Source organism: Polypterus senegalus, chromosome 2 (assembly GCF_016835505.1).
Source record: "Polypterus senegalus isolate Bchr_013 chromosome 2, ASM1683550v1, whole genome shotgun sequence".
In the NCBI taxonomy this organism is placed as follows: Eukaryota; Metazoa; Chordata; class Cladistia; order Polypteriformes; family Polypteridae; genus Polypterus; species Polypterus senegalus.
This window is the reverse complement of record NC_053155.1, coordinates 129,963,409-130,035,497: the sequence shown is the minus strand read 5'-3', so window position 1 is coordinate 130,035,497 and position 72,089 is coordinate 129,963,409. Positions and strand designations below refer to the sequence as shown.

The 72,089-nt window shown below is 35.8% G+C and overlaps 1 protein-coding gene and 1 non-coding gene across 2 annotated transcripts; one reads left to right on the top strand and one right to left on the bottom strand.

Moving 5' to 3' along the window:
• Positions 1-28,959: 28,959 nt before the first annotated feature.
• trnap-agg lies at positions 28,960-29,031 on the bottom strand. The gene has a single exon. It is a non-coding gene; the product is annotated as a tRNA-Pro (tRNA).
• A 22,365-nt stretch (positions 29,032-51,396) lies between these two features.
• On the top strand, positions 51,397-67,083 carry wnt11 (wingless-type MMTV integration site family, member 11). The gene is made up of 6 exons (XM_039744587.1): positions 51,397-51,637; positions 53,863-54,053; positions 55,661-55,896; positions 58,455-58,732; positions 59,894-60,186; positions 65,521-67,083. The coding sequence occupies exons 2-6, from the start codon at positions 53,971-53,973 to the stop codon at positions 65,693-65,695; spliced, it is 1,065 nt and encodes a 354-aa protein (XP_039600521.1). The 5' UTR covers positions 51,397-51,637; positions 53,863-53,970; the 3' UTR covers positions 65,696-67,083.
• The last annotated feature ends 5,006 nt before the right edge of the window (positions 67,084-72,089 follow it).

Sequence of the window (72,089 nt, the reverse complement as noted above, 5' to 3'; positions counted from 1 at the left end):
AGAAATCATGTAGCATGGTGGCTAAACTGAACACCTGGCCTTAAATAGACTACTTTGGGCTCAAGAGGACACAGATACTGGGAGACAGTAGTGAGAGGACCTGTCTGATTGACTGAGAACCAAAAAGGCAACTTACTGTATTATTGATTTACAAAAGCAAGAATTTGTCTAACATTTCTTAAAGAGTTGGTGTAAAACCTAAAATTGATATAATTTATGGGTTTGTTCTCAATATTCCTCCATCCATCTTACTAACCTGCTTATTCAAAGCAGGATCATGGGACAGCTGAAGCCTATCCCAGCAAGCATCAGGAACAAATAACAGCTATACAGGGTACCTGTCCATCACTGGGTGAACACACACACATACACCATAGCCAATTTAACAACGCCATTTCCCCTAGCCTGCATGTTGTTACTGTGTGAGGAAACCAACATGGACACAATGCCAGCATGCAGACTTCCATGCAGGTAGCATCCAGGATGTGAATTCTGGTCTCTTTATTGAGAAGCAGCTGCACTACCATTGTGCCATCCCTCAGTTTTCATTACCAGAATGTTTTATATTACTTCGGTGCTTTCTGGTTGCATCGTGTTATAATCAGAAAACAACACTGGATAGGATGTCAGTCCATCTTAGGGCCCATTCTCACCACAACTACATTCACATGGAGCTAGTTTAACACTGTCAGTTGACCTAACACATTTGTTTTTTTTTTTTATTATGAGAAGAAAATGTATTAGCAATCAGTGCTGATACAGTGCTGTATGTGTAAATATTTAAACATATAACCATTCTTGACAGGTTAATAGTTATTAGCCCTGTTAGTATTATCTGTGAAGGGAAACCTTGCAAAATAACTTTTCCTGACACCATCAGTAAAATGAAGTCATTTTTGTTTTATAACAACAAGGACATACTTTAACTTCTGCTGAAACTGATAAAGCTTATGATTTAGAGTAGTTACACATCCCTGGTGTACACAATTTCTCAGTGACACATCAATCTTGAGATAAATCTGAATTGCTTTTGATTTCAGCTTGGATGTGTTAGTGGAATCTTAAGGGTAGAGGGGCCATAGTAGTTGCACAAGTATGGATTCCCTCCAATTAGCAAGAGCTGTGTGCTTAATCAAGAAAATGGTTTGTCACCCAGATGTTGAGGTCTTTGACAGTCACTTGCTTTCATTTTTGTGTGTATTGTGGGACAGATAAGTAGGCCACCTGTAGTCTGAGCAGAACATTTCTTGATTTATATTCAGCACTTTTTTTATTGTATATGCCTTCCAGATAAAACTGTGTTCTGAGATTTTTCAGGCAAGGACGACAGAAGTTCCAAGGTAAGGCTGTTATACTTACTAAAAGTTTTGGAAATTGACGCATTGCAGGTTGATTAGCACATGCAAGTGTACTGCCAGAGAACTGAACCGTGAGTACATTTTACAATAGACCAGGAGATGAAACACAAATAGAAGCCAGAAAATAGTCATAACCAGAAAAATGCCTTTAAATCTGTCATCAAAACTATGCAGGTTATTATAGTCAAAAAGGATAATTAGAACTAGAATACTGAAAAACACACACAGAAATGATATTCTGCATTTATTACAATCTTGAACTCTTCCTACTGCATTGGTATATAAATTGTTGTGTCAGTGACACCACACTATGCGTTTTCAGGGAATGTGGTAACTTAGAGCCTCAAACTGACAAAAGGACTCTAAAAGTGATGGAACCCATAACCAAAACAAGATGGTATAGCAGTACATAAAGATATAATAATTTAAAAATACACCCCTTCTCAGAAGTGAAAATTTCCATAAAGCACCCATCCAGAAATGATCCTTGATATTCAAAACCCCTAGCACAACCCAAAAGATAATTAATTTTAACCGTGCAAATTTATAACGGGGCGGCACGGTGGTGCAGTGGGTAGCGCTGCTGCCTTGCAGTTAGGAGACTGGGGTTCGCTTCCCGGGTCCTCCCTACATAGAGTTTGCATGTTCTTCCCGTGTCTGTGTGGGTTTCCTTCAGGTACTCCGGTCTCCTCCCACAGTCCAAAGACATGCAGGTTAGGTGCATTGGCGATCTTAAATTGTCCCTAGTGTGTGCTTGGTGTGTGTCCTGTGGTGGGCTGATGCCCTGCCTGCAGTTTTCTTCCTGCCTTGTGCACTGTGTTGGCTGGGATTGGCTCCAGCAGACCCCCGTGACCCTGTAGTTAGGATATAGCGGGTTGGATAATGGATGGATGAAATTTATAACAGCAAGCAAGTATTTCACTGTACTCTCTACAAATGACAATAATGACACTATAAACCAGTAATTGTCTTGAAAGGATGGGAGAAAACATGTGGTAGACTTTCCTTCAGCAGATTAGAAATCGGTAAGTTAGAATTTAGTAGACATATTAGGCACTAGAAGAATTTATAAAATAATTTTAATAATCAAGCATTTAGCCATTAATATCTAAGTAATGTTACACTGTCTTGTTTTAAGGTAAACAATTTGACCTGAATTGTCTATATTTCTTTCTTAAATGCTGTGTCTTGTTGGTCCTTCAGCAAGCCACATGGACAATAAGTGGTATGTGGTCTTCATCCTCTGTTCAAATGCCAGAAGTAGTGTATGTCAACATCTGTTCGATCCTGTCCAAATCATAATTATCCTCTGGTGTCTACCAGTAGAACAGCACAATCATTATGCCCATAACCAAATCAGAAACCCAGGTACTGCCCTAGTCAATCCTTGGTAGTATTTAAGGCTGGTGCAAAGGAACAGCCTGCTGGGACGTCACAATTTGAGATAAAGATGGAGTTTGGGTTAAGGAGATCTTGAATTATAGCTTTCCACAAAAATGAATAAGCATATAATAGTTTATAACGGAATTGAAGATAATTTTTCAACCAACGACTTATTTTTTTTTTTTTGCGTACAAATGAAACAAACTTGTTTGTAATATATAGAAAGCAGCCATCACTAATACTGTGCTACAACACAATACATTGCATAACAGTCACCTTTTTCTTTTTTATTTTAATTTTATTGATTTTATTGTAATCACACAAAATTCCTTACAAGTAGATCAATATTTACAAAAATAGGAAAACAAATCAACCCCCACCCCTAACAGTCACCATTTTCAATCATTCAACACATGTGTCTTGCAATTTCCAGATATTTGTGATGTGAAGTCTACCACTATGTGTTTTATGATTTAAAGTCAAATAATATTGCTTTACTGCTAGGTTGGTTCTAGAAAAAAGTGAGCAGGGAGCATTTGATTTTTATGTGTGTGGGACAGAATTCATGATTATAATATAAATAAAACCCACAGTATTTTGATTCACAATAAATATGACTGAGAATGCATAAGAAACAAACTAAAACAAGTGGATTAGTACTTTTCCTCAACAAGAAGTGTTAAGCAGATGTTCTATCAACCAACCATGCATAAGGTCGCAAACATCAGTGCATTGGCTCACACATACAGAAAACCAAACACATTGTATTTAATATACCATTAAATAAAAGAAAATTTTATAAAATAATAAATAAATGTAGGTATAAAAATGTAAGCTAGAGTGCAATGTGGATGGAACAATTGCAAGAAGATTTCAAGAGTATTATGTAATCGAAGAATTAAGATGAAGGTTAAAGGTAAGGTTTTTAAGACACGGAGCTGAGATAGGAGAAAGTGGCTATGTCAGAAATGAGAATGTTTAGATGGATGTGTGGAGTTACAAAAATAAGAAATAATACAATTGAAGGAACAACAGAAGTGCGGAATATATGTAAGAAATTACAGGACAGTAGGCTGAAGAGGCATAGACATGTGAGGAGGAGAGACAATGAATATTAGAACATTAGAATATTAGAACAATCTCGATGAGAACAGGCCATTCAGCCTAACAAAGCTCGCCAGTCCAATCCACTTAGTTCATCTAAAAAACATCAAGTCAAGTTTTGAAAGTCCTTAAAGTCATACTGTCTCCCACACAACATGGTAGCTTATTCCAAGTGTCTATCGTTCTTTGTATAAAGAAAACCTTCCTAATGTTTGTGCAAAATTTACCCTTAACAAGTTTCCATCTGTGTCCCCGTGTTCTTGATAAACTCATTTTAAAATAACAGTCTTGATCCACTGGACTAATTCTCTCCATAATTTTAAACACTTCACTCATTTCTTCATTTAATCCTCTTTTACTTAAAATGAAAAGGCTCACCTGTTTTAATCTTTCTTCATGATTCATCCTCTGTAGCCCTGGGATCAGTTTGGTCGCTCTTCTCTGGACTTTTTCTAGCACTGCTATGTGATTTTTGTGACCTGGAGACCAAAACTGCACAATGTACACTAGATGAAGCATCACCAGTGTGTTATAAAGCTTGAGCATAACCTCTTTGGAGTTGTTATTTGCACATCTTGTGTGAACGCTGGCCCGGACACAGACAGACGGACAACATAGTTTCACCCAACACACCGTTTATTTACAATATTTACAAAGTCTACCGTGCTCACAAACCCCAGTGCCTCTTGCACCGATCCCCCAGTGTCCAGGCCACACAGTCCTGTGCCTCTTTTTCTCCTGGCGCCTCCAGTCCTCACTCCAGCTCCAGCGCCTCGCCAATGACTGGAGGGAGGCGGCCCCTTATATACAGCTCCCGGATGAGCACCAGGTGTTCCCGGCATTCCTCCCTTGGCCACGCCCCAGCATGGCGGAAGTGCCGGCTGTCCTCCCGGCAGCTCTCCGGGTGTCTCCCAAAGTCTTCCCCCCAGCACTTCCTGGTGTGGCGGAAGTGCTGGGCTCTCGGGATATTTAGGCAGCGGGGCCCGCCTGGCGGTGGCCACGGGCCCCTACAGGGCTGGGCTTCCATGCCCCTTACCCGAGGCCACCAACATAACCAGGGCGGACACCCCCTCGTGGTCTGGCGGAGGTACAGGCCCTCCTCCGGTCCTCCTGGGCGTCCTGGCCGGGCTCCTGCCTCGGCCGGGTGCCACACTTGCTATATACTGTAACCTAACACTCTGTTAGCCTTAATGGCTTCTGAACACTGCCTGAAAGTTGATAGCATAGAGTCCACTATGACTCCTAAATTGTTCTCATAAAGTGAACTTTCGATAGTCAGAACCCCCCATTGACATTTAATTTCATTTGCCACAAATCTGCCCAAGCATGAATGCTGTCCAGGTCCTTCAGTACTGATTCAACTAATTATAAATTATCTGATAATCTACCTATTTTGGTGTTGCTGGTGCACAAAGCACCCTGTAAAGGCAGTTTGAACAGCGGACAAGCAGATGAGTTATCCACCCTGATAGTCAGGGACAATGACCTGCATAGACAAGCCATTTGGGTGAGCTAAGTTTTGTTTTCTTTTTTTTTTTGCCAGTGAATCAAAAGAGGGTAGGTGAATAAATGTAATTTTTAATTACAAATAGAAGCTAAAGTGAAGAGAAACCTGGGGGTAGTCAGAAGGAGCTTTCACATGGCATAAATGACAGCAAACATTTAAAAGCCACTTCATGCCAGTAGACTATAGAGCTTGATGTCAGGATGCACAACAGCTGGGCAGCCAGTGTGGCAACAATAAATGCGATTTTTTTGCAGAAAGCAGAAGGTGTGTTTTAGCGCTGATTTTGGACAGTGAGCAAATGGGTGAGCCTTCTCAGGAGACAAGTTAGGAGGCTGCGATTGTATGTTTTCTGTCCTGTCTTATTTAACATCTTTTATTCTCCCTTTAATCTTCCCTCTTTTGTGTGTTTATAATTGTGTTTTTATGGCACTTCCTGTTCTGGATCAGGGTGGCACAGAGATGTAGTGTTTCTAATAGCAGTGTATAATCTGCTTTATTATGTGTGTCTGTGTGCATCACATCTGACTGTGTTACCATCCCTTATGGGTATTTTATTATTTCAAACAGAAAGTGTCGTTGAAAGCAAAAATGAAAGGATTGCAATCAAGATGTTAAAAGGAAAGCTTCAAAGCAGATGCCTAAAGAATACATAATTGTACATGAGGACTAGTGAAAGCAGGATATTAAAAGACTAAGTTTGCTATTCCTTCTCTACTTTTCACAGAAGCAATTTTGTACGCTTTTTTGTAAAATGGCTTTAATGTGCAGTAAGGATTACATGTTACTTGAGAATGGCTTACCAGTAACGGGACAAAGCAAGGCTAACAATAGTTCATAAGTTCATAAGAATTGTACACAAAACAACAGACAGTTCCATCTGGTTATCTGTCTGCACATTACCCTTAATATAAATATACCGTAACATTTTGGATGTTGAACCAATCAAATAGGTGCAGATGCTGGTCTGAGCCCATCAACTTGTATGTTTAAAATTCATATAATGAGGGAAATGCACAAGCTAAGCACTACAAAAAGAAAAAAAAGAATTGTTTTCAAAATGCTGAAAGAAACAGAGAGCGTTACAAACAGACACCCAAAGAATTTATTGCTTTGTGTCATGGGCACAACTAGACATTCATCAAAGGTACCTTTGTCAATTACAAACCCAAGAAATGAATATTTTAATTTAGGTTGTTTTTGCCTACCATTTTGGTGGAATAATGTGCTAATTCAGTATATAAAACTACAAAAGATAAAATAGTAACAACTGCTAACTTTGAGGTCAAGCAGAGCAAACTCTGTGTCTCATCCATCAGTTTAAATTAAATTAAATGAAACATACTCCAAAATACATTCAAAATTCTAAACAGAAAAAAAAAGTTTGGATTGATTTTTACTGGAGGTTCAGCCTTTATGCTGATTTTAAAGTTTATTTCTGAAAGGGAAGTCCCTAAAGTATTAAACTGTAATAAATCTTGTAAAAGAGTTCTATTTCTTACTCATTTCTGGAAAGGAAAATGTTTCATCCTCTTCCAGGATAACTATCTCTGGAAACCACACTGACAGTTCAGAACCAATTTTTTAAAGGTTATTATTACCAAGAACATAGAAAATAGTTTGTTTTTTCCCCCCTTTCTTTCCCTTAGCTCTAATGCAGCTTTTATAAAATCACTTTTTTGTTTTTTTCGTCTTTTCGTCCTTGGCGCCGCATTTATTTCAGATAATCTTTACAAAGGGATCACCTGTCTATGGAGACTGGTTTTTGAATGATCCCTTAAAAATCATTATCAGCAGGTCTGGACCCATGTTGTCAAAGAAAAGAGTGCCTGCCATTCAGAAAAGAGTAACTGTTGCGACACTAAATTAAAGAACACTGATGCAGGCATTTGTTTATCTTGATCAGGGGCTCTTTTTATCTTTACTGTTAATTATAGCTTTTTTTCTTCTTGCGTCACAAGTGCTTACAATTACCCACCATCTGAAAGAAAGGTTTTGGTATGTTGCACTGACCACCTATGATATTAAGAGCTGGACTTTCATTAACCTTTAAGATGAGTTTCAGTTTGCAGTATATAATTAGCACCAAAGTGCACAATACTTAGCCACTCTGCTGGCTATCATCACTATTAGATTGACCATGTAGAAAAAAAATGTTTATTTGGATTTTGCATTTTGTGAGTTGAACATGTAAATACAATCTTTATATGCATGATATTTTTATGTTGATAATGTCTCCTATGATTTTGTAATCCACTTTTTGCATTACTTAAGACAAAGCATTTCTGGAATAGACTGTATGGGGGAATGTTTTCAAATAGCCTTTGACCTTATGTAGATGTATAAGCATATGCAATATATAATCGAGCAACTAATGTGAATCTTCAAACCTGATGAAATTTCTTTTGGTGTAGGTCCAGATCATTCTGATACATGAGAAACACTTCAGATCAATCTCAGACTAAGAATACAAGTGATATGATTTAGGTCAGAGGTTCTCAGACTGGGGAATTGTAGACACCCAGGTATCCACAACATATTCAACAAACCAGCCAAAATTTTAGAACAATAAACGTTTTGTAAAAAAAATCAGGAGAATAGATATATAAACTTAGCTGCGTAAATGTGTTACTGTCTGCGCTGACTAGTTGGAAGTGCAGTGTAGCTGTGAAAGTTCAAAAGGAAAACTCAAACATTAAATCTGCTCATTGCATGCTCTTCAAAGCCATTGCGTCAGATTTAAATTTTGTGCCATTAATTATGTGAATTGCCATCATATCTTTTTGCCAAGTTATGCTTAGAGATAAGGGCTGAAAATGACAGTTTGTTGTTTCACATAGGCATATATATGATGGCTATTAACAAAATGAGGTATTTGACCAAGGTATGGAGCTTCAGAATGAGCTGTATACATTTCTACAAGAAAAGAGGTCAGAGCTGGTGACACATTTTTCAGACCAAGAGTTCCTCGCCAGTCCTGCTTCCTTGAGAGGTATCTTTAGTATGTTGAATGGCCTGAATCTGTTCAGAGTGAAGGTCCTGCAGTTGGTGAAGTGGGGGACAAGAACAACACACGTATGATGAAAACCACATTGTGAAGATCACGGCAGGAGTCTGGGATTACATAACAACGTAAGTAAGACCATTCAATCCATCAAGAACGTTTGTTTAGTTAATAGCTAAGCTGTTCCAACATCTCATCCAGATATTTCTTAAAGGTTGTGAAGGTTTCTACTTCAACTACATGTCTTGGTAGTTTGTTCAGATTCTCACAACTCTTTGCGCAAAAAAGTGCTTCCTGGTTTCAGACGTAAATACACTTCCCCTTAATTTCCAAAATCACAGATAAGTTCCCCATATCAACACAGTTTTGGACACAGAATTGCAGCTGAATTTGGAAGCCAATAAATGTGCTGCTCAACTTAGAGCATTGCATAATTATTTCAACATGTTACTTTGATAACATCAACACGGAAGAAGTCCATGACCATACTGTAATGAGCACTTACTTGCAAGTTTACCAATAAACTGGACACTGAAAATCTAATTTATTGAGCAAGAGTTACAGGATTTCTGGCCAGTTATTACAACATGGTCTTCAGAACTCTCCAAAATGCCATATCTTTGTGAGGCAGCATTCTCTTCCAAGACAAAACAAGAAAAAATCTTATGCAAGAATAAAAACTGAAAATGGCAGGAGAATTTTCCATCCATTTATCACACCCAGAATCAGATATCTTTCAGTGCCAACTGGGCTTATTCTTCCCAGTAAAACGTATGTTCCAAATTTGCAGAATTCATTGCTATGTGTTTTATAGTTGTGGTGATACTAAGGTAATTCAGCATGTTTCATTTAAAAGGGATCTGTAGAAAAAATATTTCAAAAGGGAGTCTGTGACTCCAGGATGTTTGAAAAGCCCTTATTTAAGGGGTTTGAATGTGTTTTGCTTTCGTAACTTTCATTTTTAGATTGTAATTAATTTGTCTCAGTATTTTTATAGTGTTATCACACCACAATTTTGTAGCACAGAGTCTGCTCTTTTATGTATTTTTAGACAACTATGGCTATATCGTCTTTAATAATAAAGCACCGGTGCTAGTGCTCAACTACAGGCCATGATATTGTCAAACAACTACTGTTTAGTATGGTGGCGTACTATTTTCAGTGTTCAGTTTTTAAGATGTGTTATAAAACACCCAATGTTATTATTTATTAATTCAAATTTTAGGGAGTTAGAACTTTCTTTTGGCTTATATTGTTGATTAGCATTTGTTGTCTATTTACTTGTGCCCTTTTTCCTAACACCCCTCATCTCTTGGGGGGCTCATTTATAAAGCTTGCATATGCACAAAAAGAGGCTCAAAATGTGTGTACACATCTTCCTACACAAACATCAGGATTTATAAAAGGAAATTTAACGGAGGCGGTGCTTATATTTATGGTAACTGTGCCCCATGTGTAGGTAACATTTCAGAGAAGCTGGGAAATGATGACACCCTTGATCAAGTAAGGGAATGTAGCCAAAGCAGCTAAATGATAACTTCTATGCAGCATTATAATATTATAACATAATCTTATATATAAACGTCTACACGTGGAAGTGTTTGTCTCTGTCTGTCCAGCTCGGAAATGCGAGGTGGCCCGGAAATGCAAGGCTACAGCATGAAGCTCAAAGAGCTGGTAAGGTGGCTCTAATTTAACGGGTCGGAAGAAAAAATACATACAAGGCTACGGTATGAAGCTGAAAGAAAACGACTCCATTGCCAAAGTGAAGCCACTGAGGAAAGACAAACAAGAAAGAAACTTGCTTAGCTGCTGATAGACAAGGGGGCCGAGCAAAACAAAACCGCCGACTCTGCATTTTTCTGTGACAATTTCAATAGTTTCTAGGAGCTTGGGCTATTTACAGCCTGAGCTCCTAGAAATCATGGATTCTGGCACTTCGATCAATCAGTGACATCGGTTATTAGCAGCTAAGCAAGTTTCTCTCTCTTCTGAGGTTTCATTTTGCTGATGTATTCACCTCAGTTTTCTATCAGTTGGCTAAGCGAGTTTCTCTGTTTTCTCGGTGGTTTCACTTTGGCAGCAGAGTCACTTTCTTTGAACTTCATGCTGTAACCTTGCACTTCCAGGCCCGACAGACAGAGACACACACTTCCGCGCATAGACGTTTATGTATAAGATAACAAATTGATGATATTAATATTTGTATAACAATTCATATTACCAAGCCATTATTATAATGTATGTTAACATGACAAATATATGAAACACCAAAACTTATGAATACGATGTACAGACTGTTTTTCAGTTACCTTTTCAGAGGGCCAATGCTGCACATTTGCACTGAAAAACTTTTTTGTTTTTTGGTCAGTTTATATTAGGTACTTGTCACTTCTCAGGAAACTGGCTTACAGGTCAGGACTATCTCAGCCAAGCTTCACTCCATCCTATCCGCTGTGCTGGAAGCCATTAACTGACCGGCGAGGCTGTACATTCAATTTTCGTATGACTTGGGTGCACATACCTAGAACATAAAATATTTCTGCAAACATAAAGAGGCAATTTGCAGCAAGGGCATCTAGTGAGAATGAAGCTGCTTTTTTTTATAAACCGCAAACTGTTGTTTTCCATTAACGCACAAGACATATGTGATACCAAGATGAGACTAACAAACATTATGTATCTGTGGCCTCGGTCAGCCTGGGATTCATTTATTTTGAGGCAAACTAGCTTTGGCAGACCTAAGGGTACTGTACATTGTGGCTGACTTCTTAATTAGGTAACTGACTGAACCCTCAGTGTTTCAAATATCTTGTACTAGTCATTGTATCAGTAATCGTGTCATTACATGTGCCGGTATTAGCGGCTACCCACTCAGAAGCTGGCATTTAATGCCTTTCCCAAACCCCCTGAAAACAGAAAAGAGGTGCTTTAATGCTAAGCATTAAGGCGGGTTAGCATTGAGGCGTCTTCACAAATATACATTCACAAGGTGATTGTGATGTATAAAGTGTAACTTGCATAGAAATGTGCACACATCAGGTTTTATAAATCAGATTTTTTGTGGCGTACACATTTTCCTATTTTTTTGGCATGTGAATATTTTTACACTTAACTACATGCGGCTCCTTGCCCTGTTGTAGTTCTGCATTTGGCTTGCAACTCTGTTCTTGTACCTCTGTAACAAAGTAATGAGAAGGGGGTAACCTTGGTACAAAGCAACAATTAACTAAATTCAGTTAACTTTAGCTAACTACATTCCAACTTTTTACATTGTAAAGATGATTTGTCCTCATGTTATTTTATTAGACATCAGGTACAGTATAATATCTCTGTAAAGCACTGCATTATTGTCAGTAATCTCATCTAGACCCACCATTTTCCTTTTATGCTGCTTTCATGTTGTGGAATGATTATACAAGATTAACATGAATGACTCTTTAACAAAGAATTATAAGACAGAAAGTCAGTTAACTTTATATTTTTTTCAGAGTTGTGATGTTTCACCATTGGCCTCTCACATTCCTTTTGTCATTAGCAGGTATCCCAATGCTTCAAAAGAAAATATACTTCTGCTCACCTTAATATATTCTTTGCCATTCTTACATATCTGCCAGCACTTTTTATAAGCTTTTTGTTGGATTCCATGGTTATTTCTAATCCTATCCACCATGAGGTATTGTTTACCATTGTTAAGACTATTTTAAAATGCGATAATAAAATGTGAGACTCTTAGGTTTGAGAGATGAGCTTAGGTGTTATCGTGGTGAATCCCTTAAGAGTTGTACGGTTTGTGGAAGGTGACACTTACAATACACTGACACCAGAGACCTACACACGAGACCCACTTACCATAAACACATGGCACCAGTCATATTTCTTTCAAAGTCATTCCACCGTTGTTTGAGTGTTTGGCAATATTTTAAGATGTGGACACTTGTCATGGAATACAGTGCACAGAAGATGAAAGTAAAATTGAGCAGGTATTACAGTGTTTGGTCATTTTCAGTTGGTTAATTGTATTACCTTGGTGCATCTTTGACAAAAATTATTCCTGCATTTTAAAAATATACCAATTTTATGAATGGGTTTATGATAAACCTTAATGATCTCAGTTTACGTCAGTGTGGCTATATGTGTAAATGTAATTTGTAAGGGTCTGCCATCCTGCCTGGGGTTGTCTTCTACTGTGTACTTGATGCTACTGGGAGAGACTCAAGACCACAACCCCTCTACCTCCCACCCCAAACATGATCTAAAACTTGATTTGAAAATAATATTGAATATGAATTTATAAAGGTACACAATGTATATCTCCAAAGTTTTCTGCCTTACTTTATGACAGAACTCTATAAATCAGCAGTATATTTGATCACTGTTTTTAAATGATCAACACAGTGATGCAGTGATAATCACTGCCACCTCACAGATTTTGGTTGAGTTGGCATGTACTTCCTGCGTCTCCATGGGGATTTCTCCCACAATTCCAAAGACAATTTCTGCCAAAAACCGGCCCATTCTGAGTATATTAGTGTATGCAGAAGTGAGCCCAGTGATAGACAAGTACCACTGTCACCATAGTTCCTGGCTTCTAATGACCATTAGTTAAACGCAGTGGATTTGGGAATATTGCGTTATTTTTAGACAGCAGTTGTGAACTGTGTAATGTTATCACTGAGTTAGTATGGAATTTTTATGCTTCTTGCTTCACATGAAGTTTCTGCTCAGATTTTCTGGTTTACTTCACAATTCATGTAGTTCTATTAAATAAAATTAATCAGTTTAAGATTATTAATTTCAACATATATTTGCTTATAGGTGCAGTGCTTGAAACAGTTTAATTTCACATTTACTAATTGCATCTTTCACATTTTTATGAACAATGCACTGCTATTCTTCAGTGAACACCTACGCACCAAATATTACATAGAAGTCCCTTACATAAACTGAAAGGTTAACTGATACTTTTTCCCATTACATCAAATAATTGTTACAAACCGAAGCACAAAACCAGGTTCAAAGGCTTGGCCTCTTGCCCACCAACAGATGACAAACCTTCAATTCTTTTTCCTCACCTCCTCCACAGTCATTAATTTGTTTCTCAAGTAACGCCTTATTTTGACACATGTGCTCTTTGACCGCCATTCCACAAGCTGTGTTAGAAAGTACATTTACAAATTTGAGCCCAGAAGCATTAGCAGTTTGTCATAGTAAATTGCTGTCTTGTTGGCAAGGTTTTCACAAGGATGAAAGCGGTTCTTGAGTAGAACATGATGAGGCAAAGACGAACAGGTCCTAGAAAGGTGGGTAGGAAGGAGTAGAGTGAAAAAAACACACTGGTAAAATAGGTAGTTAAGCAGGGGCGACCATGAGCTGGTATACTACTTCTCTGTAGATAGAGTTCTAGAATGCATCTCCAGGGTCATCAGAATGAGAGGTATGTCAAGGCAGCTACTGGGATACCTTTTGAGAAACACCAGACCACCAGGGCCAGCAAAGGATCCTTAGCCCTAACATGAAGTACATTGTTGGCTACAGTTGAAAGCTAGACTACCAACAAATGCCATGAGCGATAGGATTTTCAAGTAAGAGTGAGCCCAAGGAGGACTTTAATGGGCTCCTTAAAACTGGTCTGAGCCACTAGGTGGCAATAAAGCTATTCTTTGTAGAACAAGTGGAATTCTGCCTTCAAAATCAGAAAGCAAAGAGCTTGGAAGCTCTCTTTACGGGCCACCAGGGCTCAAGGATAAAATTTCCACAAGGATTATTGGATGCAACTTTAAGATTATAGAACTAATGCTTTGTAGGAGACCAATGTATCAGAAAGACAGCCTGTGATGTGAGTTAAAGGTTGCTACATGTCAATTAATCATTGAGTATAGAGTTGACAGATGAGTTTGGCAAAGTGTCCTTGCTAGGGAGGAATAAATGAGAGATGTATGATCAGAATGGGATTCTTGTAAAACACAGTGAATGTTGAAAGATCTGGATACCAACAATTATGGCTCTTCTACTACAGTGTAATTACGAACAACATAGAGTTATCAATATCAACATAATGGTTGTTTAATGGTGTAGATTAATCCACATGCACTACAACATCACTAAGGTAAAGGACATAATCATAGACTTCAGGAGGGTCAAGCCCACTCTGCCCCAGGTTGTCATTGATGGTGAAGATGTGTAGGTGATGAGGACATACAAAACCTCAGGGTGCATCTATCTATCTATCTATCTATCTATCTATCTATCTATCTATCTATCTATCTATCTATCTATCTATCTATCTATCTATCTATCTATCTATCTATCTATCTATCTATCTAAACAGGTCACAATTTCCACTGTTAGTTCCATTTATTTTATCTAATTTCAATGACCGGCCATGGAGGCCTGTAGTTTAATCTGGCAGCTTTGGACACAAGGCAGAAACCAACTCCTGTTCAGAGCACACTCTCAGACATTCACTCGTACTGAACCATTTTAGAAATTCTAATGAATGTACATGTATTTGGGATTGGAGAGGAAAACTGCAATATCCGTAGATATGCCAAATGAACAAGAGGAAAACAAAAAGTGACCAAACCTGGATTTAAGCCTAGCCTACAGAAGCCAAGAAGAAGCAGCAGCAACCATTGCACCACCTTCATTTTAGCGACTTTATATGAATGTTTTTCCACAAATATGGAAAAAGTATTGAATATTAAGCAATTTTTAAAATTTTTAATCTCGTACAAAAACACATGACCAGGCCAAAACCATATTAAGCACATACTGCAGTCTTTGTATGAATTATAGGCAGTGCTCAATATGGATGCTGACTTTTGAATCCATTTCAAATGCATGCACAAAATGCATTTTAAAATTAAGTTTATAAGTTAGTCACTTGCTGAAGACAAGTTGTTTTCTTTAAAAATAATAATAATAAAAAAACAACAATGAATGCTGATCACCCATTTTACTTCCATCCCTCATGTCACTGTCTGCTTCTATTTTGTTTTGGTCCTTGTTATCCTAGGATTCCTTGTAAGTAGTCCACATACCAGCATAGGAGGCAGTGAACTAAGAGATTATTATTCTCCCAGTCAAGTGAGGAGTGATGTGCCATTATGAGTGTAGTTCCATTATGTACCTGATTTAATCATGTCACTACAAAAAGACCAAAAAATGTTCATTAGAGGAGAGTCCCATAGTAAATGGCACCATTCATTCTAAGATTAAGAAGTAATCTGTAAGAATCTTCAACTAAAAATATTTTTCTTTTGTGATAACATTTTAAAAATGACATTGTACACTGTAAAAGCTCAATAGATAGAATGCATCTGAGATGTGGAGAACGTTTTCAAAATCATCTGTTATTTAAGGGAAGGGAACAGAAAAACCAAGAGAAACAAACCAGCTCCACCATTACGTCCTTCCTTATTATGTATTTTTTTTTGTGTTTTTCAGGGGGTTGATGTTTCGATAGTAATTACTTGTTTTAGTTCCTTCTGACCACTAGTAGTCCTTCTTCTGCTCCTCTACTAGTCTTTTAGAATTCATACTCCATACCGGATCAATTATTTTGGGGAAATCAAAAGATCTGTCCCTGTGTTTTCTTGATTTGTTCCATCAGCAGCACTGGATTTGTTCATCTTTTTTGCAAAAAAATTGCAGTCTAAGAAATACCAGCAATCCTCAACCCCAGGTGCCTCTTAAAGGGCCAGTCAACCTCCCCACATATGCCTGTCCATGTGTTAGTTAACAGGTCTCCCACTTGCCACCTAATGGCTTGGAAAACTCCTGACCTAGGCTCTGTCCTTCATATTTATGTTTCAGGAGTGGATCTGTTAGATTGGGATGGTGGTCCTGTGTCACTTTCTAACTCTAAATCCTTTTCCCTCAATAATTGTCCTGTCCTGCAATATGGGAAATGTTTAATCACGGCAGTACCTACTGATCCATCTGTCCCAATGTGTGGTGAAGCTTTAATTCGAGGACACCAGGGAAATCTTCAGACAAAGATCATAAAATCTTGAGCAAACTGTAAAAAGATTTTAAAATATATTGATAAAATACTAGAGCAATTAAACCTGTAGTTAACCTAACTAGCTTCATGGATTGAATCTTTTTGTCTTGTTTGGCAAAGGTCTTATGTTCTTGATATCCTCCGTCACACAAATTCTACATTCAAACATGTTAAAGTATATGTCACTTGATGGTGTCTTTGGGTAAATATCAGTCACACAGCATTTTTAGCATCTGCAACTGAACATTGTAATGGGCAGAACTTTGTGACCTTAGTGTCTTAGAATGTGGCATTGTAGCTGAGGCTAGGTGTGTTGGGTCCAGCACCTCCCAAATGGCCCTTGTCATGGGCCATGCATGCATAACATTTTACAAGCATTTATCAAGAATGGTGCAAAAAAGTAAAATAACAGTAACGATAGGCAAGTCTGTGGATAACAACAGCTTGTTAAAGGAGTCAAAGGAGAATGGGTACGGATCATACAAGCAAACAGATGGGCTACATCCAGGAAAAGCACAACCAAATTCAACATTGGTGTTCACTGGTGTGAAAATGTCACGTTAGAATGCATTGTGCATTAGGCTTTGTGTCAGATGAGATACCACAGCTGAAAAACCAGGTCATGTTCTTAGCGGTTAAAAAGCATAGCTTAGAAACACTAAAACTAGACTGTTAAGAAATGGAAAAAAATTTGCTTGGTTGGATGAATCCTGCTTCCCATTGTATCATGCTTATAGAAGTCATGATGTTTGGTGTCATCAGTTCAGATTAGCATGTGATAATGTGAAGAAATGATTTTTTTTTTTTTTAGCATACTTCAAGTCCCCTCAGCATACTTCAGGGTCCCTAATACTAATTGAAGAACATATGAAAGGCACGGCATATCTGTATCTCATTGCTGACCAAGTTCATCCTATCATGAGTACCGTTTATTCACACTTGGGTAGACATTATCAAAACAATAATGTGCAAAGTCAAAATGCACAAATCGTCAACAACTGGATTAGGGACCCTGTGGGCAAGTTTTCATTACTTCAGTGGCCTGTATCTTAAACCTATTAACCATTTTTGGAACCAGATGGAAAAGGCTCTTCATAGCAAGAATGTGCAGCCACTGTGCAACCTAATCCTTTACACATGGCACAGGATTCCTGAGCATCACATCCAGCATTTCATAGTATCCGTACACAAACAAAGTAATGTAATTTGTTTTTGAGATTCTTAATTAATAGAGTTAGAACATTAGAACACTCTAGACGAGAACAGGCCATTCAGCCCAACAAAGCTCGCAAGTCCTATCCACTTATTTCTTCCATTAAAACATCAAGTCGAGTTTTGAAAGTCCCTAACGTCTTACTGTCTACCACACTACTTGGTAGCTTATTCCAAGTGTCTATCGTTCTTTGTGTAAAGAAAAACTTCCTAATGTTTGTGCGAAATTTACTCTTTAGTTTCCAACTGTGTCCCTGTGTTCTTGATGAACTAATTTTAAAATAACAGTCTCGATCCACTGTACTAATTCCCTTCATAATTTTAAACACTTCAATCATGTCACCTCTTAATCTTCTCCTGCTTAAACTGTATAGGCTCAGCTCTTTTAATCTTTCCTCATAATTCAACCCCCGTAGCCCTGGAATCAACCTAGTCGCTCTTCTCTGGACCTTTTCTAGTGTTGCTATGTCCTTTTTGTAGCCTGGAGACCAAAACTGCACACAGTACTCAAGATTATGTCTCACCAGTGCATTATAAAGGTTGAGCATAACCTCCTTGGACTTGTACTCCACACATCGTGCTATATATCCTAACGTTCTGTTTGCCTTCTTAATGGCTTCTGAACACTGTCGGGAAGTTGATAGCTTGGAGTCCACTATGACTCCTAAATCCTTCTCATAAGGTGTACTCTCAATTTTCCGACCGCCCATTGTTTATTCAAATCTAACATTTTTACTTCCTATGTGTAATACTTTACATTTACTGTGCTCCTCCACCTGCGAGATTATCCCAGTTAATTTTTGGATAATTAAAGTCCCCCATGACTTTAATATCTCCCTGTAAACTTGCCTTTTTGATATTACTAAAAAGATGTGTGTTGAAATTACTGTATGAATTGGATGGTCTATAACACACTCCTAAATAAGAACTGTTTCCCTAATATTTTCCAGGTGAAGCCACATGTCCTCACTAAGATGGGGCTCATCATTCAACTGAAGAGGTCTTACATTTAAACCCTGTTTGGCATAAACAGCAACCCCACCTCCTTTTCTGTTCTGTCTATCTTTCCTAAAAAAGTTAAAAAAAAGTGCGGAAACATTTTGAAACTCCCTCATATGTACTTCTTAAAAAATAAAGGGAACACTTAATTATCACAGACTAACACCTAAGCATCAGAGATATCAACTTCACTTGCTTTGGTGCAAATGAAAGTGACAACGGGTCCACTGGAGTGGCAACAGCAACCCCCAAAAAGGGAATTGGTTTGCAGGTGGTGGCCACAGACAATTGCTCTCTCCTTATCTTTCCTGACTGATTCTTTTCTAGTATTGCATTTTGCTTTTCACTACTGGTACCTGCAACCGATTCAGGTTACACAGGTAGTCCATCTCATCCAGGATGGCATATTCTTATGTGCCATTGCAAGAATGTTTGCTGTGTCTCCCAGAACAGTCCCAAGAGCATAGAGTAAATACCAAGAGGTGGGACTTTACACAAGGAAAGCTGGACATGACCATTGAAGGGCAGGCACCAACTCAGCAGCTTGACCGGTATCTGCTCCTTTGTTCCAGAAGGAACAGGAAGAGTTCTGCCAGAACCCTACAAAAAATGACATCCAGCTTGCTACTAGTGGGCCTGTATCTGACCAAACTGTCAGAAACCGACTCCATGAGGGTGGCATGAGGGCCCGACGTCTTCTAGTGGGAGCACTTTTCACAGCCCATCACCATGCAGCTTGATTGGCATTCGCCAGAGATAATGGGCAGCTCTGCCCTTGGCACCCTGTTCTCTTCACAGATGACAGCAGGTTCACACTGAGCACATGTGACAGATGTGATACAGCCTGGAGACTCTGTGGTGAATGTTATGCAGCCTGCAACATCATCTAGCATGGCAGGTATGACGATGGGACAGCAATGGCCTGGGGAGGCATATCCTTGGACGGCTGCACAGATCTCCAAATGCTAGGCAGTAGTACCCTGAATACTGTTAGAGAGAGAGAGAGAAAGTGAGTAAGAAATAAAGACAAGGTACGATTTTTAAAGTGTTGGGGCACTTTGTGGCCCCAATATATGACTTTCCAGACATGAGGCCCAGTTTAGACTGTCACAAGATGGCAGTGCATCCCATTAAGAGACAGTCAAGATGGAAGTGGTGGGTTCTGAGGACTGAATCCTGGAAGTGATGTTAATTGTTATCCTGTTTCATAAAATTATGCCTTGTAGGGATACTTCAAACAAGATTCTAATAAACTGAGCATTTATTTAAAAAAAATAGAAAAATTAGACAAAAAGGGTAAAAAACAGATTTAGGTAGAAGGCAATTCAAAGGTAAACAAGTATCTAATATACATTCCAATAAGCAGAGACCATGAATCCAATAACAATAACAACAATAACAATAATTTATTTCTGGTATAGTCCAAAATCACAAAAGGAATGCCTCAATGGGCATAAATAGGTCCTACTTTCTGACAGCCAGCGAAGCCTTGACTCCATGTGAAGGCAAGAAAAACCTCCCAAAAAAACCTTATAGGAAAAAAATTGAATGAATCTTGGGTAAAGTAATTCAGAGAGATACCTCTTTCCTGGCAGGCTGGGTGTACAGTAGGTGTCAATGCAATACAAAAAACAGAACACAAGTAATCCTCTTCACAGTGCTAGATGAACAATCTATCATTGCAACCTCACCATAGAATAAAATAGTAGAGACTACTTTGTTCTTGCGCAGCGCTCCTCACTAAATGCAGACGCAGAGCGCCATGACAACTTTCAATTCAAAATGCAAGAATACATCATACCACTCACTAAATACAGAACTATCACATATTATGATCCATATTTGTTCAAATACATCAAAAACAAAGTAGAAATTAATTAACATAAATGAAAAACAGCATATCTACTAAACAGAAGGGATGAGAAGCATTAGACAACAGCGCCAACCCTTGATTTGGAGTGGTATTACCATTCGATGAGCCCTGAAGTTGTCTACCAAGCACAAGAGTGTGAGAAAATATGTATACTGTATATATATATATATATATATATATATATATATATATATATATATATATAGTGGAAAGTCAGCCCCTAGATACAGACAGACAGACACCAGAATGTCCAAAACACACACGTTTATTCTCCTTTTCCTCTTTACACAAGGTATAGAAGCACCAACACCGTTTCTCTTCTCTCTCTCGCCTCTACTCCCCTCCTCACAAGCTTTGTCTCCTTCCTCCCAACTCCGGCTCGTCTTCTGGAGGGAGGCCGCTCCTTTTATAATAACCCAGAAGAGCTCCAGGTGCTCTGTCAAACGACATTTCCTGGTGTAGCGGAAGTGTCAGATGAGCACCCGGAAGCACTCCGGGTGCCCCTGGGATTTCTTCCGGCAGCACTTCCTGGTGTGGTGGAAGTGCTGCTATCCAGAGTTCCATAAACATCAAAGCACCCCCTGGTGGTGGCCACAACCCCCCACAGGATTGAGCTTCCCAGCTCCGTGGCCCCCCTGCAGCCCAGGGAGTCTGCCCTTTGGTGTTCCGGGGAAAGTACTGCCCCTCTTCCTGTCCACTGGTTCTTCCAGCGTCCTCGTGGGGCAACGTCAACTGTCAAAATATAAATATATATATATATATTATATACTCTATATATATATATAAAATCCTAAGCCTAAAAGTGCAATGATTTTGTGCAACAATTTTATGTCACTTTTGTGTCACACTTTAAATCGGGCTTATTTAAAATTCTACATATATATGTTTGGTATCATTCTTTTCAGAAGTGATCGAACTTTAATATGATGTTATTAGATTTTCAGATTCTTATTCCATTTTTAAATTATAAAGTAAAAAATATCAAGAACTCACGTCCCGCGAAACAAGACTTTGTGCCAAGAGATTTAACTATGCCCAGGGCCAGAAATAAAAGACAAAAAGTAGGACAGCTGCTGTACAGGCTTTTAAATGTTAGAAGTGCCGGGCGAGATGCAGAACACGCGGCACAGCAGCAGCAAGCCAGCATCTGATCAAGCAAAGAGGAGGTAAAAAAAAAACCTGTATTTGTTTCCCATTGTATCACCGTCTCCTTGGGGTGCAGTCAGCCCCCTCTTCCCAACGCGAGCAGCAGAGACGTGAAACGGCTGGTGCGTAGTGCTGACCGGGAGAGATGGTAAGTGATGCGAGCTGGGGACAAAATCCCTAGGATCTTTTGATATTTGAATTCTTATTTAAAGAATAACTTCAATAACAATCAATCAAGGTGTGTATGGTAATTCTATGAAAAAGCAAGAATACCCCATAAAATGTTTTTTCTTTATTAATGTAAGTGGACATATCAAGATTTTCATATTCATTTAAACTAAATGATGAAACTTCTGTCTAAGGAAAAAATACATTTTGCCTGTAATAGCTGGTATTATCCACACAAGTTTTTCCTAACACTCTCGACAAATATGTGACATTGATAGGGAGAAAGATTCTCCTACTCCTCCAGTTCTTCCAGCAGTGTGGCATTTTAGGAGTGGCTTGTGTGCACAGACCGTTTCAAATTGCTACTCAGCATCTTGAAGGGATCCAGATCCAGGCTTTGCATTAATTATCCATTCCAGAACTCTCTGCTTCTATCTTTTCAGCCATACCTTGGTGGATTTACTGTATTTAGGGTCATTGTCAAGTTACAAGGTCTACTTTGGTTTGTGTTTCAATCTCCTGACAGATGGTTTCACATTATCCTCAAGCACCCCCTTGGTACAATGGTGGATTCTATGATGGTGAGCTGCCCAGGCTTCAAGACTTGTGCATGTTGTATGAACTTTCCGTTGTAGGTGCTCAGTATTCCTTGCTATTTAAATCCCAACACAGACATGACAGTACTTGATTTTTCAAACGAGGCACTAATAGAATGGGAAGTCATTGTCTCTGGGATGTTCTTTGCTATAGTTTTTCTTGTCTGTTGCTTGTTTAGTTTTTTGTTTTTCTTTCCTCCTTAACTTTTCCCAAAATTGTAGCAAGTTCTGCTTGTCTGCTCCTTGAAGCAAGTTATCTCTAAGGCTTCCCTTGCTTCACTGAGCAAAACTGTAAGGGTGAATAAGGACCCTTGTAGTTCACTTTCAAGGGCAACCATTGAATTTTCCCTGCTAAGGTTAGAATCAGGGCTTGTTAGGGTTACTAGCTTCCCATTGTTTCAGCTTATATGGATGACCTTCATTGGCGAGCAAAGCTAGCAGGGGGTGAACAACCCTAGTATATATATATATGATATATATATATGATAAATCTATCATATAGTGCCTTGTACATCTATCAATCTATCTATCCATCCATTACTACTGCATTTAAATTTTTATAGTATATTTGTAGCTTGGAAGTTTTTAATATATCTAGTTATAAGTTACATGTAATGTTTAACAACTGATTATATAAGTATACACTCTGTGTATGTTGCCACTTCATTAAATCTGTCTTTTTAAACTTTCAGTTTTACACAAAATAAAAACAAAATAAATAAATATGCAGTATAAATAAATAAAATAAAAAAACAATTTGAATACTAGTTACTAGTTTCTAGTTTCAGAATATAACTGTCATAGAAAATGAGAGTTTATTTCTGAAAGGCTGAGCAGAGTTGAAAACCTATAAATGCCAAAAGAAAAATATTATATAGGAAACTAAGCAACAGGCAGCAGCCTTTGGTTAAGAGCAAAGCATTCCATCCAAAGTAGTAAATATTGTACCGAGGAGCATTTTTATAACGCTCCCATTGGTGTCTAGCCATCCTTCCGTTTGCAGACGACTGAGATCTTCATCTGATTTTGAATTGCCTTTGAAGAGTCTCTGGTTTATCCCTAGAAGCGATAAACTTCAGTGACTCTTAGAGTATCAGATTTTGGTGTATTTTGAACAGTCACATGTAGTTAAAAGGTCATATAGGTCTAAAATAAGTTTAAAATGAACCATGTATACCCTTGTTGCACCTGTGCAACCCTCCCGTTTATAGGAACACCAGATGTGCCTAGCGCTTATGCAACATAGACTCTTGCATATTTCATTAAAATTATATGTTTGTAACAAAAACAACAACAATGCAATGCACAGTTTTTTTTTTTTGTTTTTTTTTGATACTTCTGAAATAAGAGTAAAAGGTTCAAGAGTTCATCTTGCAGAGCTCACGGCTTTTTGACAGAAAAGTATGAAGTGAAAAATCTGTAGTACTTGTATACTGAAAACAGAGAAACACCAGTGCTTAATATTAATTGAAACATTTCAGAGCAGAAAATAAATACAGAAGCTTAAACACTCCAGCCTGGACTGCCCAGAATATAATTAAGACGTGCTGAGACCTGGGGACTAAACAGCCCCTTATGAGACACTTGTGTTTTGAGATGCATATCTCTACCTATGACCCTATCACTTTGTGGATTTCAGTCATTGTATAAATATATTTACTGTGATAGAGATGAAGAAGATATTCCTGAGGCATATAACAAAAATTTAAATGATTGCCCAAAAATGCAGCAGTAGGTCCAAAGCTGAAACACAACACTGATTTTGACCAGGTGCTTGATTGGAGCTCTCCCCAGTTTGCAAGGAATTTTACAGATATAAGCATGGTAGAAGAATTTAGTCGGCGTATCTGCTGTGAAGTTTTTCACAAAATAAAATTTGATTTGCTTGATTTTGGTCATTCTATCTTATGTAAGGTGACACGCACACTGCTTAACTAAAAAAAAAAAGTATGCAAAAGTCTCCTAGCTTTCGGTTGGCCTGTTTAAATAACACTGAATTAACGCCATGGCATGAAAGACTTGCCTCACTATGTATAGCCCTTGTTTTCACTTAAGTATTATCTGTATGAATTTATTATTCTCCTTGTGTCAGTATGAATATCTTTCCACAGTCCAATGACTTCTAAATATGTTGATTGGCAATTGTATATGAGATATGAATTTTTTTTTTTAGTTGATGACCTATTGCTACCTGTCTAAAATTGCAAGACAGTGGGTTAAATAAATTACAGTCTTACATTTGCTAGTTCTAACTTTTGGTCTATTATTCAATCCAAATATGGGGCTTAAATAATGGGAATTATTTGGCTTTTAAATTTCTAGTCAGTTCTTATTCTTGTCTCTAAACACTTGAGTCTATGGATCAGATCTGTTTAAGAGCACACAAGTAGGATGAGCTCATGTAACTTCAAATAGATTTTTAGTGTAAATGACCATATTATGTAGTTTCTCAGAGAGAATGAAGAGGACAGTTTAACAATCTATTTTACGGCATATTTTTAGCAGGAATTCATTACTCATGGAATTAGAAAATGAAGAAACCTATAAATCATAATCTACATCTTTTACTGGGCACTGCTGAACCACTGAAAGGAATCATCATAAGACAATGAAAGTCTAGGGTAGAGTTTCAAAATTCTAAAATGCATGAATAATTACTTGTTTTTGTGTGCTGTTGTTTTAAAATTGTGTCCTAGATCTGTTGGCAGCAAGGTTGTTCAAAGTTTGATCTAGAGTTTAAGTGGTTCTAATTTACCCGTATGAAATTCTTATTTGCTTGAATGTGTTGTAAATCATTATATTAACCACTAATGGGGAAAGATTGTATTTCTTCTATTTCCTGCCCCACGAGTCTGCGGGCTTCACATTTTTAAATGAATTTTCTCTGCAAACAATGATTCTTGTAAATCATAAGTTTACACTGTTGATAGTGTTACATATACAGAGTATGGTAAAATTCTTACTTGTATATAATAATCAATGATCACTAATAATTACTACCTTACACTGAATCTTTCTTACACCAGAACTTCTCTTTTCCTTATCTGAAATGACACATTACCTTAACTTAGTAGCTGGCAGAATTCTTCTCACTTCTGGCCATTAGTAAAGGCAAACAAAAAGAAAACAGTATTTTTTCAGATTCATGCTGTGAATATATTTTTATCAGAACTTATAATGTTGCAATGTTGCCATCTTCTGCATGCTAATTCCCAGGAAGTGTGCTGTCTTTTCAAGCCCAATTTTTATTTATGGTCACAGTCTTGGGACACTAATATGAGTGTATTAAAGATGAAGGCTTGTTTGCAGAATAGAAGATACACACAAAAGGAGGTCATAGGAGTGAGCCTTAAGGATTGTCATATGTCTGATACAGAGTGTCATCTCAATTAACAAATCAGGCCAAGTCAATGTCACTCACATCTGCATAAAATGTATTAATACTCCTTTTGCCGTATCTACCATTCTAGATTTAGCACTCGTACATTTTGTAAAATAGAATATGTTATAACATTTGGAAGTCACTTTATATTTTAAGTAAGAGACAGAGATGTAGAATATCTCACAGGAAAAGCATTGGGACGCAGGAAAAATATGCAAATTCCACTAAGCCAGTGACCAAGCTTGGAATTAAATACAGGTCTATTAAACTACATGCATTCCTTTATTCATAAAGTTTCGGCAAGAGGATTATTCCAAGGCCATAATGAAAAAGTAAGAACTGCCTTTGTCTTATTTTTTGTCATGCCAGTCCAGGGCAGGTGACTTATACTGCTTACTCAGGGAGTATGAATGCAATGCCTATAAAAAGTATTCAGCTCTTTTGGAAGTTTTCATGTTTTATTGTTACACAAGATTGGAACACAGCGGATTTAATTTGACTTTTTTGACACTGATCAACAAAAAATAACTCTTTAATGTCAAAATAAAAGCAATTCTCTGCAAAGTGAACTAAATTAATTATAAATATAAAACGCAAAAAATATGTTTACTTAGGTATTCACCCCCTTTAGTCAGTATTTAGTAGATGCGCCCTTGGTAGCCATGACAGCCTCAAGGCCGTGCGCACAGGTCTCTATCAGGTTTGCACATCTAGACACTGCAGTTCACATCCCCCACATAATTCTTCGTAAAACTTCTTAAGTTCTGCCAGGTTCCATATTCAGCCTCAAATTCTCAATTGGATTGAGATCTGGGCTCTGACTCAGCCACTCCAAGACATTAGCATTGTTGTGTTTAAGCAATTCATGTGTAGCTCTGGGTTTATGCTTGAGGGTGTTGTCTTGCTGGAAAACAAATCTTCGACGAAGTTGTTGATTTCCTGTAAATTTGGTCTTGCTCCAGGATTTCCCTGTATTTTGCAACATTTTACATTGAACCCTCACAAACCTTCTTGAGCCTGCTGCAGAAAGACATATCCATAACATGATGCTGCCATGAATACAATGCCTATAAAAAGTATTCACCTCTTTTGGAAGTTTTCACATTTTCTTTCCATGCTTCATGATGAGAATGGTGTGTTTGTAATAATGTGTAGCATTTGGCTTATGACAAAAATGACATTTAGATTGTTATCCTAAGTGTTCCATTTTGGTCTCATCAGACGTTAGAACCTTTTTCCAGCTGACTTCAGAGTCTCCTATGTGGCTTCTGGCAAACTCTAGATGAAATTTTGCATGTGTATGATTTTTCATTAGTGTTTTATCTGCCGCTCTACTATAAATCTGTGACTGGTGAAACACTCTGCAACAATTGTCGTCTGCATAGGCTTTCCAATCTGTCCCACTGTAGCTTGTAACTCCCTCAAAGTTATCATAAGTCTCTTGGTGGCCTCTCTCACGAGTCTTTTTCTGGACAGTTATTCAGTTTTGGTGGACGGCCTTCTCTAGGCAGATTTACAGCTGTGCCATACTCATTCCAGCACTTATTAACTGTTTTATTTGGACTCCAAGATATATTCGTTGACTTATTTTCTTGTATCTATCCCACAGACTTGCATTTCACTTTTAACAGAGTTGTTTGGAGAGCTCTTTTTGCCTTCATTGTGTGGGTTTGGCCTTCATACTGACTCATCACAAGTTGGACATTCCTGATTAAGGGACATTTTAATTGCAGTCAAAACCCCTTGACTACAGACTGATGACCTCCATTTAACTAATTATGGGACTTCTAAAATCAAGTGGCTGCAGATGCATCATATTAAATGGGTGAATACTTATGTGAGCTAGTTTTGGTGTTTTATGTTTGTAATTAATTTAAACAACTTTGCAGAGATCTAATTTCACTTTGGCACTATTGGTTGATCAGTTTGAAAAAAGCCAAATTAAATCCATTGTGATTTAATGTTGTAGAACAATAAAATGTAAAAACTTCCAAGGGGTGAATTCTTTTTAGAAACACTGCCCATCAGTCATTGACACATCATGCTTTTGGAATAGGAGCAAGAGGCAAATAATACTGAGAAGACACGATAGGACACAAGGAGATCATGGAGTCTTCATTCAGAATCCTTCCTAAGCAATCAAGAGACAGAAGGAGTCAAAGTTAACTTATCACTGCACAGAACTTCCCTGAGATATATGTAGACAAATACCAAATAAATGAATGTTTAAGCCTAATTAGCAAATAAACAGCATAATACATAATTAGTAAATAAACAATATCATGAATAAATGGGTATCAAAATTTTTACATTACTAGATATTTCGTAATCTATACTCTTATTTGAAGAGTTATGTCTGCAATTGTTTAGATCACTTACCTTTCCTACGTTTTTGAGTTAATACAGTTTAGGCACTTTTTTTTTGGTTCATGATGTGTATAAATCTATTCATCGATCGTTATCAGTAAGCCGGCGCTTATCCCGATAGCATCAGGCACAAGGCAGGAGTCATCCCAACACTGGGGCACCAGCCCTGTTCAAGGAATACTGAATTACAAAAATATGGTTACAAGAAACGAAAATGTTAGTTCTATCTTGCTTCCTCGCATATTTTATCCATAGAACTCTAAAGTGCCGAGTAATAAATAAGATTGTCATTTTTACTTCTTTGGATTTTAATTCTCATGGCTTGAAAGAAGCTGCCTACATACTGTCCATACGGTGCACGCGACTCGACAAGCCGTCAATATCACACTGAAGCCGACCGCAGGCGGACACACCCGCGGCAGGCGTGTCAGTCCTGTCACCCGTGCGTCTTCCCCTTTTCAAATTCGTAAGTAGCACTTAACACGATCTTGTTAAACTGTCACAGATCTCTCCCATTGTCACATAATAAAAGTGGGCGGCTTTCTGATTTGCGCAGTTTAAGGAGATTCCAAAACGGGTTTACACGTCAGCGAATGAAGATATTTACGTTTACAATCTTTTGTAACTGTGAAGGTCACTGAAAAGCAATACTTACTATTTTTCTTTCACCAACGCACTTACTGCTGCTATTTATTAGTATTACTCATATTTAATTTATTCCTAGTTTTGAAGTGAATTAGCGATTACATCCATTCACGGCAAAGTCTACGTTCGAGTAATCGATACCGTTTAAAAGCACGCGGCAGTCAATACTTTCGTGATGTAGAAGTTCAGGCAAGAATGACTAAGAAAAACGGGCTCGTCCGGGATTTGAACCCGGGACCTCTCGCACCCTAAGCGAGAATCATACCCCTAGACCAACGAGCCAATAACAAAGTACTTTTCTCAATCTGATATAGCTAAAAGTTTTATTCTGGAAACTGTATAAGTCAAATATATTTCTTATGAAAACGGAAAAATATAGGAAATAGTATATAATATCCATTAAACAATCACTGAAGCACTCAATATATTAAATTAAGACATGAAAACATATCCTGCGTTGTACTGTATAGTAACCGGCGCGCTCAGCACCGTTTACGTCTTATAAACAAGCTAATGGTTCTGACTACATCCCATAGATTACCACAATAAAACTGAGATGGCAGAGGAAATTCCAGATAATGCTCAACTGAAGTCTGCTTTTTAACCAAACATCGATGATATTGCTATTCCGATTATTAGATTTCTCTCTCAATCATTATAAATTGTATCTGAAGTATCTGAATAAGAGAAACGGAGAACTTCACAGATAGAAAGGAGTTCGTGTAAAGATGCAGCACCGTTATTCGGACTTTAAAAGATTTGGTTGGGCAAATAACTTCACTTTATAGCATTTTCTGAACTTATGCTGGCATTTGAACTATGCTGAATACACTTACTGTACGTAAATATTAATAACTGAATTTATTCAGTACCTACTGTGACTAACCTTTATAAAACTCATCACAGCGAGAAAAACATCACATTAGCAAAGAAGTACAGAATATGAGAAAATACATGATCATTCAGTACATGAGTTACAAACTTTAACAAGAATGGAATCTTTTGATTTAAAAAACATAAGATGAAATAATAATAAAAGGAACATTTTCAGTTTCTTAACTTCAGTATTGTAATATATTATTCCATCTTTTCTATTTTTTAATGCTGCCATATCTATCTATCTATCTATCTATCTATCTATCTAGATGACCATTTAAAAGAGTACAAGAAATCTGGATAAAAATGGACTAACCATTTTTATTGCTGTTCAAGGTGCTCATTCAAAGTAGACTGAAGGTAACTTGCATATTATAAAATACCTATTCATATAGATATATTTAAAGAAATGTGAGGTAGTGAAGTTTAATGTTATACAGAAAATTAACTGTAAGCAGTATTATGTGAGAAGTAAGGTTGTAAGTTGTGTGTATTTTTATTTATTATAGACTGATGTCTGTTAATATGACTGTAAATGTGTCATTGTAAATAAAGATGTGTTTAAAAATCTATCTATCTATCTATCTATCTATCTATCTATCTATCTATCTATCTATCTATCTATCTATCTATCTAATTCATATAGTGCTTTCTATATTTATTAGTATATCTGCTTACCTTATTTTAGCAAGATGTAGCAGAGAACCTTATGCAGTTACAAAAAAAAGTAAAAGATGAGCATTTCTAGAGATGGGTTTCGATCAAATTGTATGAACATATTCCATTTTTAACATAAATGGTATAAGAATCAGGTGAAAATGTATTCATGTCTCTAATTAAATGCCTTGACCTACTTTGAAATCGTGCACAAGGTAAACTGAGTCAAGTGTGAAGGACATTCCAAACTGTGTGGTCCAAAAGGGTTTCAAAGCTCAGAGCACTGTATGACCTTGAGCAAGTAATTTAACCTGCTTCAGATGTGATTTGAAAACTACAGTCCCTTTGGAAATGAATGTACAGCAAAGTGTTGATGCCTAGTTCACACACAAAAGTGCCCCGGGATCCTTTTGTAGAGGAAGGGCTCGATGTGAATGTCAACATACTTGAAGGTGTTTTCAAATGGCAAGCTTGTTTGTGAACTACAAGTAATTTTTATTTTCTTCTAAGAACAGAGTAGGTGGTCCTTTAGTTTAAAGGCATGTGTAGTTTGCTTTTACTTTACCCCTTATTATTTTTCAGGTCAAAATGATTATACTATTAAAATATGGGTATGCCTTTGATTTTAAACGTAATGTTTCTGTTAATTTCCATTTAATTTTTAATGGGTATTATTTAATAATTCCACTGAATGTATCATGCTTTTCAAAATAGGCTGTATTGAAGTGCCATGTAATATGTTATAAGCAATTACTTATTTTTTAAAGGTATGTGTTTTTGTGAAATTAATTTTTGGGAAAATAGCTAAATAAGTATTCTAAAATATATAGGCAATGTAAAAGAGTCTGTTTAAAGGGTATGAGTTCATAGGACAGGAAATCATTTAGCAAATGACGAGCTTAATGTGGGCAATCAGGGATTTTTCACGCTGGCTACACATCATCACCTGCAAGAAGCTTTAGCCTTGTGTAAAACAACAATAAAGAAACCACTTCATGCTAAAAATGCTAAACAGTATAAACAGAGAAACAACCTTTTGCCAGATTTCTGTACTCAAAACTGAAAACATTTGTATTTTAATAGCAAAGTTGGCATTTTGCACCAAAAGATATCTAACATGTAATTATAATCAAAAGCCAAACGAGGCAGGGGATCAGTTGATAAATGAAAATACATATGGCATGGTAGAGATAAAAGTAAACAGAACATGACATATCATGGAATTATTCAATTGCTAACACAGTGTTATGCTATTTATAAAAATGGAGCAAAGAATGCTTCATATTTCCAGCACAAAAATGATCCGTAATAATAACATGAGATAAAAAGGAAGACGCTAGAACCCCAAGACAATAATGTGGCCTCCACAGAGTCCTCAGTCCTATCAATTCCATCTGGGACAATATGGAGACTGAGAGACAAAAAAGGCAGTCAACAAAGAACAGCAATGGAATGTGCTTCAGGATATTTGGAAAATACAGTATACCGCCATCATTGATGAAAATGTCCACAAGCAGCAAGGCAAAACATTCCAGCTGTCATAAAGGCATACTTCACAGGGTCTAAATAGTGACACATATTAAAAATTATTGTAATTATCTGAAGATTTAGTTAATTTTTCATTACAACATTCTATTAATAATTTGAGCTAGAGAGTAAGAACGGAATTGCTTTTATACATCTGGATGCAACTAGATATTAATGCAACAGAGGGAATCTGAGCTCCGTACATTTCAAAGTAACATTTAATCTGTGAACAATTTACAAATTCAAAGATTATTTTGCTGAACATTTTTCCTTCTTCAGTTTATTTTCTCACTCATAAACACGCTCACTCCCATGCAGGCAGGTCTGCATTGCTAAGCGATTTTGTATTCATTATTGTTGTGTTTTTTATTTATTCCATCCCAAAAAAGACTGCAAGAAACATCATCTGAAGATTAAAACCCATATATATATATATATATATATATATATATATATATATATATATATATATATATATATATATATATATATATACCTATATATATATATATATATATATATATATATATATATATATATATATATATATATATATATATATATATATATATATATTTGTAGCATAACATTTTCAAACCCACTTAATCCAATTTTATTGTCTTTATGAGAATTTATTTCTTTTGATCCCTCTCTTTTCAAATAATTATGCCCCTGCCCCTGCACTATTTGATGTCCTACTGTATTCTCAGGGGGGGTATCAGATTTTCTCTTTGCTTCATTTTTATTTCCGACTGATGACTGCAGTCAAACAAACTTCCACACCCATGCTGGGGGACGTTTACTGCAAACACAATTTGCAGCTTTTTAAAGAAAGGTTTTTCTTAAAAAGCAATGGAGTGGATATCCCTGTTATACCACTAAGAGTACAGTTCATATTGTTAATTGTGCACTTTATTCCCATCATTTTTTTTATATGACTTGCCCCTATCCCCAACACCTGTTTTCAACTTATCAATGGTGAAACATTGTGATTATATTCACAATTAATAACAAAAAATGAATTTGTTCATTAATCCATCCTAATAAGATCTATAATTTTCCAAATGGGGTGTATTTGCTAATCTTTGCATTTTATAGCTTTTAACTAGTAAAGTGCTCAACATTGATAAGATCACCTATGCGTACCTGGAAGGCTAATGCTGGATGCTACTATGAAGGCTGACTCAAAGATTAATTGTTAACAGTTTTATTGCTGTTTCCAAATTGGTTTAATGGCTGCTGACCAGACAGTCCCACCTAAGGCTTGTTCAGGTCATTTGAGGGCTACAGTGCTTTGGCATGCCAATGTTATGTCTGGTGGGGCTGACTGGAAGGGAAGTTGTGAAAGAACAAATCATACAATTGAAATGATTTCTGTGTAAGGCAATTTTATGAGTACTAGTCTTTATTAAAAACAAAGAGCAGAGAATAAATAAATAGTTAACCTTAAAAACAGTGTTATCAATAATTACACCCAAAAACGTTTCTCTGCTGAACAGCAAATTGCAAACTACTGTTACAGAGAAAACAAACCTACAGCACAGCTAACTCACAATGTTAAAATCTAGCAGAATACGGGGAAACCTTTACCAAAACAAAAAAAATGTTTGAGAGCTATAACTAGAGAAGGCCTTCAGAGGAAAATACCAGGAATTTTAGAAAACAATAATTTACTGAAGCAGAAGAAATCCGACTCAAAAGAAATAGAGTAGAGAGCAAAAAGTATTCTGTACCCCAGCAATTAGACCAAAGCCAAAAACCTACTTATTTAAGGGAGCAACAGAGGTCTGCCCCAATGGCAGTGCACCACAAGATTAGGAGGCCCGTCCTGTGAACTCCACAGCTAAAACACAAGGCAGACATTCTCCTCTGTTGTTTACTGGCCATGGCTCAATGACATTATTAACAGACAGATATTGTTAGGATCCGTGTATGTTAATCAGTCTGGAACGGCTTGATTTTACTGAATGTTTAAAAAATCTGTATTGTTATGTGTATTTGTCATGCAATTACTAATTTGTAAGGTTTATAATTGTATTTTACTTATGAACTTGTTACAGTGCTTTGAACCTGGAGTGAAAACCCATATACAAAAGGAAATTGAAATAAACTAAAAGAAAACAATTACACAATAAAGTTAAATAAAGTAAAAGAAAATAAACAAAAGGATAATCACAAATAAATACTTCAATTTCATAAAGGCAAAGAACTTAAATACAGAAAACAAACAAACATCAAAAAGAATAAACATAATCTTTAGAAATGATGCAACAGAAAAGGCAGAGCCGCAGTGTGGGCCTGACATCTGAGCTCTTGAAGTACACTCTGTCAATCTATGCTAAACTAAGTTAAATTTACTTATAATATTGCACAGTGATAATTTCATCTTTAGTCAACAAAAAAAACTTCAGTAAAAAGAAGTATGTATTGGCAATGAATGGACAGATTAACTGTATTAATATGGGTTATATAATATTACTGGAGAAACAATCCCTTTGCCATATAAAGAGCTAGTAATTTGTGGCTGTAGCATCCTGATTATTTTACCTGCATGTTGTACACATTCAGACAAAGCAATTACATTCATATTCATGTGAGACAGTTACAACATATCTATAAATTAATGACAAGATACCTTTGCTTTTTTTTTTGCAAGTTAATCAACTCAATTCATCCATCCATTTTTGATCCAGTTAATTACTGGCTGAAAGGAACCCTCTGTTTTGGCATCAAGATGTGTTTAACACAAAATATCGATGAGTTGTGGTTTAAAATATCAAATCTTCTTTTTAAAGCATCGTGCAAAAGTCCTGTTATGAAAAGTCTAATTGCTTATGAATCGTCCTACTGAAAGGTGTAGAAATCTTGTAAAAGTAACTGTGATATAAAGTATAGAAGTACATTTGCATTAGGTTATTTAAAAGCATGACTCAACAAGATATGTAAGCCAGAAGTAAGAGAAGTAAACCAAACAAATTAAATATATATATGTATATCTAACAATGTGACGTTGTTAGATTTTAAGAATCTTACTCCATTTCTAAATTATAAACTAAAAAATATCAAGAACTCACGTCCCGTGAGATGAGACTTTGTGCCAAAAGATTTAACCACCCCCAGGGAGGAAAAAAGAGACAAAGAGTAGGACAGCTGCTATACTGGCTTTTAAATGATTGAAGCACTGTGCGAGATGCAGATCACGTGGCACAGCAGCAGCAGCAAGCCGATCGATTTGTATTTGTTCCCCATTGTATCACTGTTTAAGAGGGGATTTTGAAGGAGCATTCAGCCCCCCTCTTCACAACGCGAGTGGCCGAGACGAAAGTGGCAGGCACGTAACACGATCCAAAGGGGGGATGGTGATCGAAGTGAGCAGGGGGCGAACCCCCTAGTATATATATATATATGTATATATATATATATATATATATATATATATATATATATATGTTTATAGTGTTATATTTTGAAGCCTGTTTGATCTATCTTAGGTTTGATAAATTAAAATACTACATGTAAAAACTTTTAAAAGTGGTAATTTCCACACGAAGAAAACAACAAGAAGATGTCACCAAATATATCATAAAGAACACTGATTTGTGAAAGTGATAATTACATACACAAGGCTCCAGGACAGTTCCAGCTAAATGGTACACTTGAAGTTGAGATAACCCTGAGTCAATGAGGATCTGGATACATTCATGTAGGATGTAATTTCATGCTTGTTCATAAGAGCTGAATACAGGAATCTTCAAACTATCCCCAATACATTTTTTATTAGATTCAGGATAGGTGATCTGACAGATTACATAGTGATCTGCTTCTTTTTGCTATGTTTTTGGAACACAATGAATTAATTGAAGTCATCATGTGTATTTGTTTTCTATGGACGCCATCGTTTAATGAATCTTTTTTCTATGATGCTGTGTGATTGTTTGATATAAAAAAATCACCATTTACATTGAGCAAGCATCTAAAATTTAAAACCTTTATTGTGAAGACCCAAAGTACTCATTTTATTGATCCTTAAAGGAAAATATTTGCTCTTCTTTGTTGCTCCTAAAAATTCTCTTTCATCCAATTGGAATTATTCACTTTATCCAATTCAAACAAATGGTTTCACAACAATTGTCATTTTTCAAGAAATTTTCCTTGTTACTCCAACAGTGTATGGCCCACATCATCATGCTAGAAACCCAATTCTGATAGAGCCTGTTAAGGAAATAGTAATAGCATTGAGTGATCATTGAGCCCTTGGTGCTCTTGATGATTACTAGCTGGAATCATCTGTCTTGTGTTATAGTTACCATATCTACCAGGTATTGGTGACGTATGCTTCTTGACATTGGTCTCATGAAGAGTTCTTTTTTGCAAGAATTCTGCAGGTTTGAAGATGCTGATTATTCCATGCAAGACTGAAAATAAATCATTGCCACTATTCTGTTTAGCACATGAGGCAAGTTTTTGCATAAATGTTCGAAGTATATATTGCAGTGTAGTTTGTTAGCTGAAGTTGATATCACAAAGACATCAGGTAATGGTCTAATTTGTGAAACGTTATGTTTGTAAATAATGAATTTTTGTTTTACAGCTGTGTTCTGATATAACTGTACAGCTTAAGTATAGATCTTCCTAGGCTGTCATCCTCCTGTTTTGGGTATACAGGTATGTGTTCCTCCAGCTATTCAAAACATCACACAGTAAGCCATTCAGTCCAATTGACTATGCAACATCTGAAACAGACAAGCTACTCTCACGCATGCCAATTATCCAACATCAATCAACATAAGGCAGCTGTAGAACAGTGCTCTTCTAGGCCTTTTTAGGCATGATCTGTCGAGGCAAATGTTGTACGGCATTACTTAACCAAAATTAAATTAAGGATTGCTTCTCCATGGAATGTAGACAAAGATTACATCTTCCACCATAACTTATGCCACATCCTGACCATCTCTACAGATATTGTCCTGAAACATTACAAAAAATCTATAAGCACTATGTCAGATTGAACAGTGTATTTATAGTGTATATTTTTTCAACAGATGTATAAAGTACGTACATAAAAAATTTTAACATTCACTATATTCAAGCTAATTTGCATCAGACAATGAAGAGATTAGCTACATGCTTAGTCGATATAATTAGCAATATCACTTATGCATTTACGTAATAATATTTTCTTGAGAAGATTATTGTGTATAGTATTTTACTTGTTTCATTTTTTTGAGAAGAGTATTGTATATTAGTTTACTTGTTTCATTTTTTAGGAGTAATTATTTCAGTTTTTTATCGGTTAAATCACTTCACATCTGTGTTAAAAAGGAGGTTGGAATTTTACATCTAAAATGGACATGCTCTCTGTAGAGGAAAAACAAAAAAAACAGAACTTGAACTATACAGGCAATGAGAATCTAACTAAAACTGATACTAAAAGATCTTGTGGTGCATAATAAAATAAGGAATTACAGTATCACATACATGTAAGGTAAACACAAGGTGACCACTTTTGTTTAAGCCCTGCAAACAGAATAAACCCAAGGAAGCCAAAATGCAAAAAAAGAAAGACTTTATTAAACCAAGAAAAGTAGAAGCTGAGAGACATGTACACAAATCATTTACTCACTTTGGTTTTAACTCTCTCTGTGCCATGGCCTCTACTCCCCCCAAGGTTGAATGCATGACATTTGTATTACTGTATTTCTTGTTGTTTTATTTTTTTTTTTTTTAATTCTATACTATGGCATCAACAATGAGCCATTTTAAAATGTTTTCTACTGTGTTTGCAGCTATTTTGCAGTATCTTAGCATGGCTGCAGCTACGTGGTTGCTATGCTCTTTGCTGGTCACGTGAGATACAGAGATAAAATGACAACTTTGGGTGGTCACACTCTGCTTCTGTAAGACTGCTGACCACTTAGTTATGGAAAAGAAAACCAATTTAGTTTAATGTTCTAATTATTCTACAGTTTTAGTGTCTCAGTTTAATATATTTTCTCTGGTAGCAAATACTCAGCTTGTTGTCTGACCTTAACTTTTGTCTTTTCCCCTATGGTAATTTTGATCCCCTGGCCCAATCATTAAAAATGTAAAGGTTTCATATATTTCGGTGGCAAAATCATTTCATTACAGACCCAAATTTTTTTCCCAACTATGGCCTCGAAGACTAGCTTTAAACTCTGTCTTGGACTTACTTCCAGAAAAGTACCAGAAACATACCTGGGGTTGGAATGGCCATGTAGTTTTAATCATAAAAGAAGGGTAGAGTTCTGCCTAGCAACTCTTGGTGTCCCTGCTCCCCTTTTCTTCCAGAGCAGAGCTTGGCCTCCATACTGTTGTGCTGGTATTGCACAGCTTCATATCTTCTCCTCATGATCTCCTTTTCCTGTAATGGGCAACAGCTAATGCCATCTCCAATATTTCATTAATCTTATGCTGCAGCTCATTTTGGTATTCCTTTTCTTGTGAGTGTTACTCTTCATTCATCTGCCTTTTTCATTTCAGGGTCATTAATAGCTAGACTCCATCACAAGGCATTCTTATATACTTTGTCTTACAACAAGCCTCTTTTTCCCAATTTATATTTTTACAGCATTTTGAATATCAATACATATGAAACAGGATTTAAATGAATTTGTGTTTTTTTATGCAATTATGTCATTATCCAAGCAATGATGATTATAATATTGTATGAAGAGGCTTGACTTACTGTACTTTTCCTGAACTTCCTTGAGATTCTAGATATATATTATTAAACCTATTAATGAGTACACAACTTTATACTTTATACAAATTGATGTAATTAAGGTATTTGCTATTAATTAAAAAAATAAAAAGAAAAAATCAATTGTGTCAAAATAGCAGATAAAAATATTATTTTTGTTTCTAATGTTTTCATTTCTGGGTGAAAAATGGAAGAAGTCACAAGGATGCTAATTAAACAGAGATTTCTGCTTCAGATTTGAATGATCCATTGACTGTGAAGCTGATTAAAATGGAAATCTCTCCCAGGTATCAACCATCAACTTCTGCAAGTAACATTGCTTTTAATTAAGCGTTGACAGCAAATGTAAAGCTAGTGATGTATTTCTCATGTTATATTAATTTTATACTAATGTATTACCAGTGCACCACGATGTCCCAGTCATTAGTACTGTTGCTTCACAGCTTTGAAGTCTTAGGTTTGAATCTTTGCCCAGCTACTGGTGGTTTGATGTTTGCAGTTTCTCCCATAGCTGCCTAAGTGTTCACTGCATCCTTCCACGTCCCAAAAATGAATGCTCTGGGTGAAGTGGTAGTCCCATATTGGCCCACACGGGTGTATCCTTTATCCTTGCCTATAGAGAAGTTAATGGGTTGGCACCGATGTATATGAAGACTGCTGTTTTTTGATTATGTTTACCTGTTTTGTAGTTGCTTTAGATAAAAGTGAGTCAATGTAAATGAGTATTTGTATGGGTTCCCTAGAAAAAATTGTCATAACATTAAGAGCTGGCACCTACCATGTGCTTATTACTGTTAAGACAATTTTAGGTCCCCATGATCTATATGGTTGCGAGATATGGACGCTATCCAGTGACCTTAGACGAAGACTGGACTTCTTTGGTACTGAGTCTCTCCGGAAAATCCTTGGGTACCATTGGTTTGAATTTGTGTCAAATGAGCGGTTGCACATGGAGTCCCGAATGAGGCACATTACCTGCATTGTGAGGGAGTGTCAGTTACGGTACTACGGCCATGTGGCGTGTTTCCCTGAGGGTGATCCGGCTCGTAAGATCCTAATTGATGGGGACCCAATTGGCTGGACCAGGCCAAGGGGTCGCCCACATAACACCTGGCTGTGGCAGATAAAGGGTTATTTCCGGAGGGTGGGGATGGGCCGCATGTCTGCCTGGGGGGTTGCCAACCGGGATCCCAAATTGTTTTGTTGTGTAGTAGGTGCGGCAAGGCACTGTACCAGTGCATGCTCCCCAACTTGACTTGACTTGATGGTCTGAATTAGATACATGAGTACAGAACATTGTAGTAAGTATAATGTTATTGGTTGCCCTCCACCAAAGGTTAGTCCACGACAGAATCAATACATTTATCATCCTAAAGTTGAAGAGAAAGGAAGAGAAAAGAAAAGAGGAAGAAAAAGAAACCTTCCTATTATTATCTGATCTAAGTAAAATGCCACTAAGAAACAGCAATGGGTTATGTGTTTTTGGAGCCCTGGAAGTAGAAGAACAGTAGTTCTTAAGTCCTGTAAATGCCAACATCAGAGATCAGAGGTTCAATTAGACCTAGAGGCATCATATGGTGTGCACAGGAGTTGTAGCTTGATCCTTGACCTCGGAAGTAACTCCTACAAAAATCTTTAAAAGACAAGATTGGTGTGGGAGACAAAAGCAAGTTTTCTCTGAACAGGAGGAATAGCAGAGAGTATAAAGATAAGAAGGAAAAAGTCAGGTTTACACTATCCAGTGTAGATAAGAGGTCATATTTTCTTGATAAATATCAGCTTAAATAGATTAGGTTTGTAACTCACCAAGAAATGTAACAGAAGTGAAAACTGAGTATTTGGTGAACCCCAAAATGTATTTATTTCAACGCTTTCTTCACAATTTGCATAACTTGCATAAGATAGAGAGCATAGCATAACCACAACTCAAAGAGAAGGAGTCAAACAGGCACATGGGATGAATGTGTTCCCTGTAGGAAATAATCATATTTGTACAAAATGCTCCTGGAATTGCATTAATTGTTATTTGCGTCCATGCAGCCACCCATTTAGTCCTCTCATTTTCTGTATTGTTGTTGCTGCAGTAGTGTGAGACTACATTTTCGTGTGCCTGACTCATCATTTAGACATAGAGTAAATAACAAGAACTTACTCTGGTTTATTCAATAGTGGATGAGCTAACGTATCCTCCTGTGTCTAACTTCCAACTTCTCAGCTTTTAAGTCAAGCTGTCTTTATGTAGTAAACTTTCTTAGCATTTCAGAGGTAACACAATTAAAGGATAACTAACACTACTCCACTTCCTCATTTACCTTGGAGCTGATGTCTTTTATACATTTGCATGGATATTTGTTAAAGAAAATATGATGGAAATGATTGTGATGACAGAGAAATTCCAAAATTAGTTTCTAGCTGCTCTGAATTTGAGTAGGTTTACCACTTCTGCAAAAGCAGTCACCATCTCCATGTAACCATTAAGGAGACCATGCCATGAGGATGGAGAGGAAGGCAACATTCCATCATTCTCAGGAGGTTATGCCAGCCAATTGTGAAGTGCAAAACTAGATGAGCAGGAAGAAGACATCCCATGATGACAGTGACTCTCTGCTTTAGACTTATTCGAGAAACAAAGCAAAAAGCTCCAGTCATGCACACCTACTTTCCTTGCCACTTCTCTTACATGATGTCTACATGAATATCATTGCTAAGCAATATGCAGAGAAAGAAGGAGCCAGGGGAAATCTTCTGATTAAGGCTATGTGTAGCTTTCAAATGGCTGTACAGTAGTTCTGCACATTTAATTTTGGCATGTTATTTCTCTCTGTTTTGTGCCTATTTTTATATACTTGTTTAGTATAAACACAGTTTTTCGACTTGTTAGATGATAGTCGTCACTCTGACCACATTGGGTCAGCTGAGTAAAGCAAGTCCCTTTGGCTTCAACCATAGCAGTAGAATTGTAGCTTTTTCAGACTACTGTTTACACAAACTTGCTTTTTTGTTATGCCACATTCTGTTCACTTTTTAGTTTCCCTGACACTGCTATGATCCCTGACAGCTTAATAACACGTTTTCATGTATACTGAGTCCTGACAGTTCCCAGTTTCATTTTTCTGTGTTGTAATACAGATATATTTTAGCACTCTTTTTTGTGCAATATTTACCTTATTACATAAAATTGCATTAACTTACTGTTTAGTTAGGCTACTCATAAAAGACATTAGTCTGACTGTCTAAGTCTTAGGTAAACTTTCAAGACTTCCCCTACTTGATTAGTCACTTATACCTAACATGAAGGAACACTTGACCACTGAGGATTTCTTTAGCATCATGTAAGTGAGATTCTGTCCCAAAAACCATAGGCAATGCATTCTTACCTTACGCAACTGAGTACTTGAAACCAGATGTATTATTCATAACTGGAATGTTAGCCATTCCCATTGGCTGGTAGCCAGTTTCCTCCATATAGGTGAACATCTACTGTAATGTAACAATGTAATGATTTGTTATACACAATATTTATCAACCTACATTAGTTAGTTATAGTAAGTCCTATAACTTCTTCTTTTGCTGTTTTTTACATTGTCAGTGAAGAAAACAGCTTTGTACATGCATCAATTCACCAATATAAATTATATGGACACATAGTATACTAACACACCAGAACTGCCTATGTCTCAGTAAGAAGAAAAAAGTTATTAGTACAAGTAACTTGGCAGTACCATCAATTTTGTGATGAATTTTAAGGAAAGCACTTTATTCATAACAAGGGATATTCTGAAAGCACTGAATAAACAATGCATTTTAAATAAAAAATTGAATTTTAGTAAACAAACTAGTGCAAAAATAAAGATGGTGCAAAGTTTTCTTTTTCCTTTGCCCAAAGGTGATGGGTATCTGTTATTAGAAAAAAGCCCGTATCTTTTCAGAAAGAGAAAACTGAAGCTAGAATGAGAATTGCTAGAGGCAGGGAAGCCTCTTGGCTAATGCATTAGTTGGCAAACCACGAAATTAATTGTTCAGTGCCACCGTGGATTAACTGTGGGAGGCTTTGAAAGTCATTTATCCTGCCAATGCCCAACCTATAGATATACTTTACATAACACAGATATTATACACTTATTATTTGTAATCTGTCTCAAACAACTTTCTGGCAGACATTGTATATTCACAATAAAAACAAGATAAATTCAAGTAATTCCACTTTAAAATTAAAGTATTATACTTATTAACTTATATTATAATTATTAATATGATATTCATAGTTGCATCTGGAAACTGATTACATTTTATAAAAACCAGTAGAAATAACAAAGTTCTCTTTAAATGTGGTGTTAAACAGGAACTTGAATCCTTATGGGTTCAACTTTATACTCTTATTAAAACATCATCAATGCACAGATGAAAAAAGCAAAAGCAGGGATGAAAACCCATGTGCTCTTCAAAACATTTGCTTTTGATGCTGTGTTTTATATTTATACATAATTATTATGAATAAACCACCATGAAAAAATCAACAGCAGGAAAAAGTCCCAGAGTTCTTCTGCCAGTGCAAACGATTAAAATGATTCTGGAAAATATGGCCACAAATGGGAATTCCAGAATTCACAGAATATGGGTGAGTTTAAGTGCAAACACAATTCTGTCATGAACCGATGTTCTGCATTGCATGGTCCTGGCCTGCTGATTGGTGAACTGACAACATCTAACTCCAGATTTATCTGCTCATTCCGTCTGACTGCTTGGGAAATATGTATTCAAGGTGTTCAATAATGTATTGAGAGGCATGAGATAGTCTGTAAGATGAAAGCCACACTGTGCTCATTAAACCGTGTCGAGGCATTAAACAGCTTATTGAGGGAGGTTATTATCATCCAATAAACCCACTGTGAGGAGCACTAAAATGCCGACTCCACAGGACATTCTTGCCAGTGCAAGTGATCCTTTTTATTCATGAATGTTTCCTGCACTCTAATAAATGTAATGAGGTAAAATGTAATGAGGTAGTAGTGTTCTGCTAGAGTGATATGAATTGTGATTTATTATAATATTACATTGTAAAATTATTAGTTAATTATTGGTTCTTTTGAGTGCTCTTTGGGAAGAACTCTGTAAATCATCTCTTAGAAATTTTCAGCTTGCTATAGCAAGTTGAAACGGGCATCCTGATAAGTAATAAAGAATGGGACCTTTAAACAGTGCATTGTACAGTATCTTGTTACAATTGTGATTGTCTTTTGTGTAAGTCTTGAATTACTGCTACTACTATTATGTGTGTGCTTATTGGGACTATCCTTATAATATATCAAATAATACTAATTAATCACTTGTGTGTGCTTCCTATTGTGGGCAACGGTGAGGAAGCAGTCAAAAGCAGGGAGAAATGTTGGGGTACCTTCCTGATAACCCTGTTTAATCAAACAGAAAACAAAAGAAACAAAACAGGTACTTAAATGCTCAAAAAATGCATAAGATTAAGGTTAGTCTTGCAGATATTCTAATAATCTGATCTCTCCATTATCTCTCTGGTATGAGTCTCTGGCTCTTACTGGACTCAAGTCCGGGTCTGCATAAAGATGCCACCTTTCCCTGTTGTTACTTTATATTGCAGATCTTTGAGAATAGATAGGGCTTCTTCCAGAAGTCACAAGAGTACTGTGACTCTCCATCTTCTCTATGTTGTAGAGAGAGGACAGTATACCATTTGTGATAGTGCCCCCTCTCACCCTGCAGTGGTATTGGTGCACACAAACACACACACACACACATATATATATATATATATATATATATATATATATATATATATATATATATATATATATATATATATATATATATATATATAAAGAGAGAGAAAGAGAAGTTTCATTAAATGGAGTCAAAAGAAAGATCTTTACCTGCCACATCCGGCAGAACTTCAACCTCATTCCAAGGGAGGCGAAGGACATTGAGTCTGAATGGGCCGTTCCGAGCTTCCATTGTTGAAGCAGTAGAATGGAGCTGTGGCCGCAAGGTTGTCGGTGCCTCTCATGGCGGCAATCCATGAACCCAGTGGTGGACACCTAAAGTTTGAGAGGCCGTCAAGCTGAAGAAAGAGTCCTATCAGGTCTGGTTGACCAGTGGGACTCCAAAGGCAGCTGAGGGGTACCGGCGGGCCAAGCGTGTGGCAGCATCGGCTGTTGCAGAGGCAAAAACTCAGGCATGGTAGGAGTTTGGGAAAGCCATGGAAGATGACATTTGGTCGGCACCAAGAAGGTTCTGGCAAACCGTCAAGCGCCTCAGGAAGGGAAAGCGGTGATCCACCAACACTGTGTACAGTGGAGATTGGGCACTGCTGGAGGAGGTGGCCGGGGAGAGGGAGGTCTGGGCTTCCCTGCTTAGGCTGCTGCCCCCACGACCCGACCTCAGATAAGCGGTGGAGAATGGATGGATGGATGGATAGTTATTTAGGGCAAAAAGAACTTACCGCCCAGATAACTAGCTGTAAAAGTAATTTATTTAGAGACCTAAGGCCTTTGAATGGTATTTATATACAGTACGTGTATATATATAGGGTTATACTGTCATTATTGTCATGTGTCCAGAGTACAGTGAAATTCTTACTTGTATGTACTCATCAACATGCAACACATTACCATTATTTGGCACTATACCTATACACTATATGGTTATGTGCCCATTCATCCAAACAGGACCTCCCATTTCACTCATCTTTGCCATTTTGTTCTTCTGCATATGTATAAACATACCATCCACATAATGCTGTCTAGTTTTACTGTACAGCATTGACAGGTTTCGTTTTGCATTGACACCTTTTTTGATAGAAGGCAATAAATGTTAAACGAGGAGTGTAAATTGGATCCCCATCCTTTTTTGCAACCTCTCATGTCTTATTTTCTTTATACTGTAAAGAGTTTTATTGGCAATAAAATAATAAAAAATGTTAATGTACACTTGAAAAGTTATTTTATTTTTATAACAGAATGTTACTAACCAGCAAGGCAAAGTTCTATGCAACATGACATGCCCTAATGACATATCTGTGTGTTGTGATAATCATTATGTTGACTGATGAAAACTTATTTCCATATAAAGCACAGTGTTGGCAACAACCTCCAGGCCATGAATGAAATGGTCTCTTGGTTTTGGACAATGCTTGCACAAACCAGTAGTATCCCACTGCTTTACCAGTTACTCAATTGTGCATTTTTGGCTCAACAGTTCTTGTAGGAAATTGTTTCATGTATCCCTCATGTGTCAAATAGAAGGATCCAGCATGAACATACAATTCCACAAGTGAACTATGGTGTTCTATGTCTTTTTCAAAAACCACACAGAAAAAACAACAGAGAAAATTAAGTTCTGTGTGCTTTCAAACAAAGAATGATAGATACGTAGAATAAGTTCTTATTGTAATTGATCTAATATTCAAATGTACATACTGTATATACATATAATGTATGGTTGGAGAAATTCCTTCTGGGGTGGGGGGGTCATTAAAACTTACTTAATCCATTTCAAGGTCACAGAGGACCAGGAACTACCTCCTTGGCAGAAACAAAACCCTAGGAGGAGCATCATTAGTTACCAGCAGAACACATTCACAGACATTCCCATATGAGCCAATTTAGAATCTCCAATTAACTTAATATACTTCATATGTGAGAGAAAACCTGATGCAATTGAAAGTAATTTGTATCCTTGAACATCTCTTTCTTATTAGGCTAGGCTAGGCACAACTGGCAGTACCTGGATCTCCAACTGTCCATATTAGGCAACAGCATCCCATTTCTTCTACATGGAAATCCTTTGCTGACATCCTTCTAGCCTTCTCAAGCCTTTCTTCAAAACTGGTACTACTTCACTGCACTTTCTTCACTGACAGGGCGGCCCACCCATGTTGTGCCTTACTTATTCATGTACAATGTCTTGCTTGTAGGGATACACTCTATTGGTGAGTCTCTCTCTCTCTCTGTCTCATTGACTCTTGTCTGGCCCTCATTGTCATACCGTAAATCTTTTACTTCTGGTATTTTGCATTAGAGACCCATGTTCTAAATCAACAGTCTCCATTTCACCTTTTTCCACAAGGAAAAGAACATTCTGTACCAATGTCATTTAATGCATTCATTTACATTTCTAGTAGTCACAATTCCAGTTTTAAGCTTTGTTTGTCATTAAAATATTCATTCAAAATATAAGCATGTTTTCAATAGTCTGTAAGCCTGTATTTTATTTTGTTTCACTGAAGAATGTCAGCTTTTGATCTTGTCCAAGTTGAGAATAAGAATGCATTTTGTATTTAAACAACAAATCAAAAACTTAACTCAAGAACCAAGAATAATTGTTTTGTTTACTGGCGTTTAAATCTATTTCTCCACTTGCAGTATGGGAGACTACTTCCTTTTTCTATTTCTTTCCTTCAAAGACATAATGCATGTTAAAGGGAAACTACAGGCTTGATCTGACTTTGTTTGCAGAAGTCATCAATATTGACACAGTCCTTCGTCAGAGGAAGTTAAGAGACCAAAAGAGAGGATGCTTAAAGCAAACGAGGAAAGGGCAGTGCAAAGTCAACTGTCCTCTGAGTGTCTTAAGGTGTGTAATCCTTTAATTTTCTGAAAAGAAGCAAAATCAAGAAAGATTAGTGTCTGTAGAAACCTTACTCATATTTTGAAATAAGCTTTTATTTAATTTTGGAACCTAAATAACTCTTAACGATTGTACTTGTAATCAATTTGCAGATAAAGACCCATGTCTGCAACATTCAATTGATTTTCAGCTTCTGTTGGTGTACTTTAAAATACCATTGGAAAACTGCAAGTTAAAGAAAGTTTGGGGAGTGATTGTGATTTATTGGGGTTTGACGCCACACTCGGTTTACATTGTTTTCAACAAACAACCTCCATAACTTACAGTATCCATTAACTCACATCCAATAACCTAGGAAGATTTTGGATAGTACCTGATTCTCAGCTTAATGGTTCTATATATTAAATGTACATTTTTAAACTTTGAGGTACACATTAAAACTTTCCCAAATTAACTTTTAAAAAATGCAATAACATAAAACTAGGATGGTACAGATTGCATTTTAATTTGCCAGCAAGCTACCACTTGTAGATGAATGCTTATGTACAGAATATGCACTTTGCTTATGCAGTAGGTCAGCTATGCCATATTCTTCAAACACAAAATATTAAGGCTTCTATTATGCAATAACTGAAAAAAAAAACAACTAAAATGTTTACAGATGTGCTGTTTCTCAGGATATCAGAGTGCTGAAGATTATACAACCAACCATGTGTGGGGGACAGAAAGAACAAAATTGATCTTGGAGACAATGATATTGGAGACTGTGGTATTTAAAAGAGAGATGACACTTTAATCAAGAGCAGGGTTTTATATCCCACATTTATTTTTCTGAATTTACATTTTCATACCATATTATATCCATTTATCCATATAATTATATTTACCTAATGTGCCTGTTTCATGTTTCTACATTAAGGATTGGTTATATAAATAAATAGTTTCTACAGAATTGATGAATAATACAAGCCAGAGACTAAACTACTGACATCCCTCGTCCAGTTTATTCCCGAAAACCATACTGGATTCTTTATCCATCCTTTGTTTTTTTTAAAGCTATAAAAATCATGTATAACATTCGTTAAATGATAATTCTTTGTGTCTGATTCAATTCATTTAAAGCTCGAATTATGAACCAAAAAACATTCATCGAAAGACTGACGATGCAAGTAACAGGATCGCTACATCTAAAACGCATCTCAGTTTATTTTGAAAGCAATGTACTTATACCTTGCTTGGAATAATTAAAGTGAAGAAAAGGTGAAGGAGTGGAAAATTAAACCAGTGCTCCTTTTTAATGAGATCAAAGAAAGACAAGGGAAATTGGAGAAAGCCACGAAGAAAGACACACAATTTTCAGAAAAAGAGAACTCACAAAACACTCAAGTAAATAAATTTCATGCGTTTAGGTAAATGTTTCTCTAAGCTATATGCCAGACGTTATTGAACTCCATATTATGTTTCATCCAATAAAAAAGAATACAACAGTTTTGTACAAAAATCATTTTCGGGGATTTTTTGACACTGCAGTTTAAGTGTTTCACAAATTAAAAAGGCATTGAAGATACTAGTTCTAACAATGTAGAAGCAATAAGAATAAAGAACTTTACGCACTACCTGACAATGTAGAAAGTATACCTTAGTTTTTTAAAAAGGTAAATCGGGATTACACTTTTCCATCTATCTATCTATCTGTCTGTCTGTCTGTCTGTCTGTCTGTCTGATCCTGTCTAACCTACACTCGTAAATAACGGTTCTTTAATGGCACTTAACTGGGTTGGTTTGCTTGACAAGGAACTGTGTAATTACGGTAAGGGCTCTTTGGGCTCTGAAAACGTTCCTAATATGTACACAAAACAAAAATATTTAATGTATAGTATGGTAAGTTATGAACTAATTTTCATTTCACAAATATGTTATCTGTTCATTGTGATTTATGAAGCATTTTACGGATCTATGATTCTTTTGGGTGGCAAAAATGGTTCTCCTGTGGCATCGCTCTGAAAATCCGGGTTGTCACCTTTAGTATTAACAGTGTATGTGTTTACAAAACAAACAAAAAAATGTTTATCGGTTAAGCTTTGCGTCTGCATTAACCAAAAAAAGTAAATAGTAAAGTCTCTGAAATTACCTTAGAGTTATTTTGAATTCTTTCATGTCAGTATTGTGTTGTTTTCTATTCATGGTACTTATAATGTAATACCTACACTTAGCGCACAATCCATCCAAATCCACACCATGAGCCAGTCTGTGCGTTAATTTTTGCCGTACAAAAGTAATGTGGCGATATTCCGGGCGCCTTTGCAAAAAAAAAAAAAATTCTGTGAAGGCAAAATATCAGTCAGGTTTAGCTGCTTTAATTACTACTACTCTATTGATACATTTTTAACGTAATAAATATAAGCATAATATTATTTACCTACAGTATTAAGAATTTAAAAGGATATTTTAAGTTGTGTTCATATCTCCTTCTTTCCACATTAATAATAATAATACCACTACTAATACTAATACTGCTTGAACAGGTGATATGGAAAAGAAGTACGGTTTACATTAGGTAAACTGATTGTGTTTTCTTTTAATTGAAATTAATTTCTGTATTTTAATACATTCTTAGCGCGGAAAAAAGGGACTTGTCCATTGGTCCGACATTTAAGTAAGAAAGTCACTGTACACTGTGGTGTACTATTACTGCTTTTTTACTACTACTACTACTACTACTACTACTACTAATAATAATAATAATAATAGTGAATATTACTTGTTTGTCAAGGTTGTGTTCTTCGTTATTTTTAGTCAATACTACTGTAAAAAAAGTTAGTAAAACTGAATATCATATTGAATGTGAAGTTAGTAGGCATGTTTATCGACAACAAAATAAAAATATTTTTGGACACTTAATCTGAGGGGAGAAAAGAATCTTCCAGTTCATAGTATTTGCGGTAGTAACACCCGGCCTGATGCTTTGCTAAACTATAAAGAAAAAATTAAGCATGTGTAATAAATTCTCTGTAAATATGATGAGGCACTTGAAAATGTAACATTAAATTCGTTTTTTGGCATAGATTTTAGAGCTTTTGATTACTGATGGGAAAAACGTAACATTCAGGATTCTGCAAATCTGCAAAATTTACATCAACGTTTGAGGAAAAATACATACCATTTGTTTTTCTAAATATTTTATTACTTGGTTTTGAATGATGAGCATAGGGTGTTAGGGAATTTACTCTATTTTACTTAATTGTTCATAAATATAAGATTTAATACGAATTAAAATATAATATCTTGTGCCCGTTTATGTAAATCTGGGGGTCATTGCAAACGATACAAAATAAAGGGAGAAATCAACACCTTTAACGATATAACGGTACTATCACTGAAGAAAAACTTTAATATATTGTATGGTAACCCTATTGTATTTTTGCGACATGGGTAGTAGAACATATACACTATCCTAAGAATTTAAGCAAAATGTAAAAAAAAAAAAAAAAAAGACACATGCATGAGTCCCGGTTGAGAGTGTTCTGAATAATTTTAATTTAATTTCACAGTGTCGTTTACAATTTATTTTCTAAATTAGCTCTGTAGATATTTTATGTAAAGAAATACTTGGCATTACATCGACTTCTTAATACACCGTTTAACCTGGACTCGATAGATAGATAGATAGATAGATAGATAGATAGATAGATAGATAGATAGATAGAATTTCGCGTAAATGTTTTTCCATCAATAGGAGACATAGGATGGCAATACAGTCTACAGTATACACGATAACATTTCATGTTATCTATCTGACTGTAAATTTAACATTGTAAATAAAGATGTGTTTAGAATCAATCAATCTATCTATCTATCTATCTTTTTGTTTAAAAAGTATTTTTTTCTAGTTATATAAAACTTCACAAAGTGAACTCGGTTTAAAAATACAAATTATCATTAATACGCAAGAAATCTTCTCGTGAATTACTGTGGGAAAGATGTTCAGTGCATATAAACGAGATTATATATTATAAAATATGTAATATGTGAATAACAAGACATGAATGGTTGCCATGAACAAATATAATTAATCTTTTTGCATTCTTAAACAGTGAATTCATCGAATGTAAACGTGTTCTGAAAGTAGGATCAAACACTCATTAGCTCTTCTTAAAGCTTAAATCCGAAGCGCTTTCTTATGCTAATTAGCGCTGACATCACCGTGAGATCAAAGGCGCCGGAGGTGAATATAAGGCTGGAGCTGGGCAGCTCAGTAGCTCGCGCACATTCAGTCAGGGAACCGATAGCTGGCTGGGAAGCGTCGCGCTGGAAAAATAGGAAAATAAGTGAAAGAAAGAAAGAAAGAAATAAAGAAAGAAAAGGAGGAAGAACACGATACCAATCTATACGGGTCTGACCTCATCTCTTTCCGGGAACAGTGGATTTACAATCAGATGTTTTTCACGGCAGGACTTCGGTTCAAAACATAACTTTTTTTTTCTTTCTGGAGCTACTTATCAGGAGTTGTAGGTGGGTATGAATGTGGCTTGTAATCTGTTTCTGAGGGAACTGTCTTGTCTGCTGCGTCTTGGAGCTTAACAAGTCCCTGGGAAAAAAAAACCTGAGCACATTCATAAACAATATGAATCCATCGATACTTTTGAGGATAACTGTTTTAAAGCTCATATGCATGACCTTGAAATTTCACAGAGCAGTTTTGGATTTCGCGATGTGAAAGAGTAGACGAAATAGCAACTCCTCGATGCACACATACGTTTTCCTTAACATTAAGAACATATCTTTGTATTCATCTATTACCTCACACTATACGCAAAGTTAAAATTTCACTCAGGTTATAGAATAAATTAGCTTCCTTGCGTAAAAAACAGCTAAGGGTGCCTTTTAGCAGGAATTCTGTTCATTCACGTACAGACTGTGCTGCTCCTGACGGGTATCATATTTGTGCATTGATGCACAATGAAATAGAAGCCTCTACTGAGAACGAAGTAAAACTAGCTGCATGACAGCTAAAGACCGTTCAGACAATAAAACAAGAGTAACAATGTATTGTTATTATTATTATTATTATTATTATTATTATTATTAGTAGTAGTAGTAGTAGTAGTAGTAGTAGTAGTTTTACATAGCGTTAATTCCGGATCGATCTGGGAACATCATGCTACTTGTGTATATATATATATATATATATATATATATATATATATATATATATATATATATATATATAAATCGTAAGCTGAATTACTTAATCATATTGCAGTGCGGTACAGTGTGCTTATGTGATTCGTCTTATAGGCAGGGTCACTAATGCGAAAACTATGCAACCATTTAGAAGGGCATACCTTCTTAAAAATCATTTCACTGTAAACTGTCAGTGAGGAAATAAATTAATAATGGTCAAAAGCACAGTTAAGTCAAGTTAATCAGGCATTTGAAAGTAATCCACGCTTACGTGTACTTTAAATGTAGCTGATGAGCCGTTTACTTTTGGAGATCTTAAAGGCCGATGGGTGGATGAATGAATTGATCGATAGACAAACGCTGTCCTAGTTCCGCAGTGTAAAAGCTTGTTCACGAATCAGGAAACCTACGAGTTTATGTAAAATACGTGCCGAGTTTTTCCGTGCGGTGAGACAGACACTAGAACCCTGCGATCTGCGCCCAGGGCTGGAAAATGAATGCGTAAAATGAATTGTTCTTGATATAACCAATGTATTTAATATAAAACATCGCGTTTGAGCAGTGATCCTGTTTATAGATTTTCGTTTTGGGTTCTTTGAAGTCTTTGGTAATGTACATCAAGCAACTCTATATATTTTTTTTACGTTATTACACATTCAATTCACAAACACACTTCAGACTAGTAATAAAAATAGTCGAACACTACACATGCATATCTGAAGAGCTCGTCTGATGTACCGTAGGTTGAGGCTTATTGTTATTTTCAGAGCTCTGTTCTGTCCCAACGGATACTGTAACAGATCTTTTGGATTCTTGTTTGACCTAAATTTAGAATAGTTACCGCCTATTATAAGTTTTTTAAAGTGGCGAATTTGTTCTTACACTTATCATTTATCTTATTTGCATGTATCATACAGTCTTTTTTATTTGGTTAATTAGACTGAAGTTGAAATTGTCTTCTCCCTTTGATGGTTGGTCACAATGGAACTGAGACAATTTTGGGAGAATCCATCGCGAACATCACTACACCTGCGTGTGTCACATCGCTAAGCTTTGGAATATCTGATCATTTTTATTTGCAAGCTATATTTTCAAATCACTCTGTAATTCATATTAAAATTGAAAGCATTCCTGATTATTTTCCGTACTTTCCAGATCACAAAAGAAAGCAGAAGAGGAATATATAAATAGGATTTAGAATTTAAGGTTAAAAATATTTGTCAGAAAGAGCGGATGAACGCGTCGGCCAAGTTCGGTTTATAATAAAATACATTGTTTTTCTCCATATAAACGTTTTAGTGACACGAAATATTTTTGAGGGTCATAAACACCAAAACATTGAAGTTGTACATAAGTAAAACCAAATGCTTAGAAATTATAATTTTAAAGATACAGGAGGATAAAAAGTATTTCATTTGTGATATTTTGCATGTAAAACATATCTCAAAGATTTAAATGGTACATGTCTGTGATGTAGTTAATGGATTGTGGACATTTGCATTAACAAATACTTTGGCTCGTTGAAAACTGATATACTTTTACATTTTTGACAGGTTGCCACCAATCTTATTGTTGAAAAAGAGGCATTTGTTAAAGATCATTACATTGAAGTACAATTGAAAGTCATAAATTTCGTCTACCTGGACAGCAAACATTTAATAATGAAAGAGCTTTGGAGTTTCCCTTTGATGAGCCTTGTCACTCTTCTTCTACAGTTTAATGTTTCCTCTGGAATTAAATGGTTGTAAGTAATTCATATCTTTTATAACTTTAAAATGGTGTTTCCATCAGATTGTTCACTCGCCATTGGAATACACAACTCTTGATTTCTCTTATCAAAAGAGTTTATGCTGATACAATAAAGTTAATGTATTTATAATCCTTGGCTTTTAAACTTTATTTCATGAAATCCAGTGCATTTTTAATAAATACAAGTTAAGGATTTTACAGCATTGACAGTGTAATGGTCTATTTAAAACAGATGCCGAATCAGTCTTAAGCACCTGTTCAATGAGAATAGCTGAAAGGAAGGCATAGCACAGCATGGGCACAGTGCCGTTCACCCATAATTTGAAACAGCCTTAGATCAAGGGCACACTCATGAATTATAAAATTGCAGGATATCCCATGAAATTGTAATCGGTAGCAAAAGTCAAAGACAGCACTATCATTCTTTTCAAACATAGATGATAAAAGGGTACTTGGAATATTACCCATCTACTGTTCACATTTCAGTGGCAAAGATGATTTAACACCTTTAGGAAAGTCCATCACCATGTAAAACCTTGTATTGTTACTTCATGGTTTATGACTGCTCTGAAGAGTGTCTGCCAAAGATTCTACAAATTTCCTGTAACTGTTGTGTCCTGGAAAGAGCTGAGCTTTTGATTCTCTTACAATTTATAAATTAGCCAGATGTGTTTTAGAGTTTTATTTGAGGCCAGACAGGTCCAAGAATATTTCAATTGCCCAAATCTTTTTTTTTTTTTTTTTTTTGCCTGAGCTGATTCAATTTCTTTGTGCAATTTTAAGACTAATGGTTCAAAGTTTTTGTCTTAGGACATAGGACTAAAGAAGAATTAGGTAAAAGAGGACATTAATTATAAAAGACTTTGTATTCATTATGATATCAGATGGTACATTTAATATCTTTAAAAATGAATGAGGCTTTTTTTTGCATAATGTTTGTAAGTAGATTTGTTGTACTTTAACAATGTAGATATTAGTTACTTTAATTTTCATTTCTGTGCTGCATTAGGCCAAAGCTGTGCAATACAAGAGCTTTAAGATTAGCAAAAGTAAAAAAAAGTAAGATGAAAAACACAGTTATGTATTTAGAAATGTGATGTCATATATATATATATATATATATATATATATATATATATATATATATATATATATATATATATATATATATATATATATATTTGCTCTCTAGCTGTTTATGTAAATATAAGTTATATGTATTAATTGATAGATAAAACATTTCTTAAATGATAACTTAAATGGCATTTGGCAGCATAATTTGAAGAGTTTCTGCCTTTAAGCCTCACACTGGGTTAAATAAAGAGCCGCCTTCTCTATCGAGCTGGCATTTCTTTCCATTTATGCAGAATTCCAGTTGAGTTTTGATTCCCCTTCATATAAGGATGTATCTTGGTGTAAATAAATTGCTCTTGTGTGCCTGTCTTTTGGTTCATCCTCCTCTAAGCTAGTCACCCTTTACTAATTGGGTAGATCAATAACTTGAAAGTGCACTGTCTTCTTTAGCTTATTGTTAGTTTATGTAAACTAAATGGTTCTGTTATTGTAATCAGATCTGCCCATTTCTCATTTTATTTCTGGTAGAGCTCTTGCTAAAACCCCAGCCTCATTGCAACTAAACCAGACACAGCACTGCAAGATACTGGAGGGATTGGTCTCTTCTCAAGTGCAGCTCTGCCGGAGTAACCTGGAGTTAATGCAAACCATTATTCAGGCAGCAAAAGAAGTCAAAAAGACATGCCAGAAAACATTTGCTGACATGAGGTGGAACTGCTCGTCTATTGAATTGGTGCCCAGCTTCTCACCTGACCTAGAGAGAGGTACTTAAGTCTTCTATTTAAACATATTTCGTATTAACAGTATTTAATGCTGATTGGAGGCCATTTGAATACCTTTGATTTTATTGGATGAGGTTCATTTTGCAGTAATGAGGACAAAGGGAAGTGGTGTAATGAATGAAAAGCAGGACTCTGCTTACTCCCCACTCTTGGAATTGATGTGCTGTTTCCTTCCCGTCAGTGGGATTTCGCTCATGATGATGGGTTCACTTTGTACAGCTGAATGTGCAGTAGGAACTCGCAGTGCGGCCTATGCTAGTTAAATATGCTACTCTTTGTCTCACTGATCAAGTCCCTATTAAATCACATTTGCTGTGATCTTAACAGTCCTTATGTCTGCAGATTAAAAAATTTGATAAGCCAAGCATGATTTTTTTGGACTTGCTATCTGGCATAGCTGTTACCTTTAACACCACATGGATGGAACATCTACTGTATTTTATAGCTGTTATCTTTTGCTCATAGCAGTTGAAAAATTCCATTAATAGTACTACGCAGATAATATATTAGCTGTGTAATATTTGTTTGACGCTTGTTTCATGTCAAACATAAATATAAAAAAGTTCAGTGCTCTTCTTCCTTTCTGTAGTTATCATTCACTATTCACTTATGGTCTCAAGAGTAGCAGAGCACCACGTTGGGTATTCTGTGGTACTGCAGACTACATTAGAACAGTGTCCTTGTGCACAAATCTCTCTCAAATGATTTGTATTCTAAATTTTACTTATAAAAAATTGTTTGAAAAGTTTTCACCTTTACATTATTTACCAGAACTATTATGTGAGTATTGCAATGAGTTTATAAAAAGAATCTCCAAATGAGTTCAGAAGAATACAACATTTATGAAAAAATACCAACCAAAACAGACAAAATGAAATTCAAGTGCATTTGAACATTTTACAGTTCTGCATGCCATAATTCCCTCAAGATAGCCTTAAAAGCTTCTGATTCTTACTCTTTATACTGGCCAGCAAGGTCTTAAAATCGTGAACTATATGAATGAAACGAAGTCATTCACTCCAAAACAGCTCATCAATCCTTGTTGCCTTAAGGTTTCAAAATGTGTCAGCTTGAGATTTGAAGATTCCCCCAAGTATTAATATCTACTATACTGCTTGGTCTCTTTGTGAGAAATACTTTAGTTTTTGAGGGTGACCTTATGTGTCTGTGGGGGATACTTCATTGCTAACAGTTATGTGGTACAGATGATTTGATAAACCCTTTAATTTAGTTTTATACAAGTCAGCATTCTGGAAGAAAGTAGTTTTTAAATTAGAGCTTGTGCTTATCCGTCTCTTCTGTGTTTAATAGAGTTATTGTAATTTTGGGTGATCTGAAGTATATTTGTTAGATGTATATTCACAAAATGCATCAAAGACTAATTTAAATCATAAAGTGAATGATTTTACAGATTTACTGCTCTCTTTTCTATTGCAAATCTGTTTTGTAATTAGGTATTAATAGATAGCGTATACCCCACTAATTACCATATTATTACCTAATAAAAGGTATCACTTTTGACGGATGACAATGGATTTGAGCTGCACTTTCAATTTCTTCAGTAAAGGAAGAAATCTGGTCTTCATTGATAGACAATAACATTATCTGAGACCTGCTCAGACATTGTATGAGCACTTTCTGTAGATAAAGGCTACTGTCAAATAGTGAAGCCGGAGACAATATCACGTGAGCTGGAAATGTTGCACTATTTTTCCACTAGAGGTTTTATTTTTACCACCTATGGTATTCCATAAGGACACTTTTCAGATAAGGCACACCTGTATTTATTGAGTGATGCAACTGATCACTGGTGCAAGACCAAACCATGTTTTATTGGTTGTGGTTTCTGTGCGTTATCTTTTTAGAGCTTGAAGCAGATATATTTGCTTTTTTGTTATGCTGCCAGTGGAATAACAATAAATCTGAAATACCGTGAGCTTATTGGCAAAAAAAAAAAATCTAAAAACTCTCAAGATAATTGCAGACACACTTCAAACATTTGGCTTGGAATCAAACAAAGAGTTGATAACTTGATGACATCTCTTAAAGGAGACAGTCTTCGTAAAGTTGCCCACCCTTGTAAACCACTGCCAGGATTAACTGGCTTAGCATAGACAAGCCTAAGAGCGTCTTTGATGTGTACCATGTTGAGTCAAGGTGGTGTTCTGTCAACTTTGCTATTAAGTGCAACATATCAAATTAATGTATGTAAGCTACCCCGCAGTTACTGGATATGGATTTTTTTTTCCCTTTACAGGGCTACTATATGTTGAACTGAATGGGACTGTAAAATTAATTCCAGACAATGTGTTAAAGACTTGAGTGCAATGAATCTCTTATGCCGTCTTTTAAGGGCTGTATCATTTTAATAATATGCACTCCCTTTGAAATAGCATCTGTATATAATTCTCTAGCAGGCAAAAGGTAATAATTTCAATTGATAGAGATCTGCTTTACAAACATCACAAATTAAAATGATGATATCTGGAGACTTTAAGGAAATACTTTTGTCTGACTATGGTATGTGTTCAATAATACAGGGACAAGAGAAGCTGCATTTGTGTATGCATTATCAGCAGCTGCTATTAGTCACTTTATTGCCCGAGCCTGCACTTCTGGTGATCTTCGAGGATGCTCCTGTGGGCCAATCCCAGGAGAAATTCCTGGGCCAGGCTACCGGTGGGGTGGCTGTGCAGACAACCTGCATTATGGACTTCTGATGGGTTCCAAGTTCTCTGATGCCCCAATGAAGATGAAAAAGTCTGGTTCACAGGCGAATAAACTGATGCACCTCCACAACAGTGAAGTGGGACGACAGGTAATGTTAATATTCTAATGAAAATATGATTATATGACACAAGGAGTCTTGTGAAACGGGTCCTGTCTTAACCGATGTTAAAGATTATATGTTACTTTAAAACATTAGCATGCAAAATTTTATGGCACGTCTCCTAACAAGGACAATATTTAAATCTTTAAGAAGACAATTGATTTTGGTTCATATGATTTTAGATGCAGTCAGTATCTGTACGCTGATGTTACAGTTAAATATAATCTTGTAGAGTAGAAGATTATATTTTAAATATGTAGAATTTAATCTCTTAAATAAATAGCATATGTTTTTTCATTAAATGAAGTGTATTCTAAAATAATATTATGTTGGTGCACAGAATAATTGAAAACCCAGCTGTAAGGGGTCTGAAAGAAAGGGCATGCCAGGTGGTTTGCATCTATTTATGAAGAGGGTGTTTTTTTAATATTTTGGAGGGAACAAATGAGTGTATATATCTCTTTATACATCCTTGGTTACAACTTGAAGATGTTACTTATTTTTCATTTTTTAAGAAATGGACAAAACATTGCATAGAATTCAGTCCCATTAATCTTCAACATTAAAGGAGCAAGTACAGTGCATGCTGCATTTGGCCCTGTTTTGTCTTCATGTGTCCTATTTGATTTTAAAGACTGTAACAGATATCAATAGCGATTGAAGAAGCAACATTGATGTAGTTTAGTGGGTTATTAGGATGCTATGAATGAGGGGCTGAAAACATTGCAGTCAACAAAAGTTCAAACGTGAAGCACAAGAATGTTCCTTGCATTATGCTAATAAAACTGACTTGTGCCTGGACAAACCAGCATTTGAAAAATGAATATTTTAAAATCTTTTACTTAGTAAAATAAGGTGTAAAGTAAAATGATTCAAAACAACAGCAGGTATTTAATTTCCTGTTGAATCAACATTTCCTTAAATAGTGCTTTTCAAAACTTATGTTACCAGTCTTTTACTTATAGCAATTTGCTGCCTCAACAATTGCTGTATTTTCAGGCCATTGTGGTATGGCTCTTTTGCTCTTCATATGCAACTCTTACAATAAATCTGTAGAATTAAATATCACCTAAAAGAGAGGCTGAAGTTGCTGTAATATGATGTCATGAAAATAGTCAATAAGCATATTTATTATTTCTTTAATTGCAGGCATTAAGTGAAGCTCTTGAATTAAAGTGTAAGTGCCATGGTGTTTCAGGCTCATGTTCAATAAAGACATGCTGGAGGGGCCTCCAAGATCTTAAGGACATTGCCATTGATTTAAAGACTAAGTACCTGTCGGCTACTAAAGTGGTACATCGACCAATGGGCACTCGGAAGCAACTGGTTCCAAAAGATATTGACATCCGTCCAGTACGTGAAAATGAATTGGTATACCTTCAGAGCTCTCCAGATTTCTGTGCCAAGAATGAAAAACTTGGTTCCCTCGGAACTCAAGACAGGTATGTTTGAATGAACGTTTAGATATTAGGGCTTTAGACTGGGAAGAATTAGGGTAAAAGAATAACCGACATTTGTAAATTGTCATTATTTTCTCCGTAGGTCATCATTAATTAAAGCTAAAAAAAAAAGATATAAAACCAAAGTTTTGGCAGCATGGTGGCACATTTGGCTTCTAGCTTGCTCGTCTTGTTACTAAGTGTATTAGAAAATGAATCCATCCATTAATGACTTTTCTTGAGCTCACTTATTCCAATTAGTGTCACAGGAAGAACAATAGGCCAAGTAAGGAATTACTCCTGAAATGGCACGAATAGAAAAAAGTGGATGAGTAAATAGTATTGATCAATATTAAAAACCTAACAGACAGTAATTATCATTTAGAAGCCATTAAATTTGGACAGGAATTACAAACGTATCTATTTAGTTTCATTTTTGAGAACTGTTTAGAAAAGCTTCACTGATCAGTATCTGTTAACTCTAAATTCATGCTAAAACGAGATGAAGTTTTCTGATTGTAATCTGTGTTAGTCATTACTCAACATAATCTTCTGTGTAGTGTAGGTGAGCAGATACAAATTGAAAATTTGTACAGTATATATAGTCGGTAGTGCCATGCCACATGTAATCTCAATGGGACATTATACATTCAAGTGAAAACAGCTCACATGCTTTTCTAAGGCTGAGATGTTTATCGTACATTCAGCTGGATGCCACTAAAACAATCTGTAGCTAAGTATTGTACATTTTTATTAATAACTAAAGTCAACCCATCTTGTAGGGTGTGACATTCTGTGCTAACCTAATCTCTTTGACAACGTTATAACAACACCTCTTATTTGCCTCTGCTAACAAAGATCACACTAGTCATTATTTTTTCAGGTTTTGTAAGATATTATAAGAGCTAGAACTATATTTTTGACTTAAAGATTCCCTACTATGACTCTGCATTGTGGGTTCAGAAAAGGAATGAATGTGTATGGTTCCTGTACATTAAAATTGGCAATGGCCCTCTTTTTATAATATATCAGATTTAGATTTTAACAGCTGTTGAAAGAATTGGCAGAGATCCCACCAGAATCATCCTTCTAGCCATCTTTGATGTTGAAGAGAATGACAGAATTCTTCTGTTAGAAAACAGACAATTGTAATAGCATATCTAATAACTTTTTTACATACTGTAGGATACAACAACTTAATGCTTTAATTAAAGCATATTACAATACATTACTTAAATTAACTAAAACATTTAAATTTAAATCTAAATATGTGAAAAGTGTGTTTACTGAAGCAAAAATGTCAACAGTCATCTGAAGGAAAATTCATCCGTTTCAGACCTACAAACTTACTTGCAAAAGAATTCCAAGCCGCCTGTCTGCTGGAAACATAATTTTATTGTACACAAAATAACATGCCCAAGCAGTGAACAAATTAAATGAAATCCTTCCAAAAGGCAGGTTACTAATTCTCACGAAATTATTCATTTTAAATTGTACACTAAGTTTTGATAACATAAAAATGCATAATCTGTGTTCCCAAAGTCCATACAAGACAGAGACTAGCATTACAGTTCCAAGACCCTCACATTACATGTCCGTAGGCTTGAAATTATCTAAGTTACTTAACTTTAATGAGCCCAAGCTTTAACCTTCTGATCTTTGAGGATTACGTTTATTGCCCAGTAGTAGCATATCTCAGTAACACAAAAAGGATTTAGTGCTTTCAGAACACCAGGATGATCTGGAGAAAAAGTTTGGATATGTTACAAGTGGATATGTTACAAACATCTATTCATATTCTGAATCATCTTATCCAGTACAGTGCTGTAATTTGAAACATTATCTTACAAGCATTATTCTGAACTTTTGCAATTATAATGCTTATTTATAATTCAACCATATCTATAAAATTAAAATTACAGCACTACACATTTAAAATGTTACGCCACATTTAAGAAAATTAGTTTTGTTTTTAATTGGCATGAATGCAATATATACAGTATAAACCCAGATGGTTTTTAATGGAATTAAAAGACATGGAAGCATAATTATGGCTTTATGGCTATTCTAAATACTATAATATTGAAAATTTCCATGCAATTACTGTGTTTGCATAATTAAACAATATAATTATATTAATTATTGTAAAAATGATGTAAATTCTGTAGTTATCATTATAGAGTAAAGGAGTGTAAAAAGCAAGCATAACCATATAGAAATGTTGAAAAAACTACCTATCATTATATAAGCTAGTATAAAAAGATTAAATGCATTCAAATAAAAACTTTCTTCTCAATTATAATAGTATTAGAATTAACTTTGAATGCATTTTAGCAGTTTTCAAAAAATATGGCTGGGATTGGCTCCAGCAGACCCCCATGACCCTGTAGTTAAGATATAGTGGGTTGGATAATGGATGGATGGATGTTTAATTTCTGAATGCTAAGTAATGGTATTTGGCATAATACCGAACATTTAAGCAACACATGAACATGTGATAAAAAATCTTGACTTATACAAGTATATGCTATCTGTTATTAATGTGGAACTGAAATAGTGTAGATTAAATGAAAATGTTACTGTTTAAAATTCAGCATACAAAAGATGGTAGTCTTCTATTAAAATTCATGTGTTTTAGCAAAATTCAACGTTTTTAAATTGATCCAGTATTTCAATATGCAAAGGTTCAGGCATTGTCTGTGTCTAGTTTGTATGTCCTGTACTTGTTCATATAAAATAAGAATATATATATATATATATATATATATATATATATATATATATATATATATATATATATATATATATATATATTTTTTTTACTAACTACTTTGATAATAAATTATATATCTTACAGTCATAGAAAATAATAATATCTAAAAAGAAAGAAAGAAAGAAAAATATGTTATCAAGGGTCTTTCCTAATTTACACCTAGTGATGATGGGATAGCTTTCAACCACGCATAACCCTGAATTGGATTAAGCATGTTTGAGAATTACTTAATATGGTTTTGATAAAATAAAAAAGGAAAATATATGATAAACATAAAATACAATAAAAAATAATTTGAATGTTATCTAATAGAAAACATACATATAATATACTGGCATGAAAGCTTAAGTGTCAGTGTCTAAACTGAAATTAATTATATTTTTTCCTTTAGAACTGTATAAATATTAATGTAATAATATATTTGTCCCTTTCTAAATTTATTGACTCTGTTAAGGGATTGCAGAAAGCTAAAACTATCCTGGCAACAGTGTTTCAATGCAGGAAACAGCTCTTTAAATCGACTTAGGAAGCACTCACGCTCTCAGCCGCACTCACTCATTCTGAACTAGTTAGCACAATTTGTTCTTCTTTGGTTTATGGAAAGAAGCTGGGGTATCTGATGACAACCCCAATGGAAACTCCACACTGACAGAGACCGCAGCACTAACCATGCTGTCCTAAGAAAGTTTAATGCCAGGAAATACACACTCAGCCACATTCCCGTATTCTGGGTCGGTTTGCACAATTTCTCCTTCTTTGGGTTATGGGTAAAAGCTGGGGTACCTGATGACAGTTCTCCGGAAAACTCCACATTGACAATGATCATAGCAATAAACAGGCCTTTCCAGTAAATTCTTCTCTTAAATGTACATTATTTTTTTTATTTATTTCTTTTGTACTTATTTAGCTGAAATGTTTATTTATGAGGACTTAAAACATTTGGTGAAGACAATTGGTTACATTTATTTTTGTTTTGCCAATTGGAGCACAGGCATGTGAAGTAACTTGCTTGTTGTCAAACAGTGTCAGTAGCAGGATCTGAATCCACAGTCTTGGGTTTAGATGTCTAAAGCCTTACCAATATGCCACACTCCCTGCTGTAATTTTTTTAAAAAACAAAGCAAAACTTTGCAAGTTATTGCAGCCAAGAGTGCTTCTGAAAGTTCATTAAATTTGTGCATCTTGTACATGTGCACAATATGCCTCGCTGTGATCCTACAAAACAATTTGTTTTGGGACTGCAATATTGATTTAGAAATTTTCTTGACTTGTTATTGTTGTAGTGAAGAATTTGGTCTATTCAAGTCCAGAATGTCATTGACAAGTTTTGTAGACCTTTTTCAATTGTCACAATGTGCATGCCAGGGAGAGAGCACTTACAGATAAACAGAGAGAAGCAGTTTGCTCCAAAAATAGGACAAGGACAGGCGTTGCTGATTTTCTTTAGTTGGTTATCATTTGGAAACATTGACTTGTGACGTGTGCTGTTGAAAAACAAGGCAAAGATATGATCAGGATTCACTTGCGACTGTCTGCATCCGGCAGGTTAGGAATGCTTACAGTGGCTTTTGTGAGGCCTATAGACTGGAATTTTCAGCATGCACATGAAGGTCACCCCATCTGACGGGTTAATGTGAGCTGTCTGTGTGCGATTAGTCGACACAAAAAGGTAGTGAACTGGAGCTCAGTATGGAGAACTAATGTGTACTAATGTGGGGGGAGAGAGGGGGTGTTGCATTACAGTATCTTGATTGTGAGTTAATTTACAGTTCAGGTATGAGTTTATTTAATAAGTACCTGATTTCAGTTATGAAAGTGAAGTGGGATATATGGCAACTGCATGTACAGAAGAAAACAATTGTGAGTACGTGAGAAAGATATAGAACATCTGGATTAGAAACCGGTGTGAATGTAATTTTTTGTTTTAGAAAATCCTAAATTATGTTTTTTGCAGCACTTTTGATCAGTCTGCTTCCTTTCAACAATACATCAATGGCTTTTAATAGCTTATTCTGGAATGTGCTGTAGTGTAATTTATTTGCATCTTGGACAGCAGTCATGAATACAGTTATTAAGTTGGTCATACAGCTAATATTACAAAAGAAACACACCCGGTTACACTGAACAGTCATTTAATTCTGCCATTCAGTCAATTCTGTTTGTGAACAACTTAAGGGGTCATTTGCAGGTCAGGCATAATTTTGTGCAGGACGCTGTTTTAACTGAATAATACAAATGTTAGTGTTAACGTGATTGGGGGATTTAAATGTGAGATAAGATATTTTAACTCCCTTGGTGCCAAGCTGGATCAAGCTTCTGACTGGCTGTTGTGTGCATTGGTGTGTGTAAGTGTGTGTGTGTGGGATGGTAACTGAAGTGGGACACTAATTGGAAACACATGGCATTCCGCAAAATGCATTTAAAGTCTTGATTCAACCAAACCGGAGGTAAATTAGATTCTAAAAGCTTAACGTAAAAGACATTTACCCCGGTTGGCACAGTGCCATTCCTTGTTTGTTTTGTTTTGTTTTTTCACTATAAATGTATGTTTTTCCCCTTCACAGACATTGCAACAAGACATCCATTGGCAGTGACAGCTGTGATCTTATGTGTTGTGGACGAGGCTACAACCCCTACACCGAGAAGCTTGTAGAAAGGTGTAACTGCAAATACCACTGGTGCTGTTATGTTACATGCAAGAAATGCGAGAGAACTGTGGAAAGATACGTTTGCAAATGACCTGTTTGGCTTCTACTTCAGTCTTTCCAATATGTGAGGCTGCAATATAACCAAAGCACTATGTACTGAGATGATGGATTTTGTCTTAAGCTTGACCATGTTTATTTTATTAAGGACTTTATTTTAAAGAGCCAACCAGTGGACCTTGCATCTACAAACAAATCAGAAAATGGATTTTTGCTTAATGCATGTGGATGTTGAAACATAATGTCACTGCCTTATTCCCTTATGAATAAATACCGTAGACATCTGCAAAGAAGGGAAACATTTAGCTAAACACATTGCAAGCGAGATTGGAATTCTCAAAGGAAAAAAATATATAAAATTATATATAATATAAAAATGGTAAAATACAGCCTGAACATGAACATTCTCATGTTAAAAGTCACAAATGGAACTCGGAGCGAATGGTTTGGATTTCTTCTGCAGTAAAATTTGGCCGCATTTTTCGAAGAAAGTCAAAAATGGTTTGCTTTAGTTTTGGAAGAAGTGACTTTGCAGTGACTGAACTAGAGTATACGCTGAGATGGTGGAGTTTGGACTAGAGAGCTTCAGCTTAATCAATTAGAGCGCTTGTCAGCACTCTCAAAATCTTAAATCAACTTTAGTACAAGTCTCCATTTGCACATGAGACTGAGTTAAGGCCAGTAGGAGGTGAGAAATTTGCGCTGGCAAATTTGCATGATGTGAGGAATGTAAATAGTTGAAATCGACCCAAGCTGGTGCAAGTGAGCTGCAAACATGGCTCTCCCATGGCAACAGAATTTGAAACCACAGTTCTGTGGATGTATATACTATCTTTTGTATGCTGAATTTTAAAAAGATATATTTATAAACTAATTAAAGAATCTTTAACAAACATGTCAGTGTTAAATACGCATTTGAATACTGTCATAATGTCCAATACAATACCATTTATTTTCTTACGTTTTTAAGAGTGTATAATGGTTTCTTTGTTATGTTTTAACCTCGTCGTCTCAATACATTTCTGGGGTGAACTTCTTAACCTGCTTTTTAACAAGCATAGTGGCATGGCGTACCTATAATCTAGTTTGTTGAAGATTTTATTATTGTACTAATGAAAAGGAGAAGTTAGTCCTATTGCAGAAATATTACAAACGGCTATTCTCAAAAAATGGAAGGTTTTGTCAGTCCCACAATGTGCAGGTAAGTCAAGTGGACATCACGTTTGTGTCTATGACTATAGAACTGATATTCTTGTAGACTACTGATGGAAAAATAACCTTTTTTAAAAATGTAATTATAAAGTGTATTAAAAATCATTATAAATGATTATGGAAGTTATAAAATCTCAGTGAGATGGCAAACATTTTTGAACTATTGGGTCTGAATTAACTGAAATATTAAAAGCTTTATTACATAAATCACTTTGTGGCTTTGACTCGAATGTGTATGCAAACTGCAGAGATCGTATTCTTTACCCAATTAAAGTTTGAGTCATCAGTTAAAAGTACAAATTTTCCTTGTTTAAAACCTTATTACTTTATCATTTATAGTCCACCATTTTGCTATATTTCAGAATAAATGCAATTGTAGATGCAAACTGTCCATCTGTCCTCTGAATCTGCTTTATTCAAATTTAGGTTCTATTAGTAATGTAGGCAGCAACCCTGAAAGTGCTTCTAGTTAATGTAAAACAGAAAATATTTTTTTTCTCACTAAAATACATGGCTATTAATATTGCTGTTGAGTATAAAATTTATTTCATAAAAATACTGGGAAAAGAGCACTCAACACACTTGTTTAATATGCATTGCAATCTTTCTTTGACAACTTTTCTTCATTGGAATAATTTAAATGAAACTTGGTCCTAATGGCACATTTTGCATTATATGCTGAGGTCCTTTGCAAAGATTCAAGTAGAAGGACAGCACCCTGATTTACCCGTTTGAAATCTGTGAATCCCCATTGAGATCCTTGACATTTTTGATTATCTTTATTTCAGGGTTTATCACCACCTCTGCTGCATGGCTAGGTCTCCTACTCCATCGGCCACACTGTTTATTTCAAACAAAATTAGTTATTTTTGCTAAAAGCTAATTGAGAAGTCAGGTCCTATACAAGAATTGTATTATCAACTGTTTACCAACGCCACTTCGCTAGCCAAATGTAAGACTTATCCATTCCATTTTCTCCCAGAGAAGTATGGATAGCAGTTCACTCAGATACAAACGAGAAATAATGGGTCATGGGTGCTCTACCTGAGAAGATTTAGGCACAAAAAAAAGAAGTGCCACACCGTTTCTTCAGGGATATCAAAGTCTCCCTGTCATCGTTTGATGCATATTTGTCTTAAATGCTTATGAGCTACATTCCACTATCAAGGCTGAAATTTCATTTTAAATATTTAAACATTTGACAAGAAAGGGATCATTTTGCCAACATTTATGAAACTTTTGTGGATTTCAACCAGCTCTTTTAAACAAAAATCCTTTTTATGTTTTTCTAATTCCCTAAAATTATTGGGAGCTCAGTCGTAATTTTGGTCCCCCATTGTAAATACAGTTAAGCTACCTTAGTCAACCAGCTTTCCTCTCAGTTCTTCTCTCCACTGAAATATACTAATGTGTTTTCTACTGTTTAAAAAAATGATTGTATTTTATTTATGCATGTATACACGTATGTATGTATGCATTTTTTAATTGACCACTGAATGAATACTTTCTTCCATAATTGTTGTCTTTTTTTCATGAGGTCTCTACTTCTCTATAATTAAAGTGCCTGTACTGAAGAAAAGGAATCCTGCGTTTTAACAATGTCTATAAGATATGTTCTGCTAAATGTATTTATCTCTCTTGGAGCTCCTGTCTTCGTGCTTCCCTTGTTTTAGTTTATAGCAAATTAGACATTTTTGGAATGTTAAGCACTCTTTCCTTTGACTACACCAAAGGGCAGATGTATCATTCTAACAAATATTTCCCAAAAGGTTTTCTGTATCTAAAAACAGTTTTGTTAATCATGTAATTACTATCAAGCACTTTTTCAAAATAATAATATAGCTGAGTCCATTATATGCTAAAGTAATACTATAAGAATGTATATGAACTTGCAGTGTACGCTGAGTTTTTCACTGTTTTGGAGCACATGTAGATGTAATATTCTATCTAACCACTGACAAGTAAAATAATTTAACTTTGAATAATTGAAGTTCTGCATGTGGCACTGGCTAAAATTAATCTACTGTACTTCTGCCAGTATACTCTGTTGTAATGATACTATTAGGAAATAGTACATAATAACAAGGAGTTAACTCATATTCATTTTAAAGGGATTTCTTAAAACATAAAAATTCATCCATCCAGTTTCCTAACCCAAATAAACGAATTTTAAGGTGCCAGAGCCTTTTTTTACAGCCCAAGAAACAAAAATAAAATTTGTTATACTTTTTGTGAATTTTATGGTCTCAAAAAAAAAAAAACCACAACAAAACCAAAAATGTAGCAACAAAACAGCCAGTGGTATATCTTCATCAGCATTATAATCTTAAACTGCACAGTTTGTTTTATGTTACTTACATCACTTCTCTTAACTCTTCTGGGATTCTGCCTCACAAATAACCAAGAACTGAAATATATAGAGACCATAATCATAATTAGACCTTGCATTAAAGTAAACTGTTCCAGGAGGTGTGCAGATATTAAAACTAGGACTCATGCAAAATTGTTAAACAAAAAGGGACTTCTTTAAAGCAAACTTAATGAAACTACGTTTGGAATTAACAATTGTCGCAATTCCTCAATAAAGTTATTTCATACTGTCATATTAAACTTTATAAGCTATTTTTGAATTGTCAAAGATAATGGCCACTCACACAATCATATTTTACATCATTTTATCACTCATTTTAAGTAACCTAAAAATGTTTCTTTTCTGCTAAGTAAAACATACATGTATAATTTAAGTAGTTATTGCTTTGTCATGATTTTAAAAGATAATTAATAAAATGATTTAAATATACATATATAATGAAACCAAAAAATGTAAAAAAGATATTTAGTGGACCCATTCATATACCATATAATAGGTTTACACTTGTCCATACGTAAAAAGGAATGCAGGTTATGATTATTACAATAGCTTTATTATCTCAATAATTGTGTTAATTTTATTAACTCAAAGCAATGTCACAATGGCACTATGCACTTAGGAACAATCTCATAAGTGCTCAAATTGCCAGCCATCCGTATTTACATTCTTGCAGTCTACTTCCTATACTCAAGCACACCTTAATAATAATAAGAGAACAAATCATTAAAAAAATATACAATAATTAATAAATAATAATAGAAGACCTACGTTTGCCCTCTCCTGCATATATATATATATTTATGTATGTAAATATTTATACAGTATATTACTTTATATACTGTATATATAAATATACATAAATAACATTTTTTATTTTATTTCAAAGAGAGGTATAAGATTGTAGGTATGACAACACTAAACTCTATTTAAATTCTATTCAAATTCTGTGGCAGACATTTACATAGGTATGATAACAGTGGCGGTTTGGCACCAACCTTGCCAAATATTTTATAAATTCTACTTAAATGAACTGGGTAATGCATGAAATCATGTAATACATTTGTTTATCTGCATAACATACGTGGTGTCAGCGCATGTCAGCATCCATTAAACATTAGTACCGACTTGTAATTGTTTAATTTCTGTGTGAGTACCTATATTTTCTGAGTGAAGGACGCCAGCTAAATGCAAGTGTATGTGAGTCCTTAATCTTTTGGCCAGCAGGTGACCTGAGACTGCCCTTTAATTGGCTGCTTTCATATTTTTCTGGTGACAAAGCTCTCTGCACCCCAGACTCAACCACGTTTATTGGCAGTGAATTAGTATTGTTTTAATTAATTTTTAAATTAATGTCATTGTAGACCTCACATTGGTGATTCACAGTTCACATCCACCTTTAATGTAACTACAGCTTTATAGATTTGTACAGCTTTGTGGAACTTCAGAAATTGAAAAAATTGGGTTGTTTCTGTATTGAAATATTACTTTTCAGTTGAGGAAAAAAGAAGATAAAGGAAATTGGACCAGAGTGATGTGACTTGAGAATTCATCAGCAGCCAAGTGATCGAGGACAACCTTACACACGGTCTTTTCCCTGCTCTTGTTACGACAAACACAGTTAGCTAACTGGATATGGTGTAAGTAATGCCATTTTTTACTTTCCATGTTTGCTATTTCAATGTATTAAAGCGTTGTGAACAACCTAAAATATGTTACTGAAAAATGCAAGAGGCATGAAAGTAGCCACAGTCATCTAGGTTTCAGTGTTTTTCAACCAGTGTGCTACGGCACAGTGGTGCACCGTTGGAGCTATCCAGGTGTCCCATGAGATGGAAATATGAGTGTAGCTCACTTGGGTCTGAACCTGAGACAGACAAGCTCTGCAGGTAAGTCAGGCAATAGAGCAAAGCAGTTTGAAGATGCCACCAAAGTGCTCAGTAAGTGCACCATCTGTGAAAACTGATCTCGAAGCACCTTTTTTACCAACTTCTCCTGTAATTCCCCACTTTGGGCAGTTGAGCAAGTGTATGAGATATAATGTGTTTGTGGTTAGTAAGATATTGGTGTGTCTTGTGATGATTTTGGTTAGCAAAATTGTGCCACTAAAGAAAAAAAAGTTGGGAAACACTGATATAGGCAATAGTATGAAGCTAATTTTTTTGGTAGGCTTACTTTAATGACTCCATTTGATCAGAAAGCAAGTGAGAAATTTTCAGGCCTGAAGGAAAGGAGGGCAAAATGTATGCTCAAGGAAGAATCTTGATTGTAAAGGCAGAATAAGATTTAGGTTGGACTTGTCCTGTGGGTGTAGTACAAGACAGGTTGGGGTTGAGTTATGGAGGTCTGTGGATCTTACAATGTGAATTTGTGCCCTGGTGAGGTAAGTTTGGAAGACTTGCATAGGACTGGGCAGACTTTCAGAAAGTGTTGAATAAAATTAGGGTGGGAATGACTCTATGAGTGTAGTAAATTATAAACTGGGATGCAAGACTTCAGACAAATCAGGGAACTAATGATTGTGTGATGTGGATTTATGAAATACAGTGGAAAATGTCAAGGACTAGGCACTGGATTAGCAGAGGAAGAATAAAATTTGGATTGGATTTATGGAATGGATGCGTTATAGGACAGGTGGAAGAGCAAGTTATTAGGAGATTATGGAGGTTGGGGTGAGGACAGTATGGTGTGGGTTTTGGCAGAATGGGGAATTGGGCAAGTTGGCAGAAGATTGAGCAATTTAGGAGATAGGTGTCATATAAAAATATGTGTGGACTGCATCAGATGTCATGGACTGACATTTTGGAGCACAGTAGAAAAGGGAAAGCTAGTATCAGACTGGGTAGTA

Bases quoted from the DNA above. Each gene is read 5' to 3' on its own strand.
- wnt11 (XM_039744587.1), top strand. From the start codon at position 53,971: ATGAAAGAGCTTTGGAGTTTCCCTTTGATGAGCCTTGTCACTCTTCTT. The intron at 58,733-59,893 runs GTAATGTTAATA...CTTTAATTGCAG, and splicing joins ACAGTGAAGTGGGACGACAG to GCATTAAGTGAAGCTCTTGA. The intron at 60,187-65,520 runs GTATGTTTGAAT...TCCCCTTCACAG, and splicing joins TCCCTCGGAACTCAAGACAG to ACATTGCAACAAGACATCCA.